Source organism: Eurosta solidaginis, chromosome 3 (assembly GCF_040869045.1).
Source record: "Eurosta solidaginis isolate ZX-2024a chromosome 3, ASM4086904v1, whole genome shotgun sequence".
NCBI classification, from domain to species: Eukaryota; Metazoa; Arthropoda; class Insecta; order Diptera; family Tephritidae; genus Eurosta; species Eurosta solidaginis.
This window is the reverse complement of record NC_090321.1, coordinates 275,777,232-275,838,179: the sequence shown is the minus strand read 5'-3', so window position 1 is coordinate 275,838,179 and position 60,948 is coordinate 275,777,232. Positions and strand designations below refer to the sequence as shown.

The 60,948-nt window shown below is 35.4% G+C and overlaps 2 protein-coding genes and 1 pseudogene across 3 annotated transcripts; all 3 read right to left on the bottom strand.

Moving 5' to 3' along the window:
- Positions 1–1,944: 1,944 nt before the first annotated feature.
- Positions 1,945–17,387, bottom strand: LOC137246154 (putative inorganic phosphate cotransporter; annotated as a pseudogene).
- On the bottom strand, positions 17,350–31,553 carry LOC137245623 (putative inorganic phosphate cotransporter). 2 transcript variants are annotated; one of them, XM_067776584.1, is made up of 5 exons: positions 31,481–31,553; positions 19,391–19,527; positions 18,253–19,332; positions 17,590–17,930; positions 17,350–17,524 (listed from the first exon to the last, which is right to left on the bottom strand). In XM_067776584.1, exons 1-4 carry the CDS (start codon positions 31,485–31,487, stop codon positions 17,760–17,762), a joined length of 1,395 nt encoding a protein of 464 aa, XP_067632685.1. In that variant the 5' UTR covers positions 31,488–31,553; the 3' UTR covers positions 17,350–17,524; positions 17,590–17,759. The 2 variants fall into 2 exon arrangements, with proteins under 2 accessions (XP_067632685.1, XP_067632684.1); XM_067776583.1 differs by having other exon boundaries at positions 19,391–19,575; positions 31,481–31,520.
- A 5,339-nt stretch (positions 31,554–36,892) lies between these two features.
- On the bottom strand, positions 36,893–53,947 carry LOC137247182 (putative inorganic phosphate cotransporter). Its single transcript, XM_067778282.1, has 4 exons — positions 53,811–53,947; positions 51,337–51,473; positions 50,179–51,261; positions 36,893–37,846 (listed from the first exon to the last, which is right to left on the bottom strand). Exons 1-4 carry the CDS (start codon positions 53,833–53,835, stop codon positions 37,664–37,666), a joined length of 1,428 nt encoding a protein of 475 aa, XP_067634383.1. The 5' UTR covers positions 53,836–53,947; the 3' UTR covers positions 36,893–37,663.
- Positions 53,948–60,948: the final 7,001 nt, after the last annotated feature.

Here is a 60,948-nt window from a genome sequence, read left to right as displayed (position 1 = left end):
TTCTTTGGTTTCAAAAAAGAAGTATAAAGTTCCTTGGCATAACGAAGCCTTGTTGAAAATTCGAAATTTGAGGAATAAATTTTTTCGCATGTTAAAAAATAGTAAAAATATGGTGTTCTTCGACAAGTATAAAGAGTTTGAAAGGAAGTTCGCGTGCCTAGATACATTTTTGCACAGAATATACATTTTAATTTTTGAAGAAAACTTAAAAACAAATCCAAAATCGTTTTGGAATTTTGTTAACTCGAAAAAATTTGTGTCGAATATTCCCTCGCTGATGCGGCAAAATCTGTTCGCTGAGTATTTCATGGCCAACTTCGCGTCCGACCCTGATAATAGTGATGACATTAGTTTCAACACACAACCATCGATAAATTTTGGAAATCTTGCACTGTCTTTTGATGATGTCGTTTGTGGCATCTCTCGACTTAAACAGTCATCAAATACCGATGTTGATGGTCTATCAGTAATTTTATTTAAGCAATGCGAAGCTCTTGTTTACCCCCTTTTATTAAAATTTAATAGTTCCCTTCCTCGGGTACTTTCATTGACGCGTGGAAACTGGCTTTTATTACCTCTTTTTAAGAGTGGCAATAAAAATGATATTAGCAACTACAGACCCATTTCAAAACTTTCCGCCACGTCAAAGCTTTTTGAGTGCATAATCCAAGGAGAATTACTTTTTTTCGTTAAGAATATTGTGTTTCCAGAGCAACATGGCTTTCTTCCCGGACGCTCAACTTTGACTAACTTAGCTATTTTTTCTGATGACTGCATCGCAGCTTTTCAGTATGAGTGTCAGGTTGACACAGTATACACGGACTTTTCTAAAGCTTTTGATCGGGTTTATCATGTAGTCCTGGTTAAGAAGCTGGCCTGTATGGGTCTCCACTCAGTGTTTCTAAAATGGATTGAATCATACCTACAAAACCGCAGTTGTAGGGTTGTTGTGGACAGTGTGAGGTCTTCGCCTTTCCTGTTCTGGAGTCCCACAAGGCAGCATCCTAGGACCACTTTTCTTCATATTGTTCATTAATAACATTCGCTCTTGCTTCTCTGCAGTTAGGTTTCTACTATATGCGGATGATTTAAAAACCTATTCACTTATTCACAGTTAGCATGACTCTGAATTGATGCAATTAGATTTGGATAATTTAAAATATGATGTAATCACAATCGGTTAACTCTTAACTTAAAAAATGTTTTCACATAACTTTTTCAAAACGCGTTAATATCATTGATACCGCATACCACTTATCTAACTAGCACCTTACAAGGGTTAGTGAAATAAAAATCTGGGAGTAACTTTTGACTCCAAATTTACTTTCGCAAACCATATTAACCTTTGCATCTCGAAATAGTATGCCATGCTTGATTTTCTTAGGCGTCATAGCTGCTCGGAGTTTACTGACCCTTATATGCTAAAGCTTTTGTATACAGCGTTTGTGCGCTCTAAACTTGAGTATGCCTGTTTCATTTGGTCGCCGTATTATCGGTGCCACATTGCAAGAATCGAGCAGATCCAAAAAGTATTCTTATATTTTGCTTTGCGCAGCTTACACTTCTCTGAACCCATTCCGACTTATGAAGCTAGATGCCTATTGATTAAAGTCACTGGCGAGCAGGAGAATAATTTTGTCGCTGTCGTTTATTTTTGACGTTTTTCGAGGTGCGACTGACTGCACATTGCTCCTTGAGAGGATTTTCATAAACGTTCCTGCCAGAGCGCTTAGGAACTCTGAATTCTTCAATGTTCGTCTTTTCAAAGCTCTTTATGCAATCAATGCTCCAATTACTAGAACCTTGATATAGTTTAATAGAATTCTAAATTATTTGGAAATATATTTTTCTTGCTCAAAAGAGCGCGTTTTAAGTACAATAAACCCTTTTTATAAGTAAGCCATTTATTTATACTAGTAATTTGCCTACTGTTACCATATATTTCTACTTAGCCTGTAAGATTTTGTATTCTAATTGGCTTAATAAATAAATACTAAATACTAAATATTGTCCCTACATGATTCTTACTGATGAAGTCAGTCATAGTTCCATATTCCCGAAATTATACGGGGCTACTGAAATTATACCTTAAACGTTTTCGAAATGTTTATATTGTAGTACCAAGAAAACCTGGCAATGATCTCGAAACTGCCTGTTTGGCACACGTACCAATATATTGGTCTACACCTTTACCGATTTAACAAATATGTTTCTAAAAATTGCGAGTCTAGTTCTTTTTTCCACGTGCAAGGGTTAAGTACCTTTTCCAAAAAGTATCTCTTTCCGAAAACAATACGAAACCAATCACGAATAACCTTGACACAGTCCATTTATTATCCTTCAGATGCTCCTACACTTTTGCTTATTCGATCATTCAAATCTGCTCAGCAGTTCTGATTGAGTAACAAAGTCAAACATCTGGGCACTCAGACATGGTCCAGATAACAACCAAACTATCTTCTATGACTTAATAGGAAACTGGCATACATTAATAAACTTAATTTGTTTATATTCTTATTACTACCTTCTTTCAATCGTATTTTAAAATAATTATTTCTATATAATACATATAGAAAAAATTATATAGCCTCATTTTCTTTCTCCTTTGCTTTAGATTCTGGCGAGTTTTCATTTAGTGGCTTCAGTTCGTGAATTTTGACTTTTTCATCGTTCCAAGACTGCACATTTGCTGTGCCAAATATAATGAAACATAAATTTGCAATAAAATTATAGCAATCTGCAATGAAAAACACAATGCGCCGTTGTTTTGCGTTTGACTAAAAAGAAGAAAAAATAAATATACTCTTTGCGTTAAAAAATTATTAAAAACAATAAACTACCGGATCTGAAACGATATATCCAACAATTAAGGGGCAATCATACTCATCACATTAGCTACGCTGTTAGTCAGTCCAACCAAGGTTCCCGCAAAATTCGGCGAGAGATCAATATGATTTACTTGCCAACCAAAATGCGTTATTGCACTGAGAGAAATCGTTATGACCAAAAGTATGACTGCCAAATCACTTTGCTCCGCATTCACATAACACAACCAAATGAGCGTAATATCTGGAAACCATTGGCCAATTGTTTTGAAAATTTTACGATATGCTGTTGTGCTCAATAATTTTGATTTTTCCAATGAACCCACTAAAGGACAACAAATGAAACCTAAAATACACATCGACAAATATGGTAAAGATGATAGCAAGGCATTGCTCGTGATATCCTTGCCAAGTACACTTTTCATATAAAATAGTATTTGAGTTAGCAACATCCAATAACCAAATGTATATCCACAGTGGGTAAATAATAGCGCTAGAAAAGGTAACGAGGTAAATATTTTTCTCCATTGCACTTAAGTAGATATTTGCTGTGAATCACTCCTTGCATTGCCTTGTAGTGATGCTTCAATATAGGAACGTTCCACATCGGTTAAAGCTTTGCATTCCGTAGGTGAGTTGGCACCGAAGAAAAGCCAACCAAATGCCCAAAGTAATCCTACACAACCGGGTATATAAAAAACGCTTGGCCAACCCATTGCAGAGGATGCCAGTATACCACTTGAAGCCAACATTATAACATTTCATTTTTTCATTTCATTATAGTCAGTTGAGCAGAGCTCACAGAGTATATTAAGTTTGATTGGATAACGGTTGGTTGTACATATATAAAGGAATCGAGATAGATATAGACTTCCATATATCAAAATAATCAGGATCGAAAAAAAATTTGATTGAGCCATGTCCGTCCGTCCGTCCGTCCGTTAACACGATAACTTGAGTAAATTTTGAGGTATCTTGATAAAATTCGGTATGTAGGTTCCTGAGCACTCATCTCAGATCGCTATTTAAAATGAACGATATCGGACTATAACCACGCCCACTTTTTCGATATCGAAAATTTCGAAAAACCGAAAAATTGCGATAATTCATTACAAAAGACAGATAAAGCGACGAAACTTGGTAGATGAGTTGAACTTATGACGCAAAATAGAAAATTAGTAAAATTTTGGACAATGGGCGTGGCACCGCCCACTTTTAAAAGAAGGTAATTTAAAACTTTTGCAAGCTGTAATTTGGCAGTCGTTGAAGATATCATGATGAAATTTGGCAGGAACGTTACTCCCATTACTGTATGTGCGCTTAATAAAAATTAGCAAAATCGGAGGAGGACCACGCCCACTTTAAAAAAAAAAAAAAATTTTTTAAGTAAAATTTTAACAAAAAATTTAATATCTTTACAGTATATAAGTAAATTATGTCAACATTCAACTCCAGTAATGATATAGTGCAACAAAATACAAAAATAAAAGAAAATTTCAAAATGGGCGTGGCTCCGCCCTTTTTCATTTAATTTGTCTAGGATACTTTTAACGCCATAAGTCGAACAAAATTAACCAATCCTTTTGAAATTTGGTAGGGGCATAGATTTTATGGCTTTAACTGTTTTCTGTGAAAATGGGCGAAATCGGTTGATGCCACGCCCAGTTTTTATACACAGTCTTCCGTCTGTCCTTCCGCGTGGCCGTTAACTCGATAACTTGAGCAAAAATCGACATATCTTTAATGAACTTAGTTCACGTGCTTACTTGAACTCACTTTATCTTGGTATGAAAAATGAACGAAATCCGCCTATGACCACGCCCACTTTTTCGATATCGAAAATTACGAAAAATGAAAAAAATTCCGAATTGAAGCGAAATATAACTTTAGAAAAAACTTTATAAAATGGTTGTGACACCTACCATATTAAGTAGAAGAAAATGAAAAATTTCTGCAGGGCGAAATAAAAAACCCTTAAAATCTTGGCAGGTATTACATATATAAGTAAATTAGCGGTATCCAACAGATGATGTTCTGGGTCACCCTGGTCCACATTTTGGTCGATATCTGGAAAACGCCTTCACTTATACAACTACCACCACTCCCTTTTAAAATACTCATTAACTCCTTTCGTTTGATACCCATATTGCACAAACGAATTCTAGAGTCATAACAAAGTCTAGAGTCACCCCTGGCCCACCTTTATGACGATATCTCGAAACGGCGTCCACCTATGGAACTAAGGATTACTCCCTTTTAAAATACTCATTAACACCTTTCTTTTGATACCCATATTGTACAAACAAATTCTAGAGTCACCCTTGGTCCACCTTTATGACGATATTTCGAAAATGCGACCACCTATACAACAACCACCACTCCCTTTTGAAACCCTCATTAATACCATTAATTTGATACCCATATCGTACACACACATTCTAGAGTCACCCCTGGTCCACCTCTATGGCGATATTTCGAAACGGCGTCCACCAATAGAATTAAGGCCCACTCCCTTTTAAAATACTCATTAACACCTTTCGTTTGATGCCCATATTGTACAAACAAATTCTAGGGTCACCCATGGTCCACCTTTATGGCGATATCTCGAAACGGCGTCCACCTATGGGACTAAGGATTACTCCCTTTTAAAATACTTATTAACACCTTTCTTTTGATACCCATATTGTACAAATTCTGGGGTCACCCCTGGTCCACCTTTATGGCGATATTTCGAAACGGCGTCCACCTATGGGACTAAAGATTACCCCTTTTAAAATACTCATTAACACCTTTCATTTGATACCCATATCGTACAAACGCATTCTAGAGTCACCCCTGGTCCACCTTTATGGCGATATCTCGAAACGGCGTCCACCTATGGGACTAAGGATTACTCCCTTTTAAAATACTCATTAACACCTTTCATTTGATACTCATATCGTACAAACGCATTCTAGAGTCACCCCTGGTCCACCTTTATGGCAATATCTCGAAAAGTCGACCGCCTATACAGCTACCACCACTCCGTTTTAAAACCCTCATTAATACCTTTAATTTGATACCCATATCATACAAACACATTCTAGAGTCAACCCTGGTCCACCTTTATGGCGATATTTAGAAACGGCATCCACCTATAGAACTATGGCCCACTCCCTCATAAAATACTCTTTAATGCCTTTCATTTGATACACATGTCATACAAACACATTCCAGGGTTTCCCTCGGTTCATTTTCCTACATGGTTATTTTCCCTTATGTTGTCACCATAGCTCTCAACTGAGTATGTAATGTTCGGTTACACCCGAACTTAACCTTCCTTACTTGTTTTTTATTCATTTTCTTTCAAAACAGCATATATGTTACAATAGCGACTTAAAGTAAATTAACTATAATTACAGAAAGAAAAGTAAGGCATTCTGTAAAAATATATGTATTTTAGTATCGAATGCCATCTCCGAATAAAATTGAATTCAAAAACATGTAAAATAGTGCGTGGGGTGAAGTTTGATTAAAAATAATAAGTAATAAAATATATTAATACAATATGTACATATATATTTTTTAAGTGCTATGGTTCAGCAAGATTTTGATGTCTTCGTGTGATTTCTCTAGTAGAAAAGATTTAACCTTTCCCAAAAACTCATTCAGATTTCTAGTGACACGTATACATGCAGGCAACGCATTAAAAGCTTTACAAGAAACGATAGTAAAAAAGTTGTTGAAGTTGGTTGTTCGAGAGGTGGGGACATACACAAGTCCATATGAGTTTTGCCTCAAGTTATAACTATCCGATACCAGGCTATGTAAATACCCACAGCGAATGAAAAATATCTTTAACGTTTTATAGTAGTACATATGCTTAACAGGAAGAACTTTCAGATCCCTAAACAACTCCATAGAGTGGTGAAAACGATCAACATTACATATTTTTCTTATGACCAGTACCAAATTGTGCGCCAGAATAAACAAGAGTTGCCAAGGAGCTGCGTTCTTCAATAGGTGCTCATTTGGCTAATATTGTTGTCATGGCTGGTATTGTCGCACTCTGTCCAACACCTTGCAGAAAACGTAAGGCGCAAAGCATTTGCCAATTTGCCAATATTGACGGTGAGTGGCGGTAGTACCGCCAAAATGCTGCTGCTACAAATGGTGAATAAAAGCATGATTTCACCTATTCCTGTGCATGAAACAAAGTTACTTTAGTTAGTTGATATTAAGAAAATTCATATAAGAGAGACTCGCTTTGTATTGCAAACGGTGCAAGGATTGTAAAACCACAACAACAGTATACACGCAAAGAATTATATACAATCCGTGCAACTTATGTGATCAAACCCATGTATATATTCGTGCAGCGCATAAAAGGATATACCTGCTTCAACATTATTATTCTCAATACTCTCATTTCGCTCACTAAAAGATTGAGCAAATGCTTTTATATTTACAACTTCGCAATGGGGTGCTTTCGTTGTATTGCATATTTTGTCGCAGGATATAAGAAATCCGTGCAATCCGTGTGCATCTTGCAAGACAAAACGAGTCCCCCTCTGCTTTCTTCGTCACTTGCCTTCTAAAGATAAGCTACCGCGCTCTAGTCCAGCTTTTATATGTTTAGGCCCGGTTTTTCAGTACAAGTTCAACTCAGTTTGTCAGTTAAGCTACGCTTAAACTTGTTCTGCAGTTTTTCAGTCTTCTTTAAGTCAAGTTTAAGCTGAACTTAAGCGGCCGATCTAGCAGGGTTAAACTGAGTACCATTAGAGCTCATGTTGATAACTAGCATACCCCTAAAATCTCAAGAGTTGTTACGAAATAATGGCTCAACTTGAGAATTATAGTGTACTCAGCAATTTTTAATTTTATAAGGCGAAAAATGCTATTACCGAAGTTGAAAAATGATAATTCCAACTTCTGGTTCTTTGACTGGACCAAGTGTAAGATTCCAACACTAAAGTGTTTTGACGAAAGTAAAATAAAATAAAATAATTTATTTTTGATAAAGTACGCTTCAGTACTTCTGTCAATCAGGTGTTAGGGGACTTAGAATATACCCGCGGTAGGTATGCCTGTCGTAAGAGGTGACTAAAATACCAAATTGATTCAAGGTGTTGTGTAGCGCAACCCTCTCATAGGGTTGCCAGCGCAATATATATCTTCTCCAACACCACTTTCAATCTCACCTACCTGTGGCGAATCCTGTTTCATTAACAGCCGAGGTTCTGGCGACCCCGAACTCCTGATGGATCTATGGGGTGGGAGGGCGGTATTTCCTCGAAGGTTTCATGTGGTCATACCAAATCGTCCCCGAGATAGTCGAGCTAGTACCTTTATGGTGCTTGTTACCGGAACGTGCCATCAACATGGATAACACTCCCCAAGGCCTTCGGGGAGTGTCCTTATCGCTACAACAACAACAACGGGCGTTTATTTCTCACAATAAATAGCTGTTGACTTTTGGTGGTACCACCTTGTAGGATATTTCAATTTCAATTTCAACTGGAGAAACGTGTTGAATATTCATTTGAGGACTGTACATTTCTCAAAATCTCTCAAATGTTGGATAATAACTTGAAAATGCTAATGAAGTTAGTGAGTGCCATAAATTTTACAAAATTTATCAAAGGGTGGATAGCAATTGGAGAATGAAGTTGGATATCAACTTGAGAACTATCTGTTTCAGAATAACTATATAATGAATTTGGATATCATCTCCGGAACTAGATATATTTCGCTGGAGAAATATCATTTAAATGTTTGTTGGGTAAGCAAAATCCAGCTGTTGGCGCATATACAAATTATTATTATATAATAAAAAACTAATGTTGCCGTAGAAAAAAGCCTACCTTAAAGACGGCCTCAAACTGTGACTGAAAAACTGCTCAGTGGTTTAACTGGAGTTTAAATTTGACTAGAGTTTAAGCAAACTTGGTTTAAGCTTAGCTTAATCAAGTTCTGAAAACCCGGGCCTTAAAGTAATTTTCTTGGTTAAATATATCACGAAATTCAGTATGCTGGCTTATATGGAACAAAATGAGATTATTATTGCAATGACTGAAACTGAACGCCCACTTCTTCGATATCGAAAAAAGGAAAAATGCTTTAGTCATTACAAAATACCGATAGATAGAATTTATGATACTTGACATATGCGTTGACTTTATGACAGAAAATTTACTTTAGTTAAAATAAAAAAAAAAATAAAAAAAGGAAATTCAAAAGTTTTTTGCGATGGATATCAAAACCCGTTAAAGATATTATTTTGAAATTTATTAAGGGAATGGTGGGTAAATGAAAGCTAGTATGATATTTCTCCTCCCTTTTACCATTGCTCACCATTTACGGTAATGTATTTTCAATGCTTATGTGCTAAATTTAGTGGATTTTTTTTTTCAAAATGTTGATGCTTTGGTAAGTCCAGTTTTGCTGAATTGTCTCACAATTTTAATATACTTACCGGAAAACTTGGATTCGCAGCATTCTTATCCATCATAGCCACGATTGCCACTGACATATTGACACGCATACCATAAGCGGCGGAAAGGCCACAAAATAGTAAAAAAACATTGCACATGACGTCTACCAAGAAATGGTACTAGGCGAATAAGAAACAAAAACCTTTATCAATCGTTATTGCTAGAGATTTTACGGTGCAGTTTAAATTAGCACATGGGCAAATCCACCAAACCCTAATTTTGAAAATTTATTTAAAAATTTTTGCAAAATGTTTAAAATCAGCGTTGAAATACTTAAAAAAGCATATATACATAGGTATACCAAAATAAACAGAGCAACGAGCTGACTCGGTTTGAATAAGTCGGTTTGTCTGCTTCAATGCAGTACAGGGATGTAGTTATAAACTGAGTGAGTCCATAGTGTAAGCAGAAGTTTGCTTTACGACCAGACTGAAAAAACAGCCAGGGACAATGTTGTAAAATAAATCGGTCGTCTTGTCAAATATTAGAAGCTTCCCATCATTTGTGCTACTTTCCACTTCTAGATCTGAAAGCTTTCACTCGAAACAGCTGCATTCTTAACCTAGCGAGCGCAGTACGTTCGCTACATCTGCGATCACTGACGAGACCCGATTTAAAGGCGTATGATGCCGGAAAGCAGTGTCTAATCAGAATACCCATCAATAGCCTCAATATTCAGAGAAATATTTATATTTTTTGTTTTCTAAAAATTCAAAGATTTGGTGGATTAAAAAATAAAATAAATGTAAGGCGCGATAACCTCCGAAGAGATCTGAGGCCGAGCTTCTCTTCCAATTTGCGTCGTGCTCCTATTTTTCCCCCTACAAATTGGCAGGATGGAACCTACTTGTTTTATGCCGACTCCAAACGGCATCTGCAAGGCAGATGAGTTTTCACTGGGAGCTGTTCATGGCAGATATACATTCGGAGTGCTTGCCAAACAGTGCCGAGGGACGACCCCGCTTAGAAAAATTTTCTTCTAATTGAAAAAACGTGTTTCTACAGTTTTTGATGTTGCTTTTCCCGGGACGTGAACACAGGATCTTCGGTATGGTAGGCGGAGCACGCTACCGCGGCGGCGGCGGTTTGGTGGATTAAGCCATGTTTATTGTTGATAAAGTACTCACTCTCTGTTCTGGAAACATTTTTTTTAACACCATCTTTCAGCCTTTCTACTTAATTAATTTTATTTTTAGACTGGCAATTGTGAAATTAATTGCAAAATGTTGCATGAATAATGATTACGATAACTGCAGCTATGGAGTTCCTATTCACTTAACACCTACTGATCTACTACGCAAATACCCGATAAGTACTTGAATATATGGCAGATACAAATGCACCCTTTTATCATGGATTAAATTTACCTATTTATTTATTAAGTACATGCATAATTTGAGCAAAGTGGACTGCCTAATCACTGCAAAGATATAATCTTTCAAAAATAATACGTAGTTTATCCACTTAATAGTCTAAATATGTATGTAAGTATCAGTTTAAGATAGTTATACATAGTTCTAAAAACATAAATTTTATATTTTTGGACGTCGACATCTACGTAATTTCGAGCAAAGCAATAAAAGTTCATTCCGAAGTCGAAAGTTGTGAAATTGTGACACTAGAGTGGCCTTGCAATAATCATAGTTCCGACGTCGGATTCGTGGTAGTCAGGTACTGACGTGCATGCCGTGCTCCTGCAAACTGCGCCCACTGAAGTGAAATCCGCCTTCTTAATATCTTATATGAGGTGACAGAACCATATTGTACGAACGATTTAAGCCCATCGTAAATCGGCTGATTGGACCTTATCAGTGCAGTCTCATCTACTATCGGCCAGATTATCACTATGCGCCAAGTCTGGGGAAAAAAATTACAAAAAAGAAATTAATACACAATACCTGTTCGTTGATTTTAAAGCCGCTAATTGGGATTGCTCCTCAAAGGCATAAAAGCATTTTTCTGTGATTTAGATCAGTGATCTAAATTTTTAGGTACCAAGTAGAGTGATAATTTCTATGTACATAATGTCACCTGATTCTCTGAGAAACAATAGAACAAGTTTTTATCTTTTTTTACATACATACACAGCCTACTATGCACATGCAAATATTTGTTAATGGAATTATACTGCGTTATATACATAAGACTGTATATAAGTAGATGCAGATAGATGTTCTGTTGGTTTATCAATGCAATATCTGCACTAAATGCACTAAATAAACTGCTGCGATACGTGTTTCACAATTGAAAAAGTAAGCGTTTTTCAATATCTGGGTGTTTGTGTTGACCAAAATCTAAATTGTTTTTGTTTTTATCGGCCTGTTGATAAATGATTCAAGGTTTGATTCGAGCTCAAGGCCAGAACAATAATTTTTTTTTTTTTCTAATGATAATTATTGTTATTTTTTAATTTTTCTAAATTTGAAAAATTGTGTTTTGTTTTTGGAATAGTAAGTAGAAAATTGTTCAGACAACCTGCCATAGCTGCGCAGATAGATCCATTTCGAAAGGTGCTAAGCCTTCATCATCAGTACGCTTTAGGCATGCTGCGCTAACCATTTAGCTATACAGCGTTGGTTTGTTTGAGTGGCAAATTTGTTACTTCTATTCCTTTTTACCAACTATATTTATTCAGTGTTGCGTCATCTGGTGCAAATCACTGATAATGCTGGATTTTTGTTTATTGTCAATTACTTTGTTTGACATTCCCACTTATTAACAATTGTTTTTGTTTTTATCGGCCTATTGATAAATGATTCAAGGTTTGATTCGAGCTCAAGGCCAGAACAATAATTTTTTTTTTCTAATGATAATTATTGTTATTTTTTAATTTTTCTAAATTTGAAAAATTGTATTTTGTTTTTGGAATGGTTCTATCTGCGCAGCTATGGCAGGTTGTCTGAAAAATTTTCTATTTACTATTCCAAAAACAAAATACAATTTTTCAAATTTAGAAAAATTAAAAAATAACAATAATTATCATTAGAAAAAAAAAATTATTGTTCCGGCCTTGAGCTCGAATCAAACCTTAAATCTAAATTGGTCTACGCAAATTTCTCGTTTGAAGTCGTATATGCGATCTACTGTTCGTTATTTTTATAGTCTAAGAAAGATTTGCTCAAACGCTACGCTAAAAAGTATTTACTATTCCTTGGTGCCCTCTAAGCTCCAAAATGGCATCAGTTGCTTTCACTAAATTGGTGCCCCCATAAATTCAGAAAGCAAAAACTCAGAAACACATTTTTTCAGAAAACATTAGTCAGAACCCTTTTTTCAGAAAGACAAAATTCAGAAGTCAAAACTCAGAAGTTAAATCTCAGAAGTCTAATTTCAGAAGTCAAATTGTAGAAGTGAAGATTCAGAAGTCAAATTTCAGAAGCCAAAATTCAGAAGTCAAAATTCAGAAAGTAATCAGACGACAAATAATGAATTTTTCTCAAAATTGAAAAACGTTTATTTAATTGGGAGGAATTATGAATAAAGAAAAAGTAGTACAATCTAAAATTTTGAATTTTGTGCAATAGCAAGCATGTAATTAATAAATTTTTTCGCGTTTATATTTTTCAAATGAATTTACAATTTTTTTTGTTATATCGGCCTACTGATTTGTAAGATCGCGGGTTCGAATCGAGCTCAAGGCCTAACAATAATTATTTTATCATTATTACTGTTATCATACATTTTACTTTATTGAAAAAATTTTAAATTAGAATAGAAGAAAGAAAAAAGTGAAGATAACTGCCAAATCTCGTTGTATAGGTCCATTTCGGGAACTGCTAAATTCCTTCATAGGCAAAGTTTAGGTGCCCCTGCTATAACCATTCAGCTATCACAGCGGTTGTTTGTTTGTCTTCATTATTTCTACTTCTACCCTGTTTCTTGCCAATTGATATTCACAGCACTGCGGCTTCTGTTGCAGAATGGATGTGAAAATTGGACTTGTTTCATGACAATGATGCTATAGTGTCATATTTATTGACACTTTTTCCCCGTGCGCTGGGATATATTAACAATTTTACTTGTTTCAATTAAGGAAAAATGTATCATAACAATAATAATGATAAAATAATTATTGTTAGGCCTTGAGCTCGATTCGAACCCGCGATCTTTTGAATTTACAGTATTAAAAAATCAAAGTCTTTATATTTTTTCTTGCGTTTCCGATATGGTCGCCTCCAGCTGAAAATTGCTGCAGTTTTGTTTCTATTATTGCCTGTTCGTTTTTTATTTTATTTATGCAATTAAATATGTTAGGGTGTGTCCCAAACGCACCTCGAATGACGTTGTGCCACCTTTCGATGGAATTATTTGTACGGACTTCACCCAATTTGGTGATAGTATACATATTCCATAATTCGATTGAATATAACGTCTTCTTTCGACGTTCCAGGCTGAAAAAAAAATTCAGAAGTAAAATTTCAGAAGTCAAAATTCAGAAAGTAATCAGACAGTAAAAAGGCATTAAAATTTTGCGCAAAATTTAATGTTTTTTTGCTGTCTGATTACTTTCTGAATTTTGACTTCTGAAATTTGACTTCCGAATGTTGACTTCTGAAATTTGATTTCTTAATTTTTGTTTCCGAGTTTTGACTTCTAAATTTTGGCTTTCTGAAAAAATGGTTCTGACTAATGTTTTCGGAAAAAATGTTTTTCTGAATTTATGGGGGGAACCCACTAAATTACACCAACTTAAAATTATACAAAAATGCGTCATAAGAAAAATACGTAATTGTAATCGATTTCACCGCTCCATGGAGTTATTTAGAAACCTGAAAATACTTCCTGTTAAGCATTTGTGCTATTTCAAAATTCTAAAAATATTTGTTGTTCGCTCTGGTTATTTACATAGCCTACATTCGGATAATTATAATCTCAGGACGAACTAACACGGACTTGTTGTTGTTACCACGTATTGTACTACATATTTAATAATTTCTTTAATAATTTCTTTACTATTGTTTCTTATAAGATTTTCAAAGCGTTACGCGTGTCTATACGTGTCATTAGGAACTTACGTGAATTTTTGTGGAATGTCAAATCGTTTCTCTTAGAACTATCATACAACTCACATCAAAAATTTGCTCAACCCTATCACCTAGTAATTTAAACGCAGTTGTTATTATTAAAATTTAACTTTTAAGTTGTTATTCTTAATCGTCATAACTTTTTCTTTCATTCTTATTTTTTTTTTAATTCACCCCCATACACTTTTGTAATTTCATTAATTTAATTTTGAGATGGCATTCAAAATACTAAAATACTCTTTTTTAAATAATGCCTTACTTTTTCTTGCATTATAATGTTATCTATTAGCTTGATATACTTATTTGTTACATACATACTTGTTAATTTTGTAAGGAAAATGAATGAATCTAAATAGATTTTGCACATCTAGTAAGACTTATCGTTCATTCATATGCAATACCACCTATCTACCAACTGCAAAACCACCTATCTGACGGCAACCAAATTTTACAGGAGATGAAAAAAACGAGTTTTCTTCTAATCTTAATTATAAAGTTGGAAGAGAAATCTTTTTTCTACTTTTAATAGGTGCAACTTACCTCAATAAACCAGTATTGAACTGAAGTTTATCATAATTGTGTGTTTCTGTAAGTTTTATTTTTTATAGTCGGTTTTGCAAATAAATTTTCCTCTTATTTTTACACGTAAATATTTCCAACCCGCATATCGAATAAAAACAAAATTATTTCTTTTTACCTTTTTATAATTAACTTTACAGACATAAATCTTGGTATCTATTGTTTGTAAGGTAAAATGTCATAAAAGTAGTGACAGTCTAAAGGAATTACATGTTTCAATTCTTGTAAGTGCTGGTATTTAGATTTTTGTATTGGTATACGGGACAAATAAAGAGCGTGAGGAGTGTTTTTATTCCATTTACGTTTAGGTCGGTGTGGAAACTCTAGAAAAGTGCTTTCGAAAGACAACTTATAATTGGTTGATGCATCGGAAGAGTATTTCAAGACACGTAAATCGAAAACGACTTTATCCCTTTTTTTGCGACCTGGGCGTATGATTCATATAATTGATATTCTTTATTATCATAGTCTTTAAAAAATGTGTAGTCCAACTCTCGTGCGGTATATGGAAACGGATTGCGTCTGGATTCCTGTGTTGCCGAAATATATTGGCTAGGTAAATATATTTGCCGATTCTTAAATTTCCGCTCAATTACAGAGTGAACCGAATCTACCTCCATCTGTGTATGCCCCTTTACTAAAAATTTTTCAGTTATGTCAACATTGTATTCAATGGCAAGCCTAAGGAATGCATTGGCGACAACAGAATTTCGATTCAGATATGTGCATTCATCGGAATAAATCACCACAGAATTTACATCTTTACGAAGTATTGATGATATATAGTCCACATAAAAGTTGGCAAACGTTGAAGACTTTAAGTCGGCTTCGGTTTCATCAAACCAATAGCAAACAACTTCTTTAGTAACTAAGTTTTAAGCTGTGAAGTTATGCACAGCAAGCTTAGTTTTATAATAAGCGGTGCTGGCGTTTAGTTTTGGGCATGGTTTAACAGCCTGTAGGTCAACGGTAATTAAATGAATTTCTCCAGAATTGGCAAGAATGGTATCATTCTTTTTTTCTAATCGTGCTGAATTTTTGAGGTCGATGTGACATTTATATTCCACTTCGGATATATTTCCGGTCTTAAAAGCAATGCAAGTATGGCACTCATCTTTTTTAGGTTTAAAAAGAGATATATTTTCTTCGGAGAAGATATTATCAAAATAATATCTTGAGACTACGGGTAGAGAAAGTTCGAGAGCGTTATTCTTATAAAGAGAGTACAACTGTGATTTTGTTTCAATGACTGGCTCTAAATAGAGTTTGCTTGATGTTGACCTGCAGTAATGTGGCGGGAGCTTTGGCAAAGAGGCCAAACAATTTTTTTACAGTTTTTTTTTTTTGGAATTTTTCGTGGAATTACGTTTCTTTTTAGAGCTGCACGAAACTTGTGTATTAGTGAGCCACGAACGTACAGTCCATGCCTTTAGTCCTAAGGACGATAAAAACATATTTTTGCAAACCCTTCGCCTTTCGGTACCATCTTTGAGAAAATACTCGAAAGAATTTGATTTCTTTAATTTGCTGCGCTTAGTTGCTTTTGTATTTTGAACGTGAACCAGCGAGCAAACATATTTTTGTTTTTGTTGCCAATTAACGTTTTTTCAAAAGTTTGCAAAAATGTGTTCTCTTTGCTGCTCACTAAACCTTTTACAATCAAATGTTTTACTCTTTTTGCAAGCTTTAGCAGAAGTTGACTTATTAAGCACTCTCTTCATTCGTGGCACATCTTGGACTATTTTGTTTTGTGTTTTGCGAAACCCTATGTACTCTTCTCCAAGCATTCTTTTCTTTTTGTTGATCTCTCTTTTCCAATTTTCTGTGTTCCGTTTTGTCTTTTATTTTTGTTTTCTTCCAAAATTTTTATTTCTGGAAGGTGTTCATTGCTGGGGGAAGTATGAATATCACAGTCACCTTTGATAGAATCGTTGCTGTGTTTTTTTGATTCCGCCGTATTGTTATCTGTGTCGCTCTTCGCTCTTGCCGTAGTTGGAAGAAACACATACAACATTTCTTTACATGTAACCAAATAGCAAAGAGGCTAGAATATAAGAGGATCCAGCGCAATTCAGCACCTCGCGGGTAAGGAATTCGCCGCATAGTGTATTTCTTATGGAAGTGGAGGAATTTTCTTACCACGCGGTGAATTCCTTACCCGCGACCTTCTGAATTGCGTTGGTTCCTCTTATGTATATTCTGGCCTCTTTGCAAATAGTTTTGGTTTTGGTTATACCTTTCTTAACAGGAGAATTGAACATACTGGGAAAATTGAAAAATTCTTCATCATTCTCATACAAGTCCAACTCTGAATAGGAAGTTCCAGGAGAACTTGGTGGAGTCGCCCAAGCATCTAAATTTATATTTTAAAGTACATACATGCAAACACTTTGATATTATATATGTATATAAAGCACATTATTTCTTTTTTTGTTACCTTTCAAAAACTTTTCCACAATTATATCAGATCCTTCATTTGAAGCCATTTCTGGTATGTATGTACATATATTATATTCACAAAAAGTTAAAATTTGAAGAAATTTTAAAAGCAGAGAACACAAAGAAATTAGCCCACTCCCTGTCCGTAGTATTGACACTTGGTTGATCAACTTGCTGAGGAGAACTAAATGATGGTTGGTTTTGAAAATAAAATTTGACTACACACTTTACATGCGGTTTTGCATTTACCGTTTTTTTATGGAATTTTCTGTTGGAAAACGAAATTTTTTATTTTTATAGATGAAACTCGATGCCTGGAATGCAGGGTTACCAAATCTCATTTTTGCCACTTTCGTCAGTTGAGAGGTTTTGCAGTTGGTAGATAGGTGGTATTGCATATGCATCAACGTTATATATTATTATTCATTAATTATAGCTTTAAAACTAATATGATCTCTCTGGTCTTTTTGGCTTTTGGGATAGTTCCAAGGTTGAATATTTGTCTTTCCAAATAGTATAAACAATAAATTTCCAAAGAAGAAACAACCACCAGCAATAAAGAATACAATGCGCCACTGTTGTACGTTAGTCTGCAATGAACGATATAACTTTTTATAAGGATTGTTGAACCAGGGGCCGTATCGTATTATACGATACGTGATCGAATGCCGTTTTTTAAATCATAATAGCTGCTAAATGGTGTGTCGGATGTGAACTATGCACAACGCGTACTAACTAGAGGCATAGCAATTTATTATTTTTTTAAATAATTGGATAGACAAATTTTTATCGCTTGAGTGAAAATAATTTTCGATCCGTGATCGTATGTTACGATTCGGCCTCAGTTTATACTCTATCACAATTAGTATTGAATGAATTTCTCACTCATAGTATTCATAAGTATGTACTCACAGCTTCAGTGACAATAAAGCCCACTGTTAGTGGTGCAAGGAAGCCCATAATGTTCGCTGAGCAATTACACAGACCCATCAATATGCCAGCAAAATTTGGTGCTAAATCTATATGATTCGTAAGAAAACCAAGACTGCCAGCGGTATTCGAACTAACAGCAATCACCAGCAATATCACAGCCAACAGACTTTGATCGGGACTCATATAACCGAGTAGAATGAGCGGTACGACAGGAACCCAAAAACCTATTGTGTTGAATAATTTACGACTAGTATCGATGCTGGTGTATCCACGTCTAATAAGAAAGTCTGCTAAAACACAAAATAAGAAAGTTAACACCAAACTGACAAGGTAAGGCGTGGCAGACATTAGTGCATTGCTTTTGATATCCTGTCCCAATACGTATTTCATGTATGAAGGTGTTTGTGTAACCAACAGCCAATAAGCCCAGGCGCTAGTACTTTGTGCAAACAGCAACACCCAAAAAGGGGCAGACGTTAAAATTTTTAGCCATGGTGTTTTCATGGACTCTTGGTCATGTTTGAAGTTAACAGCTGACGACAAAGCAATTTCAATATATGATTTTTCTTCATCTGATATCCAGTTATAGTCACTTGGCGTACTAGCTCCTAGAAATAACCATACTACAGACCAAATTATGCTGGCTAACCCACAGAAATAGAATATTCCCGGCCAACCGAACGATGATGATGCAATCCAACCACTAACCATCAGCACCACAACGCTACCGAAATTTAAACCTGCATAACAAAAGGTTCCAAGTGAGCCACGCTCTTCAAGTGGTATCCATTTAGATAGCAGTGTATGTATCGCTGAAAAAATGCTACCCTGCATTAGCCCCTGAGTAATGCGTAGTGCGCAAAATAGCTTCCAATCGCCAATGCGTACGCTGAGCGGTGTGAGTAACGCTAAGAAACCACTTAGCGACACACAACCCAGCATCATCACTTTGCCTCCAAATCTTTGTGCCAGCTGGCTACCTGGTATCTGTGTAATAAAGTAACCCCAAAAAAAGCTGCTTAACACATATGATTTCGTCTTTTCGGACCATTGGTATTCCTGCAGAAGAACCTATAGTTACAGTATATGTAGTTGAAATTTTGTTTTATTATAAAACCTCAAAATCTGGATTTGCTGAGTTTTTGTCCATCATTGCAACGATTGCTACGGAAAGATTTACACGTTGCATCATTGCTGTCGTTAGGCCAAGAAATATCAGTACACACTGTAGGTGGCGAGCGCCTAATTCCGAACCTGAATGCACAAAAAAATGCATATCTTCATTAAAACTACCTGGGTGATCTGGATAACATTCATATTAAAATTTTATTATTAGCTTATCAGTAAATAAAGACATTAATATAATGACAAGCAACTTATAATTGAGTTCATACTAAACGTATCTAAGTCCTTCAGGGGGCAATTTCGGGGGATCCGAAAAACTTGGGGTTTCCCGGAGGTCTTTTCGAAGCCCATCTTTGAAGCAAATTGCAAAGAAAAGTTACATATAGTTCAACCATATAAAATGCATAAAGTAATAGAAATGAGATAGCAATTTTTTAGGTACTTCCTTCATATAAATGGAAACGAAATATATCTCTTTAAACAAAGACATGATTTTGTTGAACTTTGATGTTCAAATTTTAACATAACCACTGTAAAAAATTTCATGAGGTAACTACAAAAATAAAAAACATAAACGCGCACATTATGGTACTATTTTTCGGGGTCATTCATACTAGTCAGTTTTTGAATATTTTATTGACTACAATTTTGTGGCGTTATTCATACTAGTAAGTATTTTATTTAAATTTTGTCTGTCCAAATCGATGAAATGTGTTAATGCTTTCTGCCGGCAATTTGCAACACATATTATTACGAATATTAGCAACATTAAGGGGTAATGTCATCTCTAAGCCGATGCTAAGTAGCGACTTGTATGCACATCAATAATTCAACCATTATGTCTACACATATGTACGTACACGCAGCGGAGAAGCAACGCACAAACACATGCAGATATCTTATCTGAGATGCTCCCAAAAGTATGCAATTATAATTGGGGAAGTGTCGCTCACAAATACACGCGCATATGAGAGCTACACACGTGCATCTGTAGTTATAATTATATACCAGTAACTAAGTAAATTCTGGAAGCGCCTAGAAGATACAACGAGGAAATCACCCAGTATAAAACCAGCAACAGTAGAGGCGCGACAATCAGTTTTTATTAAGCAAGCTATTGGTTGTGAAGTATCAGTGTTATAGCGAAGTACTTTAATAAAGGCCATTTTGCATTATTGAATATTGGAGTTATTTATTCAACAGTTTAGCGATACGAACGTTAGCAGAAGATTTAGAATAAGCGGAATTGCAGTAAATTCGTTACAATATGTACTTCAATTAACAAGGCTCGATTTCGTGCAAACCAACGGGCAAACACGCGCACATACCACCTCACCGTAACTTTTGTAGATTAAAAAGCCAGTAAAAAAGCCAAGCCTTTCAAATCGATAGGCCGAGACGGAATAGCTATGCCAATGCTGAACACCTTGCGCATAAGGGCATCAGCTACTTAACGCATGTTTTCTACTTGTCATTTAAGCCTTTGGCATTTCAGAATAATAAAGAATGGCAAGAATAATTCCAATACCAACGCCCGAAGTGGCATCTACCGATGTCATTCATTTAAAGACAGATGTTCTATTGCCCAGCTATCAGCACGGCTTTCATAAAATGCATGTCACTACAACCGCGTCAAACAGCATTAACATCCAGATATATTGCGGACTGAACCAGCCAAAACTCCATCATGGAACGGTGCTCGTGACACTTGACCTGTGAAAACCTTTTGACACAGTCTACCGCCATGCAAGCGGAATAAGGAAACATCTCCGTAAGCACTACGATGAGATGCGGCACCTTCTAGCTCAGCCGGTTGAACCAGATTCATATAGTTAGGTCCTAATCCGCACTAAGTCGGGAATTAGCATCACGAGGTCGCGCCCGGAGAACTCTGTTATCAATATACTCTTCCTTAAACTAATTATTATTTTTTTTTTTTTTTTGAGATTTGGGATAATGGCAGGGTTCTATGACCACAGCGCCAGGTACAAAATCAAAATGGTGTTTCTAGATTGTCGTTTCATTGCACACGTTCCTCCGATAATCACAATGGCTCCATTATTCAATGTTTAAATTCCGTTATTTCTCGTAACAATGTTAATTTTTTGGATTTTAAATGGCACCACTCCAGGAACAAAGTCCGTAATAATTTGGTTTTTTAATGGTACCACGCCAGGCACGAAATTAGGTTATATGTATTTCAAAACCATTTGTCACTTCATGTTGTGAAGACAAAAGCTATCTATAAGACAGGTCCAAGGATGCTCTGCCATTCCAACCTCCCACGTTCACAAACAGGGGAGCGTCAAGCCATCCCTCCAGCCTGTTTTTTGTTTACAGCCCAACCAAACCAAGCCTAAAAATATTTTTAGCTGAGCGGTGGATAGCTGACGCTTCCCAGTTGAAATCCAAAATCGAACTGTGGTTAAACTAATTAGTATGTCAATTGGTATAATATTGATGTATATAATAACTGGTACGCCATCTGGAATAAATTTTGCGAGAGGCTGACTAGTGTATTAATTGGTCTGACCCTGATGCATATACTGAGTAGTATGTCATCTGGTAAGATTCTGGTGCATATAATGACTAGTTTGTCAACAGGTATGATGCTGATGCAGAGATTGACAATTGATATTTCGTAGGATATCGCTGTATTAAAAATACCAGTTGCTAAAATGGAAAAAAGACGGAACTCTAACTAGTTGGGATTTTTGGTAAACTAGTTTTCTTCTGGTATACAATTAGTTGGTTTGACTGCAGGGTAGTTACTTAAAAATCTATCGCAAGATTTCAAATTCCAAATTCGAACCATTTTTTTTAATTTGCACGATCCCTGAACCACCTAGCAAACATTTTTTTCTGATATTGCACTGTTATGGTGCTTGGAAGTATGTTCTTAGTTTCAAGAATCTAATTCTACGATGTGTTATTCAAATAGCGGCCGAAAGATTCCACATGTTTTACATTGACTTTCTAAATATCTCGATAACTGTTCCATCTAGAAAACTCCTTTATCCTTAATATTACAAACTTATAGAGCCCAAATTTTGGTTGAAAGTTTCATGTCTCTGGGTTATCCGGAAGCAAATTTTCCAAGTTTGAGCGTTTTTTATAATATTCACGATCCCTGGACCACCTTGCAAAATTTTTATTGAAGCGCCATGTGAAATCTTTATAAGTGTGAAATTCTGGTCGATTGCAGATTTATCAGTTCTGAAGCGGCACTGATAAGATACAAATAAAGAATATTAGAAGGCTGATTCCGCGATAGTTGGCGCAGTTTGCAAAATTTCCTTACTTGTGAGCTGGGCAAAGAACACTTAGATTCCAATCGTCGGTCATGCACTCGTCCGACCAAATTTTTCTAAGAAGCTTATGCATGCGCCTTACCAACTCTTGTTGTACGTTAATCTGGCTATTGCTATTCTGACTTCGTCATAGTGGGTCGGGGGACATTAGTTCTATCATCACCGATCATGGGATCGATATCATCATCCCTGTGCGGTATATCGCCTTCTCCATTTAGTATTCTCTGAACATCGGTTGCAATGTGGCCATTTTCGTTCTTAAGAAGTTTGCCCAGGAGTTAAAACCTTCAGTCTGTCGCCGAATCTTTCGGTAAAATTTGCAGGCGTTTTACCTCGTGTCTATCTGCTCAAGCTTCTCGCACTCACTCCTTTCTGCCTCTGGTTTTTTCTTCCTTAAAAATGCGTCTCGCTTCCTTTTCCAACTCGCGGTAGCGATCACACAGTCATCTTGTCTTTTCTTTCTTTGAAATATGATCAAACGCTGCATGAAAGGGGTTGCAACGCGGAATTCTTCATTGTACTAGTTGTTTTTCCGTAGTCGCCGGTAATCAATTTTTTCCTCGGCAGCAGTACGAAGTTCTTTGCACATCTTTAATAAACTCGTAAAAAATAATAATATCTAAAGTATAAAGTTTTACACTAAGTAGTTTGCAACTATCGAAAGCAGTAGCCTACAATTTTGTGTTTCTGAAACATTAATCACAAAAACATTGTTTCAGTCAAGTGCAATAATTTCAATGATGATCAGGGAAAGCGCACAATTTGGCTGAACATGACCTACATGTTTTATGCCGACTCCCAACGGCAGCTGCAAGGAAGATGAATTTTCACTGAGAAGCTTTCCATGGCAGAAATACACTCGGAGTGTTTGCCAAACCACTTCCGAGGGCCGACAAACTTAAGAAATTTTTTTTAATTGTAAAAATTTATTTGTAATTTTTGGATGTTGCTTTGAACCCAGGACCTTCGATGCGGTGGGCATAATGACTACCTCCGAACTGGTGGAATGCAGAGCGGTACAGAAGGTAGCCACACTTGTACCAAGAGCAAAGAGCTAATAATATTTAAATTAATAAATAAAGGTATGAGACTTTTGAAAACCATGTTAGTCGGAACCTGAAATGAAAGAGTTAACTGAAAGCATTGCGACGGGACATACTTAGGACTAGTACCAGAGACAACCCGTTTTCGGCAATGTGTCACTTTCAGTGCATTTCGCATATACAGTAATTACCCACACTGTCTACGAAACCAAAGCAAACTTGCACTGAATGGTTCATAGACAGCCCGAAACGTAGAACTGTGAAGTATTTTTGTCGAGGCAAGCTATTATGACTAGCAATTTGAATTTTAATAGATTTTGTTTATTAAAATAAAGTTTTAGACTTTTTTTCCATAAATTATTTACTAATATTCACATAAAATAGCTTTTCTGGTCGTTTTCGACCATATAATTTAATCGGCTTGATGCATATCTTTAAACAGAAATAGAGGTCACCATTTCGTTGGCCCTGGTACGGTGTGTAATATATGCCCGTCTTTAAGTAATTATAACGTTTTGGTATGGAGCTCCTTAAATAAAAATATAAAAATTATGTAAAATCAAATGAAACTGACATATAATTATGGTGAAATTACTTGAAATTGAATTGAAAAATAGGTTTTTCCACAACACCAGGAAGGTCCCCGTTGGCGCACTACCGAAGTTAGTTTTGGGTGCTCAATTCCCCAGTAAGCCTATATCATCCATATACATATATCGCCAATTTACTTCAACAGTGTCATAATTCAAAAAACGCGAACTTTTAGTTAAAAACGAAGAAATTTAGCCTATTTCAAGTCACCCGTTAGGTATGCAATTGGCGCTTTACCGAGTTTAACTTTGTATAAATACATACATATGTAGTATGTACATAAGTGTTACACAAAACGAAAATTTCGAATAGAATAGAGGATACCTTCATAAAAAATAAAAATATAAAAAAATTATGTAATGAGAAAAAAGGCAGAGTTTACTAAAAAGATTTTTAATGAAAGAAAAAAAAAAAAATAAAGTACTTAAAGTGCGAAAAAATTAAGTGGACTTAAACTTTTTTCCGGGTTTTAATGTTATCATTGTGGAAATATGAAGATTCTAATGTTCGGATATTTAATGTTGGGATTCCCATTGAGATCTATTTACGTAATTAATTTGTATTAAATTTGTAAACACTCCATTTCATGAATATATATGACCACATCTACCATAAAATAATGTCTGTGAACGATATAATACTAAGATATAACAAAGCAGAATAAATTAGAAAGAAAAGAAAAACAAACAAAAACATAGAAATTATTCACGCAAACATATTTACTAAAATGAAATTAATTTCATAACTTTAAACGACATAAACAAATTAGGGTTATGGGATCTAAGCATCCGATTAACGGATATATAATCCAACAAAGTTAGCCTAATAATAAATATAGTGGGTAATATACTGCCTATGCAATACGGCCGCCATGATGCCAGTTGCCGTTTTCACCTAAAATCAAGGGATTTTTTTTTTTCGTTTAATATACAACGTGAAATTTTCCGATTCAGTCAAGTTGCATTTAAATAATAATAAACTAAGTTGAAATAAAAGAATATATAATAAAATAAAATAAGCAATAAAATAAATTAGCATAAAAGACAATATAAAAAAATTAATGCTATATTTTTTTTTGTTCAGTATAAGACGTGCTTTATCTAAAATGAGGATTAAGTCTGCAAATGCAAAAACATTTCGGGCAAATTTTTCATTAATTGTTATAAATAAATTTAGTTAGTTTCAACAATAGTTAACTCATTATTTGTGATTTCATGTTTGTTTGAAAACAACTAAAATAAAAAACAAAGAATCTGTTAAATAAAGACCTATGTATTTACGTGTAAGAGAAATTTGCCACAAAAATGTATTATATTTAAGATTTTTTGGTACGCTACAAATTATTTTGAAAAAACTTTTTAGGATTTGGTAGAGGATATTATAGGTAAGTGGTAGCAAAGGGAAACCATGTTTTAATCTTTCACCGTCTAACACGTACGCTTATGTAGGTTTTTTTCTTAGAGCACTTACATAATTGGTCCACAGATGGCGCGCTTTGTAAATATCGATGTTTGCAGAGATTGTTGGATTTACAAAAAATTTTTCTATTAATTATAAACAAATAGAGCAATATTTGTTAACAAAAATAGGCCTATGCACTGCTGCTGATCCATACGAATCGATTGATATAACTTTTATATGATTTTACGTACGCTAACTATGCGAAACAGCCTGCCAATTGATTGAAAATTTTGTTAGCGTATTAATATATAGGTTTTAAAAGGGAGTGGGTCATAGTTCTATAGGTGGACGCCATTTCGGGATATCGCCATAAAGGTGGACCAGGGGTGACTCTAGAATGATTTTGTACGATATGGGTATGAAATGAAAGGTGTTAATGAGTATTTTAAAAGGGAGTGAGCCTTAGTTCTATAGGTGGACGCCTTTTCGAGATATCGCCATAAAGGTAGACCAGGGGTGACTAGAATGCGTTTGCACGATTAGCGTATTAATATAAAGATTTTAAAACGTAGTGGGCCTTAGTTCTATAGGTGGACGCCTTTTGGAGATATCGCCATAAAGGTGGACCCGGGTTGCCTCTGGAATGTGTTTGTACGTTACGGGTATCAAACTAAAGGTATTAATGAGGGTTTTAAAAGGGAGTGGCCCTTAGTTTTATATGTGAAGGCGTTTTCGAGATATTGACCATAATCTGGACCAGGGTGACCCAGAACATAATCTGTTGGGTACCGCTAATTTATTTATATATGTAATACCACGAACAGTATTCCTGCCAAGTTTCTAAAAGCTTCTGATTTCGCCCTGCATAACTTTTTCATTTTCTTCTACTTAATATGGTAGTTGTCACACCCATTTTACAAAGTTTTTTCTTAAGTTATATTTTGCGTCAATAAACCAATCCAATTACCATGTTTCATCCCTTTTTTCATATTTGATATATAATTATGGAATTTTTTTAATAATTCGAAAATTTCGATATCGAAAAAGCGTGGTCATAGTCCGATTTCGGCCATTTTTTATACCAAGATAAAGTGAGTTCAGATAAGTACGTGAACTAAGTTTAGTAAAGATATATCAATTTTTTCTCAAGTTATCATGTTAACGGCCGAGCGGAAGGACAGCCGGTCGGCTGTGTATAAAAACTGGTCGTGGCTTCAACCGATTTTGCCCATTTTCACAGGAAACAGTTATCGTCATAGAGCCTATACCCCTACCAAATTTCACAAGGATTGGTAAATTTTTGTTCGACTTATGGCATTAAAAGTATTCTAGATTAAATTAAATGAAAAAGGGTGGATCCACACCCATTTTGAAAATTTCTTTTATTTTTGTATTTTGTTGCCCGATATCATTAATGGAGTTGACTGTTGCCATAATTTACTTATATACTGTAAAGATATAAAAATTTTTGTTAAAATTTTACTTAAAAAAATGTTTTTTAATAGTCAGCGTGTTCGTCATCCGATTTTGCTAATTTTTATTTAACACACAAATAGTAATAGGAGTAACGCTTTTGCCAAATTTCATCATGATATCTTCAACGACTGCCAAATTACAGCTTGCAAAACTTTTAAATTACCTTATTTTAAAAGTGGGCGGTGCCAAGCCCATTGTCCAAACGTTTACTAATTTTCTATTCTGCGTCATAAGGTCAACTCACCTACCAAGTTTCATCGCTTTATTCGTCTTTGGTAATCAATTATAGCACTTTTTCTGTTTTTCGAAATTTTCGATATCGAAAAAGTGGCCGTGGTTGCAGTCCCATTTCGTTCATTTTAAATAGCGATCTGAGATGAGCGCCCAGGAACCCACGTACCAAATTTCATCAAGATATCTCAAAATTTACTCAAGTGATCGTGTTTACGGACGGACGGACGGACATGGCTAAATGAATTTCTTTTTTCGCCCAGATAATTTTGATATATAGAAGTCTATATCTATCTCGATTATTTTATGCCCGAATTATGGCGAACAAAGTTAATATACTCTGTGAGCTCTGCTCAGCTGAGAATAAAAACACACTTTAGAATATGCTTAATATTTCAAATATCTTAAAGTTGCAAACCAAAATGGAGTAAATAGATTTTCTAAGGCAAGAAAGTAGTAAAAATTCAATATAGAGATAGAATGTCTCAATTGTGTTGTTAGTGTAAAAATGAGATAAACTGAAATAAGCAAGGAAACAAACACAAGCAGGATAGCCTAGTAGTTAAGGCTACTACAGTTTCACCGTGTGATTTGCGGTTCAAATCTCGATGAAACCTTTGATAACAATACGAAATTGCCTGATGATTATTACGTGGCGGTTTTCGAAATGGTACCATCGCAATATGCCAGTAAATGTTCCTTTCTTTTCAGTTTCTCTTAAACAAACATCATAATTGAATATACAGCTATTATAACCGGTGTTAAGCTCATGAATTCCTAAAATATAAAATAAATGTTAGTGCTTTTATTCTCTGAAAATTTGTAATACATAGAAATTTTACATTTTAACATTAAAACAACATTATAATAACATTTTACCGTAAGAATGATTTACAAGCTTAAACGCAGTATAAGTAAAACTTTCTATACAATTTCTCGAAAAGAATTATGTAGCAGAATAACATGAAGTCATTTAATAGCTCATAATGAAACATTGTTGTTGTGTACCAAATAAAACCGTTTAGTTAAAACAAGCGTAAAAATCGCAGTTCTAATTTCTCTGATTTCACTTTTTACGCTTCACTGCCTTTTTGCTCTGGACAGCATGGTTAACAAACCTTACAGAACAAGAAGTATTTTGCAAATAAGTAATTTTGTGAATAACACAGTTTTAATTTTTCATTAAATTCAATACGAATTTTAAATTTAGTGTTGGGGAAACCATTTTTCAATTTAGTGGTAGTGGAGTACTTATTGCACTGCAAATTTACTGCACTATGCCCAAGTATGACTGCAATACAATTTCTTATCAGTTTTCGTTCATATTTTATTTTAAAGTTTCTTTTTGCTGACCAATTAAAGTGTGGTTGTTTATTATTTGCAAACATTATACTGCCATACACAAGCTCAAGTCAGGGAGCAAGTAAAATACTTTGGAAACTTTTTCCGAAACAGTTAGGTATCGCGCCAATTTGTTGATATTTTAAGTAAACCATAATATTATCTGTTTTTTTTTTACATGTATATACATATGCACTGTTTATTGCATCACTTTATCTGCGCTTATGAAATTGTAGCGCCAAAAATGAGTACTGTCAAATTACAGTAGCATTATACTGAGTTGTAACTGAAATGTGTCTCACCATTTTATCTCTACACTATTCTCCACTTCTATCACCGAAAAGTGTGTGTGTCCACGATTCATCGCAACCGATTCAGTTATTGGTTGTACACTATGATCAACAGAGGTACGTGTCTTCGCCCGTTTTGTAGCGAGTTATTTATCCACTGCCGAGAGTCTTCAATAATTGCCGCTAGATGGGTCTTCTAATCACTAAGCGATGATTAGCGTTTTTTTAGCCGCAAAGGTAGATGTGTACAAATTTAAAAAACACGGCTATTTTACTATGATTATTATTAACAGAAACTTGTTTCCGAATTACATCGACGAAAATATCAACTCAGTCGAGGCTGGGACCGCAATCAACCAGCTATTTTAATTGGACGACGAGAGCAAGTGTCCAAACACAATCCAGGCCTATTTCTACTTCTTCTTTAAATCTTATGCATTTTAAATACATGAAGAATAATACAATTTATTAAATTTATCCCTTTATCTAATATTACATTACACTTAAAAGGCAATTTGATTGTCTTAATAAGTTTTTGTTCAAGCAATATATGATTAAACTTGAATCGAAATTGAAAACAAATCCGTCTAGTTTAATAAATTATAAATTCCAAGAGACAGACTAATGGCTTCCCCATGACCATGGAGTATGATGACGAAGTCTCCAGCAATACGCAAGATGCGTGTAACTTGTTTGCCAAATTATTTCAGAAGGTATATTCAAAGTTTACCTCTTCACCAATTCCGGTATTTCACTCTGGATACCAATCTCAAATTTCTTCTTTTGATATTACCGCAGATGATGTTCTTCTGTCGATCTCTAAGCTGCCAAGTAGCACAAAATCAGATATTGAGGGATTTTCTCCGTTCTTCTTTAAAATATGTTCGAACACCATTGCAGAGCCTCTGACGCTTCTCTTTCGAGAATGTCTGAGCAATGGAAGTTTTTTAGACTCATGGAAATTATGCTCCATAAATCCCGTATATATCTGGTAGCCGCAATGATATATGCAACTACAGACCGATTGTTAAGCAGAGTACTCTGGCAAAAGTATTCGATCATATATTGCATGGTAAACTATTCGATTACATCGGTAATGCTATAGTTGAGTGCCAGCATGGATCCTTTCCTGGAAGGTCCACCTCCACTAATTTAACTTTAGTCACCAATCAAATTGTCGGTGCTTTTGAGAGCCAAGAGCAACTTGATGTTATTTATACGGGCTTCTCTAAAGCGGTTGACAAGGTCGATCATTCTATACTGCTACACAAGCTGGCGATGTACGGTATCAATGGTAACTTGTTAAAATTCTTCTCAAGTTTTTTGGAAAACAGGATGCTATATGTGTCAATTGGAGCCGATAGGTCATCCTTACTTATCAATGCCTGGTCGGAATTCCTCAGGGTAGGTACCCATTACGGTCCTCTACTATTCCTAATTTTTATCAATGATCTGCCTCAGCAATTCAAGTTCGCTAAATTTCTAATGTTTGCAGAAAACGTCAAGCTTTTTCTAAGAGTCCGTGATACTTCCGACCACTAAAACTTACAATCCGATCTCAATTCTTTTGCCGAATGGTGCTCAAAAAATAACTTGCTCCTAAACACAAACAAATGTTGTGTTATTTCATATTCTAAAAAGACAACCGCAACATATTTTTTAATTATAGACTAAATGAAAGATCTCTGAATCGCTGTCATGAAATTAAAGATCTGGGTGTGATTTTTGACCCTAAACTTTCCTTTTCAAGTCACATTGATTTCATTGTCTCGAAGTCTTTTGCAATGGTTGGATTTATTACATGTCACACAAAAGATTTTAAGGACCCTATGACGTTGAAGGCACTTTATACCTCATTGGGAAGAAGTCGTCTGGAATACTGCTCAATAACATGGAATCCATTTTGTGAAGCTAACTCGCACAAAATTGAGAGAGTTCAACAAATTTTTACAAAAATTGCATTGCATTTGCTTCATTGGCCCGATGGTCTCCCATCGTACACTGGCAGGCGGAAATTGCTCGGCCTTCAGGCTTTATGTGACAGAAGAACTTGTTTCTCACTCACGTTTGCCTATAATGTTATAAACTCTAACATCAACTGTTCCGACGTATCCAGCTTATTCATTCCGTATGTTCCTCTACGTTATCTGTGGAATAATAGACTATTTATCGAAGCAACTCATAGAACGAACTATGCTATGAATGAGCCTATGTCCAAGAATATACATCTACCAAATCGATATAGCAGTGTTCTTAATTTTAATAATAGCTTATATAAGTTTAAGCTTGAACTCTTTCTATTTTTAACTAGTCTGTAAGCAAGCCTGTACTTTTTAGACTGAATGAATAATAAATAAATAAATAAATAAATTATTTAAATTCACTTAACAATTCTTACATATCATTGTCTGAAAATAACATAAAATGCCGGAAAAGGAATGAAATAGATGTTAATGTAGCAAAAGCTAAGCGATAACTGTCATAATGTTGATTAAACCGAAAAACTTACCGTCAGACTCGTTTTCACTTTTAATCTAAGTATGGCACCTCTTATGTTAAAACACTTCATAGCTTCCTCTTCAGCAAATCTATCGAACATCTCTATCTAAAAAACAATCAAATGAAAAGGAACAAACTGATTACGAGGCCGTTTATTGGTATATAGTCTACATTATACTCGTAGAAATTTTTTTTTAAAGAAATGTTAGGAAATCTGAGTTAGGTTGAGTCTGAATATAATAATCTTAGCTGAGTATATCGATATATCGCTTTTTTATACTCAGCGTGCTTTGCACACAGAGTATATTAACTTTGATTGGATAACGGTTGGTTGTACAGGTAAAATGGAATCGAGATAGATATAGACTTCCATATATCAGTGTAAGTGTTGGAAAAAAATTTGATTGAGCCATGTCCGTCCGTCCGTCTGTCCGCTAACACGAAAACTTCAGTAAATTTTGAACTATCTTGATGAAATTCGGTACGTAGATTCCTCGGAACTCATCTCAGATCGCTATTTAAAATGAATGATGTCGGACTATAACCACGCCCACTTTTTCGATATCGAAAATTTCGAAAACGAGCGATAATTCATTACCAAATATTGATAAAGCGATGGAACACGGTAGGTGGGTTGACGCAGAATAGAAAAATAGTAAAACTTTGGACAATGGGCGTGGCACCTCCCACTTTTAAAAGAAGGTATTTTAAAAGTTTTGCAAGCTATACTTTGGCAGTCGTTGAAGATATCATAATGAAATTTGGCAGGAACGTTACTCCTATTACTGTATGTGTGCCAAATAAAAATTAGCATAATCAGATGAAGAACACGCCCATTTAATCAGACCAATTCTAAATATTCTCGTGGAATTTTGTTCTCGCGGATTTTTTTATTCCCGCGGAAGAATTCCTCCAATAATTATTCTCCCTAGGAGAAAATTGGGGGAATAGGAATTTCGAATTTTCGAACTCAGCTGTTTTGTGAATTGAAATTTCGTTGCGCATTTCTTATTTCGTTTAAAAATTGAAAAGTTTAATTATTGTTGGAAATTTGTTTGAAATTAAGAAATAAAATATAAACAATGCACAGTATTGCATTTCATGTGTTATTCACTGAAATGAGTAATGAATTTGTGCCACAGCAACATCAACAGAGGAGCATAAGAAGAAGAAGACGGCGGGATAACACAAATCCGCTGAAGTTGCCTGCTTTCATTCAGCAAAGCAATTTTCTGGCGGCCAAGTCGAGTTGAGTTCGCCTTTCGCCATATGCCAAAATCTATTTAAGCCTTCTTAAAAATCCTTGCGCTATTTCTGGTTGGCTGCATCAAATATACCAAGAGCTCTTCTGTTGCTTATGATATACTATTCTAATTAAAATAAAGACTATTGTGGTTGTTGTTGTTGTATTAACAGTGAGAATATTGTGGTAGAATGTACATTCATATTTTAGCACAAATTTGTACAAATAAGTGTTCTTTCTTAAAAGAACCAATTTCCTTTAACTATTTTGATGCATTCCCTTTAATTTAACCAGTGAAAAAACTCCTATGGAATGGCAGAGAAATCTCCCTCTCCCTCACATTCATAATACCTAATTTTCTCCCATAACCGGTTTCCGCTTTTTCGAACATTGTTCAGAATTGGAGGAAAGGGAGAAGTGAAAAACTCACAAGGAATTTTTATTTAGAATACGAGGAATGGGAGAAGGGAAACATCTCGCACGGAATTTTGTTTAGAATAGGGCTGAATATCTTTACAGTATTTAAGTAGATTATGTGAAAATTCAAATCCAGTAATGATATGGTGCAACAAAATACAAAAATAAAAGAAAATTGCAAAATGGGCGTGGCTCCGCCCTTTTTCATTTAATTTGTCTAAAATACTTTTAATGCCATAAGTCGAACAAAAATTTACTAATCCTTGTGAAATTTGGTAGTGGCATAGATTCTATGGCGATAACTGTTTTCTGTGAAAATGGGCGAAATCGGTTGAAGCTACGCCCAGTTCTTATACACAGTCGACCGTCTGTCCTCCCGCTCTGCCGTTAACACGATAACTTGAGGATAAATGGGTATATCTTTATTGAACTTAGTTCACGTACTTATCTGAACTCACTTTATCTTGGTATTAAAAATGGGGGAAATCCGACTATAACCACGCTCACTTTTTCGATATCGAAAATTCCGAAAAATGAAAAAAATGTAACAATTCTATACCAAATACGAAAAAAGGGAACATGGTGATTGGATTAGTTTTTTGACGCAAAATATAACTTAAGAAAAAACTTTGTAAAATGGGTGTGACACCTACCATATTAAGGAGAAGAAAATGAAAAAGTTCTGCAGGGCGAAATCAGAAGCCGGAATAATGTCCGTGGTATTACATATAAAAATAAATTAGCGGTGCCCGACAGATGATGTTCTGAGTCACCCTGGTCCACATTTTTGTCGATATCTCGAAAACGCCTTTACATATACAACTAAGGGCCACTCCCTTTTAAAACCATCATTAATACCTTTAATTCGATACCCATATCTTACAAACACATTCTAGAGTCACTCCTGGGCCACCTTTATGGCGATGTCCCGAAATGGCGTACACCCTTTTAAAATACTCTTGAATACCTTCCATTTAATACCCATGTCATACAAACACATTCCAGGGTTACCTTAGGTTCATTTTCCTACATGGTGATTTTCCCTTATTTTGTCTCCAATGCTCCCAGCTGAGTATGTAATGTTCGGTTACACCCGGACTTAGCCTTCTTTACTTGTTATCAGTATACAGCACTAAATTCACATTCAGCTAAATATAAAGATGGAATCGATTGTAAATGTTTTCTTGCAGACTTGGGTGCATTTCGGTTAATTTTCAGATTCTTCACAAAGCCATGGCATTTCATTTGATCTAATGAAAATCAAGCATCAGTAACATCACATTTTTGGAGTCAATGAAAATGTTCAAAGTTTATGTTGTTAATATATTTCTAATAAAAATCTATATTTGTAATTGGTGGCATACCAAACCATTTCCAATTGGTTTTTGATTTTTATATCCCTTACTTAACAATTTTGGAGTTGGACATTTTTTATACCTTTTGATAATTTAATTTCGAAGGGAGCGGGATTGTATCGAGACTACTTCCTGAACATTTTGCGATCGATGTGTCTTCACTTTAATGAAATAAAAACCATAGATCTCGTTTATTCTTTTACCGCACCTTATCGGATGTGGTTCAAAGTATCGCCATTATTTTTTTTTTTAATATAAACCATTCTTTCACTGTGGGTCGTTCATTTAATGAATGAAAGTATTTCGGTGTCAAATGTTGCTTGTTTCCATATGTTTTCCCTTGTTCTTTTACGTTGCGTTATTTACTTGTTCCGTTAATTCGAGTTTGTTCAATTATATTTTTCACAGTCAGGAGATAACCTAACCAGCGAAGGCCATACAGCAGACTTTGATAATGTTAAAATTTTGGATATAGAGAAGAGAGAGAGGACGCCACACTCGAAGGGTTACGCACAAGGCTGCCACTTTGGTGTATTTGGACTAAAAATGATTCCTTTCAAACCTACTTGGTCCGCTTGGCCCTTTTTCCCAGTTTTGATCCTTTTTTAGCAGTAGCCAACATTTAGGTACTTTTCTTTCTTTTTCACTGAGGTAAAAATTCAAAACACTGCCCACAACATTTACCACACTTTCATTAACCCACTTCATGGAATTCTTACCACAAATATTTCTCAGTCTATAAAATGTAGTATTTAAGCAATTTCAGCGAGGCATTAAAAGAAAAGTGTTGCATCTTAGGGCAAACAGATTCCACGGACCTATCAGAAAAAAGTCTTGTTTTAGTGGCCAGGTATTTCAATCGGTTATCAAACACTTTTCGTGATAGATTTTATTTCACTAGTCGAGCTAAAAGAATTTTTTCAAATATGTACACGTATTCCTATAAGACATTCGGCAGGGCTTGCCACTGGTGGAACCATTACGATGACATTCGAGTTAAATGCATTGAAAATTACGTAAAAGAGTGAAACAAATTTGTTTTATGTTTGGTGTACTTGCAACTCATTTAATTCAAGTTCAAGCATACCGAGAGATATTGACAATTTGTGAAGGAATATATCAACGTGCAAAGCAAAAAGTAACACTTTCGACATTTTTTGCGAAGAAAATCTATGTAAAAATTGCACGTCGATATTTAAGTTTAAACGTTTAGGGGAAAATGTAAGCATTTATAAAAATAGTATTAGTAAAACTGCTTCGAATAATTGCTTGATTTCATTTATGATTTACTGATTTTGCCACATAGTACGGCAAAAGCAGAACGCAAGTTCTAGATCCGTTTCTTGCTAAAGCCGAACTGCGCTATAGATTTCATTATATTGCAACCAAAAACATAATGCTGGAACTAAGACCTATGTCAGCAAAACGTTTCGTTGGTGAAAGACATACCTATCCTTATCATTGAAATGTGCAAAATGTAATACCCAAAAGTACACTTTATTTTTTTATGCAGTTTGAATTAAATGAAAGTCTCTTATTCGCTTTGTTTAGTAAAATTTTGCATAGGAAACCTTGGAAACATCCTAAAATTTTATATTTTACAAGGAATCATAATAAAATAAAACAAAAGTTTGGTCCTTTTATTCGATTAGTTTGAAATGAAAACATGGTTTGGTAACTGTGGTGAGGCATACAACAAAAAATTTAAATTTAGATGTAAATGATATAAACAGCGTATACAAAACTGCCATCCAATGCAATGAACTAGGCAATGGGCGCAGTCAGAAGTTTTAATTGTGTTAAAGTTCTTTATATTATTACGAATATTAGCAACACTAAGGGATACTAACATATCTAAGGCGATACTATGCAGTCAATTGTATGTACATAAATAAATCAATCACTATGCCTGCACATATGTACATTAGACTGGGTCGATTATCGCTAACGTTTTTACAACAGTTTTTTGAAGAAAAAAAAATATTTTTTGGGTTTTGGGGAGTGTTTTTTTTTTGCAGGCTCGAAAATTATTTTTTTGGGTATGCTTAGTGGAACGCCTAGAAGTATGCGAACGAGACATCAGAGAGTATGAAAAGGAGTTAAAGCTGAGTAAGCAGTAATCAGTTTGATTTAAGCACGCTATCAGTTGCGAAGAATAAGTGTTATTGTGAAGTATTTTCAAAGTAGTCTAATAAAGAATATTTTGCATTATTGAATATTGGAGTTATTTATTCAACAGTTTAGCGATACGAACGTTAGTGGAAGGTTGCAAATAAGTGGAATTTCCCCAAACTCGTTACAATATTATTAAATTTTTATTGCTATCAGTTGTTTTATGTTAACCAAATGTCGTTATAAATGTACGTAATGTTAAAAGTTATGTCTAAAAACAAAATTGCAGAGTCAATGAAAGTGTATTATGTTAAATGTAAGTGTAAATATGTTGTCACATTATGTTGATTATTAATGACTTTTTAATGTTTGTTTTTTGTTTCATGTGCTTATATTAATTTAGGGCTTTAAAATTATATAATTTTTTTTAAGTTTTCAAGTTTCATGCACCCCTTATTGAAATAACAAAGAACATAAGTTGGCTTATGTTTTTAGTAGCATTAACCATCATTCAGTTATGTATAATTGTTATTAACAAAATTTTTATAATAATTATTTGTCATAACTCAAGAGGAATTTTATAAGAGTGTCTTTTGATAAGGACCGTATGTATGACATAGAAGTATATACGACGAAATCTGGGTAAATTTCGACAAATGATAATTTCGAATGCAGATAGAATACAGCAATGTGTCGACCTGCCGTCACCTTGCATTACTCTACCATGACAACAGCATTATTATTTATGGTTTTATTTCAAAATATCTGTTTGTTTGACGTGACGGTTACACGACATGTACATATTTTTAGCATACTAAGATTAAAGTAACTAATAGGAATGTTACAAACACATATTTCTAACAAATTAAATTGAATACCTATATAGACAACTTATCATACTAATAATGTACATAAGTATCTATATATATATACAAAGATAATATTTTATTTTTATTCAGTAAGCATTGTTTTCCATATTAATTGGTTTGAATTTAATGTGGTCCCTTCGTTGCTGATCTTCTTTCGGATAGTTCCATTTTTGGATTTTAGTTTGGCCGAATAAAATGAATAAGAGATTCCCAATGAAATAAAGTGCTGCAGTTACGAAAAATACTATGCGCCATTGATTGACATTTTTCTAAAATTGTAAAGAGAACAAAGAAAAGTTAAACTACTACACATGTAATTATTTCGTTATATCCTTATTGACAAATGTGATGAAAACACACATAACTCCACGGGTTTGCAGCGCGAGCTTCTCCTTTAATTTACGGTGCGCTACTTTGCAAGTTTTGTATGCAAATTAATACAGCAAATGCTCGTACATGAGACAAATGGACTTTTGTTAGCAAACTTTTCATGGAGGATATATGTTCAGTTGTGGGCTAGCGGACCGTTGCCGAAATTGGATACCGTTATAAAAAAAGAACTATTTATACCACGTTAACCCTTTCACTACCATAGAAACTGTGCATCCTTATAGAATTTAAAAAATATATCAAAAATGCAATTTACGCCCTAATTGAATAAGCGATCGTCCCATTAGGAGTATTTCCCTTTCACCATCAGCTGTTAATTCAACTAGCCAATACATTTTTACAGTTTTTTTATACTCAGCTGATCAGAGGTCACGGAGTATATTAATTTTGTTCGCATAACGGTACCCCGTAACGGCATAAACTAATCGAGATAGATATAGACTTCTATACCGTTCTATATAGACTTGGATACCGTTATAAAAAAAGAACTATCTATACCACGTTAACCCTTTCACTACCATAGAAACTGTGCATCCTTATAGAAGTTAAAAAATATATCAAAAATGCAATTTACGCCCTAATTGAATAAGCGATCGTCCCATTAGGAGTATTTCCCTTTCACCATCAGCTGTTAATTCAACTAGCCAATACATTTTTACAGTTTTTTTATACTCAGCTGATCAGAGCTCACGGTGTATATTAATTTTGTTCGCATAACGGTACCCCGTAACGGCATAAACTAATCGAGATAGATATAGACTTCTATATATCAAAATGATCTGGGCGCAAAAAGAAATTCATTAGCCATGTCCGTCCGTAAACAAGATAACTTGAGTAAATTTTTTAAAGTCAAATTTTAACAAAAAATTGAATATATTTACAGAATATGTAACTAAATTATGTCAATATTCAACTCCAGTCATAATATGGTGCAACGAAATACAAAAATAAAATTTAATTTGTCTATAATACGTTTAATGCCATAAGTCGAACAAAAATTTACCAATCCTCATGAAATTTGGCAAGGGCATAACGATAACCGTCTTCTGTAAAAATGGGCGAAATCGGTTGAAGCTACGCTCAGTTTTTATACACAGTCGACCGTCTGTCCCTCCGCTCGACCGTTAACACGATAACTTGAGCAAAAGTCGATATATCTCTACTAAACTTAGTTCACGTACTTATCTGCACTCACTTTATCTTGATATTAAAAATGGGCGAAATCCGACTATGACCACGCCCCCTTTTTCGATATCGAAAATTCCGAAAAATTTGAAAAATGCCATAATTCTATACCAAATAACAAAGAAGGAATGAAACATGGTGGTTGCATTGGGTTTTTGACGCAAAATATAACTTTAAAAAAATTTGTAAAATGAGGGTGACACCTACCATATTAAGTAGAAGAAAATGAAAAAGTACTGCAGGGCGAAATCAAAAGCCCTTGGAATCATGGCAGGAATACTGTCCGTGGTATTACATATTGTGACGAATATTAGTAACACTAAGCGATACTCACATCACTAATCTGATACTAAGTAAATAAAGCCACAACAACAATAAATCAAGCTGCCACACTTGTATGTACGTAAACAAATTAATCATCACGTACACACATACATACAAGCAGCAGAAAGATACTCACAAACGCATGTCATCATCGGCTACTACTCCGCTCACATATACACACGCATATGGCTACTCACTACAAATATACGCGCGTAGGGCTGGTGACCAGGTAGAGAATTTTAGAAGAAGAAACGTCTAGACATTTGGGCAGAGAGTATAAAAGAAGAAGAGGCTGAGTAGTCCGTAAGCATTTTGATTTAAGCACGCTATCAGTTGCGAAGTATAAGTGTTATTGTCAAGTATTTTCAAAGTAGTCTAATAAAGATCATTTTGCATTATTGAATATTGGAGTTATTTATTCAAGAATTTAGTGATAAGAAAGTTAGTAGAAGGTGTAAAACAAGCGGAGTTTCCCTAAATACGTTACAATATATAAATAAATTAGTGGTACCCCACAGATGATGTTCTGGATCACCCTGGTTCACACTTTGGCCGATATCTCGAAAACGTCTTCACATATAAAACTAAGGTCCACTTCCTTTTAAAATCATCATTATTTATTTATTTATTATTTAAAAACGACGACAAAATATGGTCGACTGCATAATATAAAAGATATATAAATATACAACTCAAAAGATAAAATTTAAGATATATCGAGATTTCAACAATGTTATATTACAAACAAAGAAATATTAACGAGCATTACTCTTTAATTTCAGAATATAATAATAATAAGAAATATGATCAGAAATAAGAACTTATGCCGAAATCTTATTCTGGCGGAATGCATCAGATTCCGCTCAGCATGATTTCGGAATGCAGTGGATTCCAATCTTCCTGCTGGAATGCAACAAGATTCCAATCAGCATGTCATGGGAATCCGGCAGTGCTAAGAGTAGTGTAATGAGGATACGCCATCACAAGGCATAGAAAAGTAACATGACCTGTGTTGTTGGAATGCACCGGATTCCAATCAGCTCGATGCCTGACCCATAAGATTATACTGCCGGAATGCATACGATTCCGGTCAGTGACTCAAGAAAAAGCATGTTTTTTACGTTGTTGGAATGCACCAGATTCCAATCAACACAGGACTGTCTTGTTCCTTCTTAATGATACATGTTGATAAATTTTCCTCCATCCTTAAGCGAGATAGTTCCTGTCTTTTATGGAAGGAATAAAATGCCGGCAAATTAAATTATCTTGTATCTCTTAAATTAGATAAGCAAGTATTGCATTACGTATAGTGGCAAAAGTACATTCAAGACTGATACAGCTATACAAGTCATTGTAGTTCGCGCACCAGATAGAAGGGTAAATAGAAAGGAACGTAGTGTCTGGATAATCTAGGGGGAACCGCAAAAAACAAGCGGCTGAGGAGGTCCGCAGAATCAATTTCTCCAATAATGAGCTTATGGATGAACAATACCCCCAGTAATATTCTCCGATTTTCCAGAGTGGGTAAGTTAATAAGAAGAAGTCTACTTCTGTATGGAGGAAGGTGGAGACTTGAGTCCCAATTAAGGCCGCGCAATGCAAATATCAAAAACTGCTTCTGAATTGACTCAAGACGCTTTATATGCTTTTGAGAAACAGGGGACCAAACGCATGAGCAATACTCGAGTATTGGACGAACCAGCGATGTGTAAAGAACCTTAGTGAGGTACGGATCATCGAACTCTTTAGCCCATCTTTTAACAAATCCAAGTAAACCCAACGCTTTGTTGGCTATAGATGAAATATGCATGTTAAAATTCAATTTCGGATCAAAAAGGACACCTAGATCATTTGCAATAGATATACGCTCCAAAGGCGTACCATCTATTACATAAGATTTCAATGCTGGCTTCACTCGGTGAAATGTCATATGCTTACATTTAGAGCAATTTAAAGCTAGTAAATTTGTTGTGCACCAACATTGGAACGAGTCCAAGGCGGCCTGAAGAAGATCCAAGGAATTCAAATCGGTAGGACAGTAAGTGTAGCAAAGTTTTACATCATCCGCATACATTATAGTATGGGAATATAATATTGTCTGTGGCAAGTCATTAATGAAAAGGGCAAAGAGCAAAGGGCCTAGATGACTTCCCTGGGGTACGCCGGAGGAAACTCCGAACGATTCCGACAGATTGCACTTGAACAGGACTTTTTGGGTCCGGTTAGAAAGATAGCTTTTCAGCCACATTAATAGGTGAAACGGAAAGCCCAGTAAATCAAGCTTATGAATAAGCAACTCATGGTTGACGGTATCAAATGCTTTGCTGAAGTCCGTGTAGATGACATCCGTTTGCTTGTTCGCTAAAAATCCTTCCATAACTATAGAGGTGAATACAAGCAAATTTGTAGTGGTTGACCTTTGACGAATAAAACCGTGTTGGCATGGAGATAAAACACTAGAACACTGATATTGGAGTTGACTAGTAACAATCTGTTCAAAGACTTTAGGAATGACTGAAAGTTTAGCAATACCCCTGTAGATTTCAACATTTGACCTACTACCTTTTTTATGCAGGGGTATAATAAAAGACTGTTTCCAAAGTGCCGGGAATGACGCAGATCCCAGAGATAGCTCAAATAATTTTAAAATAGGCTCATACATGTTTTCGGCGCAGTACCTAAGCACGCAACTAGGAACACCGTCCGGCCCCGGAGAAAAGGTGGGTTTCAAAGATTGAAGACTCTGAAGAACAATATTACCATCAATAGCAGGATTCCTAATGTAATTCGATCTATCTAAGCGATAGGGATATTGACCGGAATGAAAACCACTGGATGAATACGTGGACTTAAAGAACTCAGAAAATAGTTCAGCAACGTCGTCATCAGTGCAAGCTTTTTTACCTCCAAAGGTTAATGAGGAAGGATACCCAGAAGTTTTCCGCTTTGAATTTACGAAACTGTAAAACTTTTTTGGATTTCTAAAAAATTGGGTTTTACAACAACTCAAGTAATTTTTATAACAAAGCTGATTAAGACTATGAAATTTAGAACGAGCTATTAGATATTTAGAGAGGTCTGCAGATGCTCCAGATTTCTTGAATCTCTTATAAAGCCTAGATTTAATGTTATTAAGTCTGATAAGTTGCCTTGAAAACCAGTAGGAATGCAGGTATCAAAGAAGCCATCAAGCGTACTGTAAAATATAGAGATAGCCGAATCGACATCAGTGCAAGCATAGAGGTCCGACCAATCATGGGAAGCCAACAGATCATTGAGCAGAATGAAATAAGCTTTGTAGAAGCATCTAGATCGGGGACGAGACTGTACTTGAATCCTACGGGGTAGGCTGATATCAAGTGATATCTCTAGCGTAGGGTGAAGAGGGTCTTCTGGAAGGGATAAAGGTGGTATTTGCGTAAGGGCAGTACCCACCAAGCCATCCGCAAATACTAAATCCAGCATTTTATTTCCACTATTTGGAATATTGTTAATCTGTAAAAGAGATGAGTCTAACAAGCAATTGAGAAACTCATGTTGAGCAGTGGGAGTTAAAAAGTTTGAATCACTTATATTAACCCAACTAACTGTTGGCAAGTTAAAGTCACCAACAACAACAATTCGATCGTTATCTCCCAACTGCGAATGCAAATCGCAGATGGCCGAGCTATGACTAGCATAAACATCCATATCCGAACGAGGTGGTATATACGAACAGCAAACAATTACGCTATAGCTACCGAATGAAAGCCTAACTGCTATGAATTCGATATGAGGGATATTGTCCAACGAAATCAACTCAGATGATAGGTTAAATTCAACAGCAATAAGGACACCTCCCGCTCTAGAGATGCGATCTCGCCGATAAACCGCATATTTATTTGAAAAAAACTCAGAATTGTAATTATCAGGCTTTAGCCAGGTCTCCGTAAAAGCTACAACTTGTGCAGAAAAGTTGAAAGAATTAAGGAAGAATGGAACAAGTTTTGATCGTAAACCACGAACATTTTGGTAATTAATGAGAAGACGGGACAGATCAGCAATTACCTTTGTGTTGTTATTACTGTGTTCGTCATACCGTTTTTTGGCTGTAATAAGACAGGTTCGGCCCTCGCCTTTCTTGTGAACAAGTGAACCACAGTATGCTTAGGCCAAAAAGAGGAATCAAGTACCTTATCGAAATATTCATCTGAAAGGGATATTTTAAATGAGGAGATGTCTCTCTCATATTTAAAATTAAATTTATACACATTGATGTTACTAGTAGGTGCAACACCAAGTTTAGAGCACACGTAATGAGCAATGTCATTTTCAGTAAGCGAGGCGTGTAATCGGGACACAAATACAGCCCTACGAGGTGGCACGGCAGTCACCTGCAAAGGAGTAGCGGATAGCGCACCAGAGAGCTGGGAAAGTGCGGCCGTTATAGAACAGTTGACAGAAACGCATTGCTTAATACCTTTAATTTGATACCCATATCGTACAAACACATTCTAGAGTCACCCCTGGTCCACTTTTATATACGGCTAAGGCACACTTCCTTTTAAAATACTCTTTAATACCTTTCATTTGTTACCAGTGTCATACAAACACATTCCAGGGTTACCCTAAGTTCATTTTCCTATATGGTGAGTTAACCTTATTTGACAAAGGAGGAAGGAAAATCGTTCCAAAAAACATCACCCTTGGTCTACAATTTGGTCGATATTCCCCAAACGTATGTGATATGAAATTAAAAACCATCTACGAAACCAACGCAGCTAAGCTCTCAGCTGAGCATGTACTGTTCGGTTAGACCCGAACTTAGCCTTCCTTAGCCTGCTACAAGTCTCAAGTAGGCGGTCGTGGAATGGCTTAAAATAATATTCGATGGGTGCTTACGACTGAATCATGTACCGCACTCTTGGAGAACTGCTCATGTAGTTTTTCTACCAAAGGCGTGGAAGATCGGTCACGTGTATCCCAAAGACTAAAGACCCATTAGCTTAACGTCATTTCTGCTTTTGAGAGGCTGATAGATGTGTACATAAAGTCCAACGTGGATGAAAAGCTGCTCTCCACAACACAGCATGCGTACACCAAAGGCAAGTCGGTAGACACCGCATTGCATAGGGTGGTAATAATCATAGAGAAATCCCTGGAATATAAGGAGTATGCTCTAGGAGTCTTCTTGGACATTGCCGGGGCTTTCAATAATGTTGCAAAATGGGCGATTATGGATGGTCTTAATTACATTAAAGTACATCCTGCCTTAATCAGATGGATCGGCTGCATGTTAAATTGCAGAAAGATTACATCACAATTGTACGAGGTCACGAAATCAGTGGACAGGGGCACGCCGCAGGTAGGGGTGCTCTCACCTCTGCTGTGGACGCTGGTCATCAACCATCTGCTCAAGCAATTCGATGAGGGACCAGTAAAACTTACGGCTGACGCAGATGACGTTGGAATTGTCATAAGTGGAAAGTGCCTTCCAACGATTAGTTCTTTGATGGATCGGGCGCTTCGCGATATTCATACCTGGGCATCTAATGTCGGATTGAAAGTCAATGCGGAGAAGACGGATATGGTCTTGTTTACAAAGAGGTACAAGGTCCCAAATTGGACCAGGCCTAAGTTAGGAGGGGTGACATTACAGGAGAAACATTGAACAAAATATCTAGGAATCATCCTAGACAGTAAGCTGTCATGGAAGGTCAACGTGGAGGAGAGGGTGAAGAAGGCCTCAACGGCACATTATGCATGTAAAAGAATGCTGGGGCGTACGTGGGGCTTATCGTCCTCTCTTTCTCATTGGGTTTTTACAGCGATTGTAAGCCCTATTCTATACTATGGAGTTCTTGTTTGGTGGAAAGCCACACAAAAAACAACATACCTCAAAAAATTAGGGTGGGTATGCAGACTATCGATGCTTAGCATTACATCCCACCTATAGACCTGGTAGCAAAGAACAAAGCGTTAACGACCGTTACTAGGCTCGGTGCTTCGGGGCAGCTTGAGCGCCGACCATATGGCCATAGTAGTATAGCGTCATCAATCACAAGACGAACAGACTACATGATTCCCTATCTGCTCTTCGAGGGAGATCTTAAGGCTACAATAGAGGTGGACTGTTGGCGCAAGGGTGCGCAAATGGCGGACGAGGTAATACATGTGTACACCGATGGTTCCAAAGTAGTGGAAGGAGTAGGGTCTGCGGTATACTGCGCTGATCCGGAAATAAGCAGATCCTACAGGCTGCCAGATTACTGTAGCGTTTTCCAAGCGGAAATATTAGCCGTAACCAAAGCAGTAGAAACCCTGGAAGAGAATAGCTTAAGCTGCAACCGTGTTAACTTTTATATTGACAGTCAAGCAGCAATTAAGGCAATAATCTCGCATAGCACAGCATCTAAATGCGTGTTAGAGTGTAAGCAGTCTCTGGAGAGAATCGGGACAGGGAGAAGCATACATCTATATTGGGTCCCAGGGCATATGGGAATAGATGGGAATGAAAAAGCTGACGAACTAGCTAAAAAGGGCGCATCCCTTGAAGCTTGCTCCGTAGATGTCCCAATTAGATTGGGTGAGATTAAGCGAAGTCGAGAGGTGCACATGATCGACCAAGCGGGAAAGGCGTGGTTTCAAGCGCGGGGCTGTAAAGTGTCGAAGATTATGTGTAGGTCTTACAACCTTAGACTAACACAGTTGCTCCTATCATTAAAAAGAGAGGACTGTAGACTCATGACGGGTATTCTGACTGACACTGCCTTCTGGGGTCACATGCCTTTAAACTAGGCTTGGTCAGTGATAGCAGATGTAGGAAGTGCGGGTTCGAGGAGGAAACGATCGAGCATGTTCTGTGCTCGTGCCCTGCACTTGCCAGGCTAAGACTGCAGCTATTAGGAGTGATACAGCTGTCAGATCTAGAAGCAGCAAGTGGCTTAAGTCCTAGGAAGCTTCTAGTATTTGCCAAGAGAACGGAGTTATTTTATAAGATAGTTCCTGGTTTTTGATAGGGTTTTTCAGTTTGTTCGTTAAAACAAACTTCTGGTAACACTACGGACTCAATCAGTCTATGTGAGGTCCTCATGGGCCGGCCAGTTCAACCTACCTACCTAGCCTTCCTTTCTTGTCTAATTTTAAACGGTTTAAGTTTAAAGCTTGCTGATTAATATGTTTTAAATCTCACTACTGTTTTGAAATAAAACTAAAAAATTTAAATAGGGATTTCTAGACACTTTTGATTTTAAAATAAAACAAACAAGTAGGGAAGGCTAAGTTCGGGTGTAACCGAACATTACATACCCAGCTGCCAAGTTACAGCTTGAAAAACTTTTATATTACTTTCTTTTAAAAGTGGGCGATGCCACACCCATTGTCCATTTACTAATTTTCTATTCTGCGCCATAAGGTCAACCCACCTACCAAGTTTCATCGCTTTATCCGTCTTTGGTAATGAATTATCGCACTTTTTCGGTTTTTCAAAAATTTCGATATTGAAGAGTGGGCGCGGTTATAGTCCGACTTTGTTCATTTCAAATAGGGATCTGAGATGAGTGCCCAGGAACTTAAATACCAAATTTCAATAAGATACCTCAAAATTTACTTAAGTTATCGTGTTCACGGACAGACGGACGCACGGACAGAAATAATGAAGTGTCTACGAAGTCTTGAAAGGCTACGGCGCAGCAGCGAACATTGAACAGTCGAGTTGTGTGGGTGGATAACAAATTGCTAAGGTGGAGGGGATCGAGCTGAGCACGTATTGAATGCAAGGCCTCCGTACAATTAGCGGCGTGAGAATGATAACATAAGAAAATACCGTAATATATGTAGGTAAATGTAATAGCAAACCAGGCGACGGATTGGAGACAAGGCCTCTTCAACCGTTCGAATACTGCCCCAGGTGAAGGAATAAAGCACGGATTGGAGACACGACCTCTTCAACGGTGCGACCAAAAGCAGTCAACATACACGCAACAACAAACCTACGGATTGGAGACAAGGCCTCTCCAACCGTAGAAACAACGAGTATGAGGGTAAACGTCTCACATGCAATCAGAGTTTATACTCGGATTGGAGAGAAGACCTCTCCAACCGGTGGAAGTACGAGGAAAGCCCCGTTACGTATTGTGGAAAAAAAAACAAAAAAAAAAAAAAAACAAAAAAAAAAAAAAAATTCAAAAAAAAAAAAAAAAAAAAAATTCTATTTATACATATATAATTTATTTACACATATATACATATGTAAAAACCAAAACCCTACAATACAAGTAGTCGAACGCACAAGCATGCCACAAGCACTATATGCACAGTGTTTAAGGTAGGCTTGCAAATATTCGTAGAAGTGGTATGCGTCAAGCACATTCAGGTAGTAAGCAGGGCGTGTCAGTCCCAGCGTTAACCATACCGCGGCACTATCTAAGTACAGCAACGTGACCCCGACAGACGTAGAGCTTAGTGCTCAACCTACCTCCCGACGGAATACTTGACGGTAGTACCGGGGGGTAAATGGTACTCAGACGGTAGGAGGTTTAGTGCGGTTAAAGTCCCACACTGACTATGAGGCTTTCGATGCTTCCTCCTCGTAAAACAAAAAAAAAAAAAACAAAAAAAAAAAAAAAAAACGGACAGACGTACCGACGGACATGGCTAAATGAATTTCGAACAAAATTAATATACTCTGTGAGCTCTGCTCAGATGAGTATAAAAAGTTTAAATTTACTGCTGATTGCTGCAAAATTCTTCTGTTTTCTTAAATACGAGTGAAGACGTATCTAGTTTAATATTGAAACCAAGTTTTATGCACTCATTTTCAAACAAGATTCATACTTAGATTAAAACTTTTACCCGTGCATGTTAAGGCATCTATATCTATAAATCTTATAAAATAAAGTCGCTAAATGCCATGTATGCACATAACTTCACACAGAATGCTCCGATTTTAAAACGGTTTTTTGCATTTGAAAGCTTAGGTACGTTAGATGGCACAGCTAATATAATTTGAAGATATATATTATAGGGGCGTGGCAAATTGCCAAAATGTAGTAAAGAATCATAAAATTTTTGTTTGCACAGCTATAACTCATAAACGGATGGATGGATTTAAAAAATTCTACTTTTCAGACAAACTTTGAAATATTTACCTTCGATCTGCATCAAAAAAAATACTTGATTCCTTTCTTATATCAGCCAAATTGTTTAAACAAAAGTAACATTTTTATCAAAAAATGCATATGTGTGTTTGTTCGCTGTGAACTGTCCGCGCTAATTGCTTTTGAGTGAGGCTTGATGCGACACATACATACGTACATATATAGCATTCGCTGCGTTATTTAATTTCGGGCGTAGGTTTATAGGTATGTATGGATGTACATTACTACATAGTATAAAACAAAGTCGCCTTTTCTGTCCCTATGTTCATTTGAATGCTTAAACCTTTAAAAATACGCAACGGATTTTGATGCGCTTTTTTTAGTGGATAAAGAGTGATTGAAGAGGAAGGAGTGGATGAACATATTTGGCTGAAAATTGGTGGAGGGTTAGCTTAAAACCAGGAGACAGATATAGGGTAATTTTTATCCCGTTCTGATACGGGTATTTTTCGTACCCGAGGGTGACTAGGGTCTCGAGATATAAGCGAAAACGAAGACGTGGGTACCCCTAGAATGTGTTTATTGAATATGGATAACAAATGAAAGCTGTCGCTTAGTGCTTTAGTACAGGGTAGTTTTCATACCTATTGGAGACTAGGGTCTCGAGATTGAGGCCAAAACGTGGACCCGGGTACCCCTAGAAAGTGTTTGTATAATATGGATAACAAATGAAAGCTGTTGATGAGTGCTTTAGTACAGGGTAGTTTTCATACCTATTTGTGAAGGGTCTCGAGATATAGGCCAAAAAGTGGATCAGGGTAACACTAGGATGTGTTTTTACATTATGGGTATCAAATTGAAGCAGTTGATGGGTGTTTTAGTACAGAGTAATTTTTATACCGCTGGGAAGGTCCCAAGATAGATATAAGCCAAAACCTGGACCCGGATATCAAATAAAAGCTGTGGCTGAGAGCTTTAAAGTAACTTTCATTGTGATATTCGATTTAGTCGCATCAACCTGGCAAACCTGATAAATATGCATGCGAAGCCGAAATAAAGACATGAATTAATAATACCCACATAACTATTTACATACGTCCTATTTGCCTGGCAATAAGGGATGAAGAAGAATGAGAAAAACTTGAGAGAAGAGAAAAGAGGGAAGGAGAAGGAGACTGAGAAAGAGATAGAGTGAGACGAAGATAGAGGTAGATGAAGCGAAAAGACGGAGGGAGGAGTGAATAAAAGGATTAAGAAAAAGTGGGGAGGTGCAGAGTTAGGCGGAAAAAGCTTATTAAAATGTATGCGGATAGACCAATTTTTGGGCAGAACAACGTCTGGCGGGTCTGCTAGTCTTCAATAAATTTGAAATTTGAATGTCGCCAACTACGAAAAAACTCCAGTGGATAAATGGTCTAAAGATATTTCCGTGGTAGGCGTGCCTGTCGTACAACTAGCTAAACCAAAGATTTACGAAATATACATACGTAATTAGATATAATTATTATAAAATAAACTCGTAAAGTACCCCTAATTACCAAAAGTAAATAAGCCATAGGCGGCTTATTCGTGAGTTTTCAGAGATCTAGGAGATGTTTAACAATTTTGTTGAATCAAATTCTTACCGTATTCGTGACAACAACGCCCACAAATAGTGGTGCTATTATGCTCGCTAAATTTGCCATGCAGTTAGCAATACCCATTAAAATTCCAGCAAAGTTGGGCGATATATCAATGTGATTAGTCAGGAAACCCAATGCTGATGCCGAATTCATGCCAATTGTAATAACCAATAGCATGAGTGCCAAATGACTTTGATCTGTTCTTATATAACCCAATAAAACTAGGGATATCGCTGGCACCCAAAATCCTATCGTATTAAACATCATACGACTTTTATTTATACCAATAAAATCTCTCTTTATAAGATATTCATTCAATGCACAAAACGCGAAAGTAAGCAAAATATTTGCAATATACGGTACTGCAGACAACAAGGCATTAGTCTTAATATCTTGTCCAAGAATATTTTTCATATAAGAAGGAATTTGTATAAGCAATGTCCAAAAGCCCCATGCAAAAGTACACTGCGCCACTAAAATAACTAAGAAAGGCACCGATGTCAATATTTTAATCCATGGTATTTTTGTTGGTATTATTTGCTCTTCCTCATGTTTTGCGGATGTTAGCAATGATTTCTCGATATAAATTTTTTCCTCTGCTGATATCCATTTAAATTCACTAGGAGAACTAGCGCCCAAAAAGCACCATGCAAATGACCAGAGTAAACTGACGATACCAGAAAAGTAAAAAATACCGGGCCAACCAATTGAAGAGGATGCTATAACCCCACTTACGGCCATTATTAACACACTTCCGAATTGTACGCCCGTATAGCAGAATGTGCCAATGGAACCACGTTCCTCCGGCGGAACCCATTTTGATATAATTGTGTGTGATGAAGGAAATATGCTACCCTGTATGATACCTTGAGTCATACGCAAAGAAAAAAGTAGTTTCCAATCACCCATACGAGCACAAAAAGGTGTGAGTATAGCTAAAATACTACTCACACCTACGCTCACTAGCATCGTAATTTTCCCACCATATTTACGGGCTAATTGACCGCCAGGGATTTGGGTGAGAAAATAACCCCAGAAAAAAGCGCTGAGTAGATGTGATTTTGTTTTTTCCGACCATTGATATTCCTGAGAAGAGGAGTTTTTGAATTACTACTCGTATTAAAGTATGGCATAAAAATTGTTAGAGGCAGTTTATATTACCTCAAAATCGAGATTTGTTGCATTACGATCCGTCATCGCAACAATGGCCACGGAAAAACTAACACGTTGTGTATAAGCAACAGTTAGACCAAAGAAAATCATAAGACACTGAAGATGACGTACGCCAAAGTATGAAGCTGTATGTTAGGGGAAAAATAATAGGATAGTTTAGTATGATTAAAACAATTGTTTACAAATACATACAGAAAAAACCACCCTTTTGTAGCTAACAGAACTAAAAATTAAAAAAAATATATATACATAATTACAAAGAGTTTTTGTTACAGTAGGTATAGGTCGAATAATTTACCATAAATAATTAACTCAAAATAACTTTACGTATATTCAAATTTAAATTATTGAGATAATAATTAAATTCAGAGTAAAAAGCAACTATCTATAATATTAGTTGGCCCTTAGGTCAAATTTAACTTTGCGCACGTACCATAGACCCATTCCAATAAAAAAATTTCATAATGAGTAATTTAAATTTAACGGACATAAATTCAATTGACTTCATGAACCCTTCTAATGGCATTTTGGTTAGTCGAAACTTTACACATGTATCAAGAGCACGTGACAATGGAATAATTTAATCCCAGAGTGACATAAGGTCAACTATTATAAGGTCAATTGGCTTAAAAAAAAATATGTAAGGCGCGATAACCTTCGAAGAACTTTTAGGCCGAGCTTCTCTTCCAATTTGCGTCATGCTCCTTTTAAGTTTTCTTACAAATTGGTGTGATGGTAGGGCTTGCAAAAGTTTTAAATTTTTTTCTACAAAATGGGGCTATGCACACCATTTTCCCAAATCTAACTGAATTTCTTTTGATTAAAGACAATCCTTACACCAAATTTTTTTAGGAATGTTCGATTTATGGGATTAATAATATTATAGGCAGATTATCTAGAAAAGGAGTGTGTCCAGGCCATTTTCCAAAATTTTTTAATTTTCTTACTTTGCGTGGACACGCTACTACATTTTGTAAAAATAATCTCTTCTTGCAAAATTTTTGAAGTTATTCTTCTTTAGGCGCTTTATGAAAAATTAATGAGAGTGAAATTTTAAAAACTGTGACATAAAAGTCACAGGTTGAAAATGAAGTTCGTGTGTATGTTCGCTGTGAATTGTACGAGCAAGCTTGATTTGAGTGAGATGCAAGTATATGGATGTTTCTATGTATTCCAAAAAAGAGCGCCTTTTTATCATAAGCCACTGATAACTGAAGTTCCGATTCATTTATTGCCGGAAGATGCTATGGCAGTGGACATAGTTTAAAAATAATAACATTCGATTAATTCGCAATTTTATGTTAAACTTAATGTCTTAAAAAAAAACATATTTATTTTTCGAATTTAAACTGAACTTAATTTACTTTGTTGACTATCTCCTTCCAGTCCTTTTATTACTTTATTGTAATTACATGCAATTAAACACTATATTTTAATGGACAAGAAGTATAACATCTAACGCGCGTACATTAAAGTGGCCGTGTTCGTCAACCAATTTTGTTAGTTTTCACAAAGCGTATATATAAAAGCAAGTATAGCCACCGTACCAAATTTCAACATAATATCATGAATGGGTTTTGATTTATGGCTTGCAAAACTTATAAGTCTTCTTTATTTTAAAGTACGCCTATTTAAAGTCACGTAGAGTCAATGCACGCCTTACACTCTTTGCTTTTTTTTGTGTGAACTGTATTAGCCAAGGGGGCGCAATTGTAATATAACATAGACCTTCGTATCTATTTGGGGTTTAACGTGTGGTTTCGACAAGTTCTGGTAATACTATGAACATATTCACCAAACTTAACCTGGCGAGTGTATTGATTTATGATGCAAAATAAAAATTTAGTAAAGTTTGGCAAGATGGTCGTGGCACCCCCCACATTTAATAGAAGTAAATTGAGAAGTTTAGCAAGCCATACATTGATTTGATATAATTTCAAAATTTACAAATTTGTCGTAACACCTAGATATGTGAATAGTTTTACCGGATCGCCCTTTTTATTCAATTCTCTATATAAAATGCTTAATCCCATTACGTGAGAACATCATTTTAATATAGGTAACTGTTTGTCAATTTATAAGTGCCATATTTCAGCACCATACATTTTTAGTTTTAAACAGCACTTTTTTAGCTATCGTACATATAATAAAGGGAGTTTCGGTACTTCTAAATCCAATTAGCTCAAAGCCCAACACCAATAAAAACTTCTCGCCCTCTACCAAACAAATGTTGTAAGAGTTTGTTGTTATATTAAATTCAGCAACACATGTTTCAAGTTTCGTTGGATTGTTATAGAAATAATAAATAAATAACTTATTTTCCAAAAAAAAAATTGAAATGGTTGCAACATTGCCTTCTAAGAATCGAATAAATGGCGAATCTTTTCATAAAAACTGTTAACAGGTTTCATTGGCGTTAAGACTTTTTTCAAAATCTTCACTTCACTAATCTTTTTTCTTACTTTCCCTGTTAGAACTTTTTTCCATTCTTTAAAAAACTCTTTCGATGCAATTTTGTTTCAAACATTCGGTGAGTCCGCGTATAATGCGTGTGAATCTTTTGATGCACGTAAAGCTTCTGATAACTTTTGCTTTTGTGGGACCTTCTTTAGGATTAATTATTATATGTACACAAATATAGTATATTATAGCATGTGAGTATATAAAGACGTACCAAATGATAAGATTCATTCAAGATTGTCAGACCAAAACAAAGAGACTAAAGATATTTTTTCACATATTTTATATATTTTCTCTTTGCATATATGTACTTACCTACAATTTTTTCTTAAGTTATCTATTTCAAATAATATTTGTTTCTGTATAATTACTACTTAATAAATTTAAAATTAATAACCTTGCAACAAGTGGTCGATATGACTGCATACATAGGTATATTTGGACACCCATCAAACATTCCAGTAATTTTTAGTTACTGTAAAAAAATCCAAACAAATGTTAATAAGCTTTCAAAAGCGCGCCTGAAAAATTCAACACCATTGAGTTAAAACATAATACAGAATTGTATCTGCCTGCATGGTGAATAAAATGACTTACCACAAAAGGCAACACTTAGAGACCAATTGTAAGATGAGCAGCGGGACATTCATATGGCTGAGTAGCTAAAGGCATCTGCCTTTGCATTGGTATGAATATTGGAGATTCGAGTTCAATGCTCAGCTCCCGAAAAGCTAGCTGATGAAGAAGTGAAATTCAGAAACATGTCCTAGTAACCATCGCACATAGGTAGATTTGAGACATTTAGGCGGCCATAATTGAATTTCTGAAAGTTGCCACAATTACAAAAAAAGCACTCCCACAGCTTAAGAATAGACAGGGGAACAATAATTATACCCTTTCCCATCCATCGCATATCTGGCGTTAGCTGTCAAGTAATCGGAATTTAGCTATTTCTGAAACGCATGTTATGGTTTTTTTTTAACCTACGTGAAATCGTATGTTTTAACGTGAATATTTTAAGTTTTAAGACAATTGAATTGAGTAATTGTGATGGATTCTGATATTTCAGGTAAATACTAACATTATTAATGGTGCTTGTGATTTTTAAAAGTTATAAATTGATAAAGAACCTATTTTATTTAGGATGTCAAAAAAAATTGTTTTTTCTTTTTTTGATTTTTGGTGTTCAAAACCAGTTTTGTTATGTTTTCAAGACAGTCCAAGTGAAAATTAGTTTTGAACATGGTACTTGGCACAATTAGCTTGCCAACTGCATTAAATATAGCTGCAGATACTTGCAGATAGGGGGTTAGATAGAGGGTTTGATACATCCTTGTTGCTGTACAACATGAAAAATAGCCTCACTGCGCAGGTATTTTTCAGTATTACACAGTGTAATGTCTATTCTAATATAACCGATTAGTTATACAAATTATTATAATTTTTCATAAAACCTATTAAAAATTTACCCTAAATAAAGACAGAACTAAGTTATTACACTTCTTGCTGTACAACATGAAAAATAGCCTCACTGGGCAGAAATTTTTTAGTGTTACACAGTGTAATATCTGCGCAGGTATTTTTCAGTATTTCACAGTGTAATATCTATTCTAATATAACCGATTAGTTATACAAATTATTATAATTTTTCATAAAACCTTAAAAATTTACCCAAGATAAAGACAGAACTAAGTTATTACACTTCTTGCTGTACAACATGAAAAATAGCTTCACTGGGCAGAAATTTTTTAGTGTTACACAGTGTAATATCTATTTTTTTAACTTAACCGATTAATTACGCAAATTATTATAATTTTTCATTTATTAAACAGTTTTAAGAAGATATAGACAATAAAATATTTTTGGCCGCCTAAAACTTGAAAATCTACCTAAGTGCATCGCCGTTTGTAAACACTACAATTTTTCTCTAAATATCAATTTCTCTATTATAATTATAATTATTTACAATTCAAACAAAAATATGAGAAGTTAAGAATTGAGGAGTTACAAACAAAAACGCAATAAGTGCGACCTTAAATTTTTTGAGATATGGATGGGTTTAGCTTCACTTTCTAAAATCTCTGTTATAATCTTAATGAGAAGTAGAAGAAAAGGAAATTAACCATTCTGGAACATTTCAAAAAAAGTTTCTTATGCTATGTTCAAACAGAAAAATAAATTGAGGCAATATCAATTCAAATTGAGTGGTGTTCATACAACTCAATTTAGCTTACACAATAGTAATTTGATGGCCGGTTGGCTCATCTCTACAGCAACAACATACCTGTATTCAGAATGTCAAAGGGTGCGTGTTGGAATTAGGTGAATGGAATGGAATGAAAACATAAAACTTTAAAATTTTTAGGGGGACTCATGTAACCGTATAAATGCCTTATAAAGTGTGTAAACGTATAAATTTATCTAGTTTACGCACGAGCTGTCAAATTTTGTATGAAAAATCATTTAAACAATTTGTATAAATTTACGCGCACATTTCATTGTGTAAACGCGGTAAACTCAAAGGAATGCAACCTTGCAGACATTACAGACGGCATTTTCATCAAAAATCTCCAACATCAGCAAGTAAAGGCGTTTTAGTTTTGATTTTTCACTTAATCTTGGTATTTTTTAATTTGTATAACAATCAAAAAAATTTTTTTGGAAATAATACAGCTGAAAAACAATCAAGTTTATCAAGAGTATTACTAGGTGCGTTCATATAACCGCGTGTGTAAATGGATATAATTTTACACCTTATAAGTTTATATGCTATCATGAGTCCCCCTTTTGTGTGTTGTAAGATAATGTGTTCAATGTTTTGGTTTCATTTTGAGTTTGCAATCCTCTTTTGACAATTCCTACTCCAGTGAAATGAAAAAAATAATATCAGCTGATGAGATGAGCCAACCATATAGTTGAGCCATGTGCAGCTGACGTTTAAATCTACTCAATAAACACACTTTACAAGGTTGTATTTACAGTTTGAAACAATTTATTACGCAATTTTTTTTAAATTGGCAATTTGTTATTACAATTTATTATATGATAAATTGCGTAATAAATTGCCCAAATGGTATAAATTGCCAATATGGCGTGTGTTTTAGCATAACGCAATATCTTCATACAATTTTAACATGTTTTAAGTTGAAAATTTTTAATGTTTATATGAATGAGGATAAGTCTTGAAATAATGATATACTCCTTTAGGATGATGAAAGTAGTACTTTAGAAGTATATATGGAGCATACAAGTGTTCCACAACTAATCCTCATACGTATGAAAATTGACCACATCTTGGTCAGGATCACCTCCTTTTCAGTTGAAATATGGTATGAGAATTACTACAAAATCCTTGAACTCTTGATTGACATTGATGATATATATATCAACAAAAACCCAAAGTTGGTGACAAGAAGCAATGTGGAATTAGACATCAAATTTACCGCCAGGGGATTCGTGTTATCGCCCTTCTCCAAAACTCCTGACTACATCCGAACTGGTGATGATCGGATGCACAGCTGACAGTTGATATTCACAACTGTACCAACTGCGCTGCAGCTATCTCAAAGCCACTTACGACTGAACTAGTTAAAAACGCGTGCGCGACGACATCGCAATGTTCAAATTCAGAAAAATTAAAAAATAACAATAATTATCATTAGAAAAAAATTATTGTTCTGGCATTGAGCTCGAATCGAACTTTGAATCATTTATCAATAGGCAGATAAAAACAAAAACAATTGTTAAACTGGTAGGTTGAAAGCACTGAGAGGGGATTGAGTTTGATAAAATACCGTCTCTTAATGTCATAATTCCGAACAAGCGCAAAAGTATTGCATTAAGACCCAGTACTTGCTCTAATTCTGTTCTCTCACAATGTTTTAAACTGACACTTTTAACAGTGTGATGTCCTACAAAATGCAAAGCGCTGGCCTGCACCAGAGGGTTCCATCAGAAAATTTCGTCTCCCGATATTATACCATCAATATGAAGCACATTTTGAGTAATTTTATTAGAACTTAACATACTAAGTACCTATCTTGACCCAAGGAATATTTTTATTGGAAGGAAGACAAACATATTTTTTGAAAGCGATAACTTTATAAATGATCAACTTAGAACTGATATAAACGATTTGTATTTAATAATTCCCGTTGGTGAGCAGAACCACAGAAACTTAAATGACATTGTTACCTAATTTCTCGTATCTAGTTTATCCATTATTACATAGTTGAAACATGTAAAACTTTTCAATGGTTAATCTGAGGACAGTGGCTAAATTCAATAAATTTGAGTTTTGAAATTTATATTTTTCTCTAAAATTATTATTATTGTACTAGCGTAACCTCGCCCGCTTCGCTAGGCAATAAATTCAATGATTTGCTGAAAGAGAATAAAATTAATACGAAACAAAGCAAATTCTTTGATACAATTTCATTCGAACTTTATTGTAACACTCTTTGGTAGACAACGTTTTCGGTCTTTCCCGCACATTTGTAGAGACTGTCCTTGTGCCTTATTAATTGTCATAGCGAAGACAATGCGAATAGGGAACTGCAAACGTTGGTAATCGAATGGTAAATCCGCCGGAATCAGTGGAATTCTGGGTATCATTCCCGATTGAACATATCATGCATTGAACGATTTGCTGCTGGCATGCCCAATTGTGCTAACGATTTGTTTGGCATCGACAAACAAATGTCGTCAATCCTTATCAATGCTTCATTGTAAATTTCCAATGTGAATTCGAACTCATAATTTGCAGTATTTCGACGCATTTGGTTTAAAATATCATCTGCCATATAATCTTTGAAATTATTCCATAATTCGAATGTATTAAATGGGAAGCACATTGCAATTATTACCGAAAATAATGTTCGTATTTGATGTGGACTGGCTATTACAGCTGAAACGGCAGGCGTATCTTCTCAATGCTTGTCATCTTCCAGCAAATTTAATTGTTGACATGCTCACAATTAACCATTAATTGTTCTTAAAACTTGGAATGATGTTGGGCCACGAACATTAATTAACAACAATCGCAGGTAAAAACACTCAGCATTATTTGGATGAACTGCATAAATGCGTCCTAATGCATCTGTTGAGAACACATTAGGATGACCTTGAACTGATTTTCCTTGTTTTCGCCTTTTAAATGTTTTCCTGGATTTATCCCATGTGAAATATTGTTGCACTTCTGCATAAAGCAATGTTCTTGCAAAATCGTCCGATTGACATAAATGAAAAAAGGCAGTCAAAGTTGTAGACGGTGCACTTGTTGCTCTAAGCGGTGTAAAATACACGCGTAGGCCATTTTCAAGGCGAACCGCTAAATGAATGACTGTTGGATGTCTTTCGTGTATTGGGAATGAAAAAATTCGCCATATCGCTTTGTTACTGCTTATATAACGCCCCATTTAATATTTTTTAATCTCGTCGTTGTCATTTTGGACTCCACTGAATACAGCCATATCGCTTCATTTATTTACATATTTGCAAATGTATTTAATTGATTTAACGGAATTACAGTATTCCACGTTAATATGTGCTTTGAATGTTTTGGACAACAATGGACAATATGGAACAATCCAACGTAATCAAATTTTACAAGGTAAATTTGAAATACTTCCCGGTGTCCGATTGAGCTGAAATTTTGCACACATGTATAACTCCGATGACAATGCAATATTACTTTGCGAAATATCGATAAATTAATCGATAACAGAGTTATCGGTAAAGATTTGTGTTCACAAGGGAATAAAAGCCAAAGTCCTTTGTTTAGAGGGATGGTGAATAACCTACAGCGGCTCAAGAACGAGGTAACTTCGCTTTGTTTGTGTATACAACGAACGTAGAAGTTAGGCTGTTATCGCTCAATGTTGCATACTTTTCTGCGCACTTCATTTTGTTTTACAGATTTAACCCACACAGCAGAAATCTGCAATGAGTAGTTGTCAACTGAACGCGACATAGGCAAAGTCACAATAAAATATGATTTTAAGTTAGTTAGCACTATTTGACACAATTTTATATCAAAAATGCTTCAACTATCTTATACTGTTTTCACACAGACGGTGAATAATAAAGGCAGTTTTCTACATTAAGACGCTTATTGAGCTCAATCTTCCCTACAAGATTCGAATCTATAATTATTTAATTAGTGACTAATCGAATGCCTAATGAAGTCAAAAGCACAATGCAACTCTGTTGGTAGCATTCAGTTTCTTAGTTTTTGGTGTGTTCAGTGCTTAAAAATGTCATTTGTCAAAGTAAATGTCATTGTCTGTCATACAGCATTGTCATTTTATTCGCTTGACATTTCATCCTTCATACTAATCGAGCAGTTACTTCTGTGTGAAAGCAAAAAATTTACGATTTCATTAGAAGGTGAAATGAGATAATTAAGTTTCTGTGTGAAAACAGTATTAGTCACATTTTATTTCGATTATGAGTATGCCCCAATATATTCGCATCATGATATAAAAAATCGTGTACTCATACTCAGTCAGGGTTATTTAAACGTAGCGATTCGTATCAGTAATTTGGTTGAGAGTCTTTTTCATCCTGACACCGCGTTAGCGTTGAACGTGAAAGATCTGACAACCGAAGATGCTGATATCCGAAGTGAAGCCAGTTTTGGCAAAAATCTGATTTTTCTCGAAAATCTGTATATCCATATGTATGTATGTATGTATTTAACATTTTGTTGTTGCAAGAACACGTGAAAATGTGTATGCATATATGTATATACAAATTTATTTGAATGAGTTGAACAAAGCGTGGGGCGCATTCCAAAAGCACAACTGCTGGCGAAGTTGATCAGTGATAATTTCTTGGAACGCAAAGTTGCAATCTTGCGATAAATTAGTGAGCATAAAAATTTTCCGCTCTATTCAGTCAACGTTTTTATCGATTCTTTGTTGACAATTGGCTCAACGTATCGTTTCAAAAGCAGAATTTCTTCCACTCAGCTGATAACTGATTATTAGCAAGATCAATTAATTGATGGAACAAAAAACAATGAACAGATTGATGTTAATAATATAATACACTCAGACATTAACAAAACAGGATGTCTTCCAAAAGAACTAGAAACATTTTTTGGTGCTAAAGCTATGTTGAGATCTAACGTTGACGTTG

What these genes read in the sequence shown, in the direction of transcription:
- LOC137245623 (XM_067776583.1), bottom strand. An exon ending in CAGCAAATCCAGATTTTGAG is followed by an intron (nt 19,333 to 19,390) that starts GTTTTATAATAA and finishes GTTCTTCTGCAG; the next exon opens with GAATACCAATGGTCCGAAAA. An exon ending in GCTTTATTGTCACTGAAGCT is followed by an intron (nt 17,931 to 18,252) that starts GTGAGTACATAC and finishes CGTTCATTGCAG; the next exon opens with ACTAACGTACAACAGTGGCG.
- LOC137247182 (XM_067778282.1), bottom strand. Translation starts at nt 53,835, where the DNA reads ATGGAAAAAAGTTCTAACAGGGAAA. An exon ending in CAACAAATCTCGATTTTGAG is followed by an intron (nt 51,262 to 51,336) that starts GTAATATAAACT and finishes TCCTCTTCTCAG; the next exon opens with GAATATCAATGGTCGGAAAA. An exon ending in GCGTTGTTGTCACGAATACG is followed by an intron (nt 37,847 to 50,178) that starts GTAAGAATTTGA and finishes TTACAATTTTAG; the next exon opens with AAAAATGTCAATCAATGGCG.